The sequence below is a fragment of the Triticum aestivum genome, chromosome 1B (genome assembly GCF_018294505.1).
Source record: "Triticum aestivum cultivar Chinese Spring chromosome 1B, IWGSC CS RefSeq v2.1, whole genome shotgun sequence".
Lineage (NCBI taxonomy): Eukaryota > Viridiplantae > Streptophyta > Magnoliopsida > Poales > Poaceae > Triticum > Triticum aestivum.
In genome coordinates, this window is record NC_057795.1 from 435,426,636 (window position 1) to 435,498,724 (window position 72,089).

The 72,089-nt window shown below is 43.0% G+C and overlaps 1 protein-coding gene across 2 annotated transcripts; it reads left to right on the forward strand.

Moving 5' to 3' along the window:
- The first annotated feature begins 24,289 nt into the window (after positions 1–24,289).
- Positions 24,290–54,786, forward strand: LOC123129407 (serine/threonine-protein kinase TOR). 2 transcript variants are annotated; one of them, XM_044549589.1, is made up of 59 exons: positions 24,290–24,618; positions 25,050–25,152; positions 25,283–25,338; positions 25,969–26,307; positions 26,379–26,453; positions 26,653–26,825; positions 27,961–28,059; positions 28,319–28,478; positions 28,641–28,784; positions 28,860–29,032; positions 29,109–29,304; positions 29,374–29,571; positions 31,687–31,839; positions 32,215–32,336; positions 32,443–32,542; positions 32,612–32,707; positions 32,849–32,979; positions 35,562–35,664; positions 35,745–35,945; positions 36,025–36,117; positions 36,215–36,250; positions 38,353–38,454; positions 38,561–38,671; positions 39,442–39,604; positions 39,688–39,809; positions 39,917–39,969; positions 40,172–40,295; positions 40,369–40,551; positions 40,976–41,128; positions 41,195–41,347; positions 41,437–41,508; positions 41,607–41,741; positions 41,816–41,877; positions 42,091–42,197; positions 42,492–42,601; positions 42,687–42,860; positions 42,943–43,008; positions 43,775–43,843; positions 43,911–44,021; positions 44,106–44,246; positions 44,335–44,463; positions 44,551–44,716; positions 44,791–45,005; positions 46,410–46,616; positions 47,527–47,640; positions 47,716–47,907; positions 48,151–48,231; positions 48,311–48,385; positions 48,464–48,530; positions 48,959–49,119; positions 49,689–49,862; positions 49,961–50,089; positions 50,189–50,272; positions 50,352–50,413; positions 50,502–50,574; positions 50,731–50,865; positions 53,757–53,930; positions 54,015–54,280; positions 54,572–54,786. In XM_044549589.1, exons 2-59 carry the CDS (start codon positions 25,107–25,109, stop codon positions 54,588–54,590), a joined length of 7,428 nt encoding a protein of 2,475 aa, XP_044405524.1. In that variant the 5' UTR covers positions 24,290–24,618; positions 25,050–25,106; the 3' UTR covers positions 54,591–54,786. The 2 variants fall into 2 exon arrangements, with proteins under 2 accessions (XP_044405524.1, XP_044405528.1); XM_044549593.1 differs by having other exon boundaries at positions 39,688–39,803.
- Positions 54,787–72,089: the final 17,303 nt, after the last annotated feature.

Sequence of the window (72,089 nt, forward strand, 5' to 3'; positions counted from 1 at the left end):
GAAGCCATCTAGCTAGCTAATAACTATGGACCCGAAGGTCTGTGGTAAACTACTCACAACTCATCAGAGGGGCTATGGTGTTGATGGAGAAGCCCTCCATGGTCGATTCCCCCTCCGGCGGAGCGCCCGCGAAGGCTCCAAGATGGGATCTCATGGATACAAAAGGTTACGGTGGTGGAAATTATGTTTCGGTTGCTCCCTGGATGTTTTTGGGGTACGTAGGCTTATATAGGAGGAAGAAGTACGTCGGTGGCCGCCCGAGGGGCCCACAAGACGGGGGGCGCCCTATAGAGGTGGGCGCGCCCTACCCTCTCGTGGCTGCCTCGGCTGCTTCTTGACTTGCACTCCAAGTCCTCTGGATCACATTCGTTCCAAAAATCACGCTCCCGAAGGTTTCATTCCGTTTTGATATTCCTTTTCTTCGAAATACTGAAATAGGCAAAAAAATAGCAATACGGGATGGGCCTCCGGTTAGTAGGTTAGTCCCAAAAATGATATAAATGTGTAAAATAAAGCCCATAAACATCCAAAAGGGGTAATATAATAGCATGGAACAATCAAAAATCATAGATACGTTGGAGACGTATCAGCTACTACCATGCATTGGGCCCTGAAATATGACCCCGCTCGACTTCTTAACCACCCTTATCCTCTGTCCAGGAGTTGCAAGTAGTTTCTAGTGCTTGTAGTTGCTGGAGGCCGTGCGCAGCACCGACTGGAGGGGTGGGCTATGATGCGGTAGGCACATGGCCGGGTATGCCGGGTGCCCATTTGGTGTCGCGGAACCCTGTACACATCGTTCGGGGCCGTATGTGGAAACCTCGGTCGGACTCCCTGTGGATGGAACCTGAATAGGCGATAAACCTGGACTAGAGACTTGTGTGTTTAGGTAGGTCATGGTCTACACCCACGTCGGCTTTCGCTTGAAGTCTGCCGAGTACCTGTCGTGTGCAGACGCTAAGTGGTGGAAACATGTATGAAGAAGTACACCCCTACAGGGTTATAAATGATCTATTTGAATAGCTGCGTCTGCGGTAAAGGACCTCTAGGTTGCCTATACAGTTCATAGACAAGTGAAAGTGGATACTCTAAAATGCGCAAGATAAGTGTGAGTGCTATGGATGGTGTTCTCGTAGGGAGACGGGAGCGGATCCATAGTGGTGTATTGATATGGTGAATATGAGGACTCATGTGCGCCACCTCAAAAGAGTTACTTGCAGTCATAGTTCAGGATAGCCACCGAGTCAAAGCTGGCTTGCGGCAGTTAAACCCCACCATCCCTTTGTTGATAATAATGCATATGTAGTTAGTTCTGATGTAAGTTTTGCTGGGTACATTTGTCCCCACGTTTGCTTAATTTATGTTTTTGCAGAGAGACTTTAGTCTCGCTAGTAGTTCCGCATGGACTCCGGCATTTAGCTTGTTACCTCAGCTACGATCTTGTGCCCTCGGCAGGATTTGGTAGATAGACAGGCTTTTCAGCCTTTTTCATTTATAGATGTCTGTACCCAGACATGTTAAGCTTCCGATTGTGTTTTGACTTGTATGCTCTGAATGTTGGGTCACGAGACCCATGTTTGTAATATCTCGCTCCTCGAAGCCTATTTCATAAAGTACTTGAGTTGTAGAGCCATGTTGTGATGCCATGTTGTATTTGCACATATCGAGCATATTGTGTGTATGTTATTGAAATGCTTGGTATGTGTGGGATCTGACTATCTAGTTGTTTATCCTTGGTAGCCTATCTTACCGGGAAATGTCTCCTAGTGCTTCCACTAAGCCCTGGTAGCTTGCTACTGCTCCGGAACACTTAGGCTGGCCGGCATGTGTCCTTCTTCATTCATGTGTCTTTCCCTTTGGGGAAATGTCACGCGGTGTCTACCAGAGTCCTGCTAGCCTGCTACAGCCCGGATTCTCCGGAGTCCTGTTAGCCCAGTTGTTATAGCCCGGATTCACTCACTGATGACTGACACGTTCGTTGCTGGGTCATGCATGCCTGTCCCTGTAAGTTAGCGCCACTTTGGGTTCACGACTAGCCATGTCAGCCCGGGTTCTTTGTCATATGGGTGCTAGCAACACTATCATATACGTGAGCCAAAAGGCACAAACAGTCCCGGGCCTGGTAAGGCGACATCGGTGGGAATACCGTGCGTGAGGCCGCAAAGTGATATGAGGTGTTACATGCTAGGCCCGTGTGGCATAGGATCGGGGTCCTGACAGCTTTGGTATCAGAGCCTGACTGCCTGTAGGATTACCAAGCCAAACTGGTCAAAGTTGAGTCTAGAAATTCTTTAGTTATATAAAGGAATTGCTTGTGGGATGGAACGTAAGGCTCTTTTTACTCCTTTACCTTATGCCCTTCTGATCCGAGTCATCCTATCTTTCCTATGGGGTTAAGAAACTAGGGTTCCTCTTCTTTCTATCAGGATCACGTGTTACTAATTCGTAGACTTATAGGATTGTTGGATTTAAGCCTATGTTCAGTTCCTACTACTTCCGTATGTTGACAGTTGGTCTCGGAACCTTGCTTTTGTGATGGTCGTGTGGTTATGCCACGATTTTGTAGGATGTCTCAAACCTTCTCGAACATTTACAACTGTTATGTTATCCGAGGCATCCCAGGTTTCTAAAATAGTCTGATGCATTTGCAAATCCCTTCTTACCATTCCGAAGTTCCTTGTGCCAGATCAACCACACTAACTAGTGTGTTGAGGTACTTCATTGCCTCGGCATTTATATTGGAGTTATTATTACGACCCTACGTGTCTAGAGTATCACCTAGTAACCTAGCCATGCTTTGTGTTCCCAGTGTGATGGTTCTGGTCTTTATTCTTGAAAGCATCCCGTGATGCCACTTAGTAGTAGGTATTCTATTCCTGGGTTTTGAAGCCCAAGATTCACCCTACTTCATGTTGATAGTGTTTGCTAGTTCCTTTAGGATATTAGTAACCTTGACTTTAGTCCTCGAGGTTCGTGGTATATTCTTCTTCCAAATACCATGAACTACTTATGGCGGGAGTTCCTCATTGAACCGAAAGATCACAACCAGCTGAGTGCTCCTATTGAGTTCTCGGTTCCATGTTGTGACTCTGCCAGTTCTACCTTCTCCGCATGGGTTATCCGGAAGAAATGTTGAGCTTTGCTCGACATACTAAGATATGCATCCACAACTTAGAAAATCATATGTTCTTTTGAGTTGTCCCTCTTTAGTTGTTTTCTGACCCTCGTCTATCAATTGATAGTCAGGAGTATTCGTGCATTCGTGTTCATCGACCTATTACTCTTGTGGTCTGTCAAGCCATTCTATTTTGGAATGACTAGGAGAAACAAACTCCAGTACCTCGTTCATCTCTGGCTTTCGGTCAAAGCAGTTGTACTCCGCAGATTAAAATGCCAATCCAGCCTTTGTTCTGTTCTGCCTTGGAGTATTACCATCTTTATATCAAGAATATCATGGGAATTGCACACCCTTCTATGAACTCTTGATACAGTGATACTTCTTGCCCTCATTATTCATCTCTCGGTTCCCGTGTTGTTGCAACTGGAATGCCGACAGGTGAACTATGACGTGTGAAATCAATACTCCTGGCAACTTTGTTGCTTGGTAGTTAAAGGACAATAATTTCATTCTTAGCGTGTTGGTTCTTGAATCATCATTCTAAGATAGATTGTGCTACCTAGTCCTTATTCCCGGTGCACTTTTCGATCAATGAGTTAGGATAGTGTCAATCCTTTCTTATTTGATCATATCGTCTTGCCCTGAATGGCAAGATTGTTCTCGAGCTTAGTAACATATCGATGGCTCGTGATTTTCCAAATATCTTCTCGAAAGTATCACCAGGTTGTCACCTGACCGCTATGTTGAGTTCGTGATCAAGTTGGTTTTCTTGTAAACTACCCTTTCTCCAAGAATCTGTGTGGGATACCCTGAGCTAGTTGATTAAGCTAAACAACAACTTGGAGTGTTGGAAGATAAAAGCTTGTCCGACTCAGCTCATTCCAAAGGGTATCATTGTGTGTGTGTGTGTGTGTTGAAGAAGGATGATATCTTCATTGATTGATCCTCGTGGTCAATTGTTGGATCTATTATCATGTCCAATCTTTGATTTGAGTATGGGCTATCGTCAAATCAAATCAGAACCAACGATATTCGTAATGTTGTCTTACTCATGGTTGTTTCGTCGAGCATACACCATTATATCTTTCGGGTCTGACCAATGCTATCACCTTGTTCACCTAATTGTGGAATCCCACTTATATGGAAACCCGGATGAATTGTTGTTGAGCTCATCAGCAACATTGTTATCTTCTCCATGATCCGTGTTGAACATCCAGCTAGTATTGGAAACTTTATAAGCATTATCTTCGTGTTCCGTTCATGAAGCATATGCCGGATGGAAGAAGTGACTTCTTTTAATTCATGTGCATTTGATGCAAGTTGTCGCCGTGGATTCGAGAAAGTCAATGTTACTTCCTCTGGAATCATCCCAAACCGGTCATGCATAAGTGCGAAGTATTCCGTGGTTTGGAGACTTGCAACCTTCATTCTATATGCATCCCTAGCACCCCAAGCCACTGATTGGTTTGTTCGAGGAAAAGGAGTTGTTGTGCCAATACTAGTTCATACACAAGATTCTGATATCCTCAATGATGGTTCCCTGCCAGAACCCGGTAGTGTTTCGTTGTAAGACTACCATGTGATCATAATTGTCTGGGACATCATATTCACATGGGTGTAGCAGAACCAACTCATGTTTTGGAGCTTGCTACCGTAGTTCATCTCCCGAGAATCTTGCAACGCCATCTCGTCGATTTGTGTTGCAAACTTTCATTTTTCTTTCTAGACTCGATGAGTCTGGAATATCCTAACACCAACCAGATATGAATCTCGGGCAGATATGATGATTGGAACGTTTCCCAAGAGCTATAATATCGGTCTCTTTGTAACTCGGTAAAGTGGATGTCATAGCCAACACACCCAGCCGGAAGACCTATTATTGTAGTATCTTGATTGAAGATAGTTGGCCACCTCCCCATAAGGATTTCGTAGGATTTACCTCCTAGTTGTCCCTTATGGATATTTGTATTCCCGAAATCCAACCTTTTACTTGATGTTCTAGATATCAGATCATATCTATGACTGGGATACGCTAGCACATCAAGGAGAACATTAGAAGCGGAGTGCTAAATGTCTTCTAGTCGATCATCCATAATTTGATTCCTTGGCCTCGCTAAGGTGAAATCTGAGAAGGTGTTATCTTCCTTTGCATCTGCATCCTCCACCAATATCCACTATGGTAGTATGTTGTTTTGCCAGGATCCTTGACACAGATATTGGTAAAACCTTGATGAATATGGAAATGCTCAAGTTCTTGAGAGCATGCACAAGCACTAGGTGTTATCGTCAGCATTAATTGGGATTCGCTCTCAGTTTCTTTGATTATGCCATAACCTTTCAAACAGTGGAATCACTCTCGATTGTTGAGTTTTTCCCCAGTTACTAGAATAATTCCCAGTATTTGCATTTTGTTCCCAGCTTGCACCGCCATTGTACCATCCTACTATGGACTACCCTTTTTAGTAATTACTGATCAGGATCATCTTCAAAGTGGCTCTACCACAGATTCCATCCATTTTTGATGATAAGAAAAATCACCCCTTGTGTTGTCTTCAACAAGGTAATCCACATCATCCATTCTAGTCTGGGTATACCATCCCTTTGCACCCCGCCAAACGATTGTTGGTGAATTGCCTTAGGCTGGTATAAAGAGTCTCAATGATCTCTGAATCAAAAGTAATTCTTTTTGCCACTTAAGGTGATAATTCTACGAGTCACCTTCTCCTGAGGTGCACCGTCATGGTATCATGGCAACTCAACTCCTCACTACGTTGACAACTGTTCACCATCTTCTTAAGTGTGAAATTGTTGTCTACCTAGTGAATCTTTGTCGTCTATCTCACTCCATCCCTCTGGATGTACGCTCCATGTCTCGGCTCGAGAGATGTTTACACGTCTCATTCCGCGAGTTGATCTTGTGATCATTAAGATGATCCATCTATGTAGACATGTTTCGCTCTTTTGCCCTTGTGTTGGATGAAGATCTCGAAAGCAAAGATGTCAAGATCAGTTTGAGTCAACAAATCAACAACCTCGAGAAGACAGTTGGATCATGAAGTTTGTGATACCTAGTGTCCCCTTTGTCTTCTTACCTCACGTCTTGAATCTCGGGATGAGATTCTTGTTTAGTGGGGGTGAGTTGTCACATCCCTATCTTTTGGCAATGCACTAGGCTAGCTTCATGTGTGCATCATGCTTAAATTTTTGCCTAAACTTGAAATGGGGATGTTCAAACCCTAACACCAAATGAAATCCAACTAGGATCACAATGAAATATTTTCAATGAACCCAAAATGCCCTTTGGAAATGTTCATCATTTCTGATAAAGGTAAAAACCTCTACCAAAATGATGAACATATTTCTAGGTCATTTCTGGATTTTTGAACTAACTCATATTGTATTTGAATTGGGGCATATAAATCCTGTAAATATTTTAAATGCTCTAATAATTCTGAAACTAGTTGAGGAATGTTGGGAATAATTTCAACAGTGCCCACAAATTTTTTCAGGATTTTTGAAAATGCTCTGGCTTTTTTAATAAAGCCAAAACAATTGCAGAAAAATAGAAAAAAAAATAAAAACAGAAAAGAGAGAGAGAGAGAGAGTACCTGGCCACTTACCTAGGCCCAACATTGTGCAGCCCACGAGCTGGCCCAGCCCACCTCCTTGCGCGTCATCTTCCCCATGCCTTCTCGCACTGTGCGTGGCGCACGCATAGCCAAGCCGCGGCCACCTCCTGCTAGCCACGCGACTGCTTCCCCCTCGTCCTGGTCCGCGCCAGAGACGCACCTCGACCCCTCTGCACCTCTCCCCTACTCTCCCTGGACCCCTCCCCCTTCTCTGCTCACTCTCCCGCGCAGCACGAGCGCGGTCGTCGCCGCCATCCGCTGCCACCACGGCCACAACCATCCCCGAACCTCTCCGACACAACCCCGAGCCCCAACACGACGTCGTAGTCCTCCTCGCCAAGCCACACGATGCCGCACACCCTGGAGCGCCCTCATCGATGCCATCTTCGTCCTCTGCACCGACGGCCGCCGTTGACCGATTCGTCGCCACCAAGCCGTCCCCGAGCACGCTGGAATCATCGACGACCTCGCCGTGAGCTTCTCTATCGAACCCCCCTTTCCCCGTGCTTGATAGCCTAGCGTAGCCCCCATCTCCGTTGAAGTCGAGACCTCGCCGGTGCTGGTCATGTCACCGCCGGCGTTTTAGCTCGCCTCCGTCCAAGCTGAGCACACCACCGCGTTCAACGCATCTCTAGGAGCCCGTAGCAAGCACCAACTCCTCTCCACGTGCCCTACAGCCACCTGCTCGAGCTCACCCGAGCTCCAGTCGTCATCGCGAGCTCGACTCCGGCGAGCACAGCGCACCCCGTCCGCTCCTCCCTGCTCTGCTTGATGCGGACGAGCATGGGCTTCCTCCTGGTAGTCTTCCCGCACCTAAACGCAGCCCTAGCACCGCCCAGCAGCAGCTCCACCACGCAGAGTGGTCGCCGCTGGCCAGTGTCTGGCGATGATGATGTGGCATGTCATTAGTAGTTAATCACCTGTTAATTAACCCCATGACCCACTTACAGATGGGCCCCACGCCCTCAATTAACCTGGATTTGTTTCTGTTTAGAATTATATTAAGTCCAGTGGGCCCCGGCTATCAGGTTTGACCTGCCCAGTCAGCATTGACCTGGACCCACTTGTCAGCCTCTGTTCCTGCCTTGTCACACTGACATGCGGGACCCACGCGTCAGGTTTGACCTGGAACAGCCCCGGTTGACCTGCTGATGTCACGCTGCTGTCATGCTGACGCAATAAAGCTTTTCTGGAGTTTTTATTAATTCAGGAAATTCCAGAAAATAGCTAAAACTTCTAAGATTCATAGAAAATTATCTATAACTCCAAATAAGATAAATCATATATGAAAAATGATCAAAAAATCCAATCTATCCATCTATACTGGTTTCATGCATGTTAGAACAACTTATAGTTGCTGTTTAGGACAAATCATATAAATGGCATTTGAATATCCACATATGCAGTTTGAAGTTGAATCTTGGAATCAAACCAACTTCATTTAACCTGTTGCTAGTTGCATTAGCTCAAATCACAGCATATTGCCATGTCATGATCATGCATCATATTGTGCATTGCATTAATTGCATTCTTCCTTGTTTGCCGGTGTTTGTCCCTTCTCAATAGACGTGGTTCTGACGATGAGTTCGATGACACCGATGAAGAGCTATATCATCTTCAGAAGTGCCAGGCAAGCAAAACCCCCTTGTTCGTTCCGATACAAACCCACTCTCTCACTCTGCTCTCTTTTACTGCATTAGGACAACAACGACTCATGTATTACTTGTTGCGGTAGTTGAACCCCTTTTCCTCTCCACGACCTGTCATTGCCACAGTAAATAGATGAAACCCACTAGCATGCAGAGTAGGAGTTGTTTGAGCCCTAATGTGCCTACTCATTCATGCTTGTTTGTCATGCCTGCTACTCCTTAGAGTTGAGTCTGGTCTGATTCATCGGGAATGAATTGGAAGGTTGTGAACATCTCCTACTGTGTGTGAGCTAAGTGTGTGAACACGATTTGGTAAAGGTAGCGGTGAGAGGCCATGTAGGAGTACATGGTGGGTTGTCCCATTGAAGTCGTCCACAGGAACTGAGTTCTGTGTTTGTGATCCATGAAACAGCTACTACCATGCATTGGGCCCTGAAATATGACCCTGATACGTCCATTTTGCATCATGCTTTTATGTCAATATGTATTGCATTATGGGCTATTATTACACATTATGTCTCAATACTTATGGATATTCTCTCTTATTTTACAAGGTTTATCATGAAGAGGAGGAATGTCGGCAGCTGGAATTCTGGCTCGAAAAGGAGCAAATATTGGAAACCGATTCTGCACAGCTCCAAAAATCCTGAAACTCCACGGAAGTTACTTTTGGAATTAATAAGAATTATTGAGCGAAGAAAACACCAGAGGGGGCCCACACCTTGGCCAGGAGAGTGGGGGGCGCGCCCACCCCTACTGGGCGCGCCCCCTGTCTCCTGGCCCCCCTGGTGGCCCTCCGGTGCCCATCTTCTGCTATATGAAGGCTTTTACCCTGGAAAAAATCATAAGCAAGCTTACGCGACAAAACTCTACCGCCACGAGGTGGAACCTTGGCGGAACCAATTTAGGGCTCCGGCGGAGCTGTTCTACCAAGGAAACTTCCCTCCGAGAGGGGGAAATCATCACCATCGTCATCACCAACAATCCTCTCATCTAGAGGGGGTAAATCTCCATCAACATCTTCACCAGCACCATCTCCTCTCAAAACCCTAGTTCATCTCTTGTATCCATTCTTGTATCAAAACCACAAATTGGTACCTGTCGGGTGCTAGTAGTGTTGATTACTCCTTGTAGTTGATACTAATTGGTTTACTTGGTGAAAGATCATATGTTCAGATCCTTCATGCATATTAATACTCCTTTGATTATGAACATGAATATGCTTTGTGAGTAGTTACATTTGTTCCTGAGGACATGGGTGAAGTCTTGCTATTAGTAGTCATGTGAATTTGGTATTCGTTCGATATTTTGATGAGATGTATGTTGTCTCTCATCTAGTGGTGTCATGTGAACGTCGACTACATGAAACTTCACCATTATTTGGGCCTAGAGGAAGGCATTGGGAAGTAATAAGTAGATGATGGGTTGCTAGAGTGACAGAAGCTTAAACCCTAGTTTATGCATTGCTTCATAAGGGGCTGATTAGGATCCATATGTCTAATGTTGTGGTTAGGTTTACCTTAATACTTCTTTTGTAGTTGCGGATGCTTGCAATAGGGGTTAATCATAAGTGGGATGCTTGTCCAAGTAAGGGTGGTACCCAAGCACCGGTCCACCCACATATCAAATTATCAAAGTACCGAACGCGAATCATATGTGTGTGATGAAAACTAGCTTGACGATAATTCCCATGTGTCCTCAGGAGCGCTTTTCTCATTATAAGAAACTGTCCAGGCTTGTCCTTTGCTACAAAAAGGATTGGGCCACCTTGCTGCACTTTATTTACTTTCATTGCTTGTTACCTGTTACAAATTATCTTATCACAAAACTATCTGTTACCTACAATTTTAGTGCTTGCAGAGAAAACCTTATTGAAAACCGCTTGTCATTTCCTTCTACTCCTCGTTGGGTTTAACACTCTTACTTATCGAAAGGACTACGATAGATCCCCTATACTTGTGGGTCATCAAGACTCTTTTCTGGCACCATTGTCGGGGAGTGAAGTGCCTTTGGTGAGTGGAACTTGGTAAGGAAACATTTATATAGTGTGCTGAAATTTTTCTATCACTTGTTACTATGGAAACTAATCCTATGAGGGGCTTGTTCGGGGTATCTTCACCCTAACCAGTAGAGCAAAGAGTTGCTCCTCAACCTACTGAACCTACTGAAAATATTTACTTTGATATTCCTTCGGGTATGATAGAGAAACTGCTAGCTAATCGCTTTGTAGGAGATGGAACACTGCATCCCGATTTACACCTTATCTTTGTGGATGAAGTTTGTGGATTATTTAAGTTTGCAGGTATTCCCGATGATGTTGTCAAAAGGAAGGTCTTCCCTTTATCTTTGAAGGGAGATGCATTGACATGGTATAGGCTATGTGATGATACGGGATCTTGGAATTATAAACGATTGAAGTTGGAATTTCACCAGAAGTTCTATCCTATGCATCTTGTTCATCGTGATCGTAATTACATATATAATTTCTGGCCTCGCGAAGGAGAAAGCATCGCTCAAGCTTGGGGGAGGCTTAAGTCAATGTTATATTCATGCCCCAATCATGAGCTCTCAAGAGAAATGATTATTCAAAAAATTTATGCTCAACTTTCTCTCAATGATCGCACCATGCTCGATACTTCCTATGCTGGTTCTTATATGCTGAAGACTATTGAATTGAAGTGGGATTTATTGGAAAGAATTAAACGCAACTCTGAAGATTGGGGTTCCGACGATGGTAAGGAGTCAGGTATAACACCTAAGTTTGATTGTGTTAAATCTTTTATGGATACCGATGCTTTTCATGGATTTAGCGCTAAGTATGGACTTGACTCTGAGATAGTAGCTGCCTTTTGTGAATCTTTTGCTGCTCATGTTGATCTCCCTAAGGAGAAGTGGTTTAAATATAATCCTCACATTGAAGTAAAAGTAGTTGCACCTATTACAGTTGAATAAAAGACTATCACTTATAATGATCCTATTGTCCCTACTAGTTATGTTGAGAAACCACCTTTTCCTGTTAGGATGAAGGATCATGCTAAAACTTCAACTGTTGTTCGTAAGAGTAATAATAGAACTTATACACCTCCTGAGCAAATCAAAGTTGAACCTAGTATTGCTATGGTTAAAGATCTCTTGGATGATAATTTAGATGGGCATATTTACTTCTATGAACAGGCTGCTAATATTGCTAGACCAGATGCTGAGATACATAGACCTGTTGTAGGCATGCCTATTATTTCTGTTAAAATAGGAGATCATTGTTATCATGGCTTATGTGATATGGGTGCTAGTGCTAGTGCAATACCTCATTCCTTATATGAAGAAATTATGCATGATATCGCACCCGCTGATTTAGAAGGTATTGATGTTACAATTAAGCTTGCCAATAGAGATACTATTTCACCAGTTGGGATTGTTAGAGATGTTGAAGTCTTGTGTGGGAATGTTAAATATCCTGCTGATTTTCTTGTTCTTGGTTCCCCACAAGATGACTTTTGTCCCATTATATTTGGTAGACCCTTCTTGAATACTGTTAATGCTAGGATTGATTGTGAAAAGGATACTGTTACAATTGGCTTAGGGGATATGTCTCATGAGTTTAATTTTGCTAAGTTTCGTAGACAACCCCATGATGAAGAATCACCTAGTAAGGATGAGATTATTGGTCTTGCTTCTATTGTCGTGCCTCCTCCTGATCCGTTAGAACAATATTTGCTAGACCATGAAAATGATATGTTTATGGATGAAAGAAGGGAAATAGATAAAGTATTCCTTCAATACGGTCCTATTCTGAAACACAACTTGCCTATTGAAATCCTAGGGGATCCCCCTCCACCCAAGGGAGATCCCGTGTTTGATTTCAAACCTTTACCCGATAATCTTAAGTATGCTTATCTTGATGAAAAGAAAATATATCATGTTATTATCAGTGCTAACCTTTCAGAGCAATAAGAAGAAAGATTACTGAAAACTCTAAAGAAGCACCGTGCTGCTATTGGATATACTCTGGATGATCTTAAGGGCATTAGTCCCACTCTATGCCAACACAAAATTAAAGTGGAGAAAGATGCCAAACCAGTTAGAGATCCTCAACGACGATTGAATCCTAAGATGAAAGAAGTGGTAAGAAAGGAGATACTAAAGCTCCTTGAGGCAGGTATAATGTATCCCGTTGCTGATAGTGATTGGGTAAGTCTTGTCCATTGCGTTCCTAAGAAGGGAGGTATTACTTTCGTTCCTAATGACATAGATGAATTAATCCCGCAAATAATTATTGCAGGTTATAGGATGGTAATTGATTTCCATAAATTAAATAAAGCTACTAAGAAAGATCATTACCCTTTACCTTTCATTGATCAAATGCTAGAAAGACTGTCCAAACATACACATTTTTGCTTTCTAGATGGTTATTCTGGTTTCTCTCAAATACCTGCGTCAGCGGAGGATCAATCAAAACTACTTTTACTTGCCCTTTTGGTACTTTTGCTTATAGACGTATGCCTTTTGGTTTATGTAATGCACCTGCTACCTTTCAAAGATGCATGATGGCTATATTCTCTGACTTTTGTGAAAAGATTTGTGAGGTATTCATGGATGATTTCTCCGTTTATGGATCATCTTTTGATGATTCCATGAGCAACCTTGATTGAGTTTTGCAGAGATGCGAAGACACTAGTCTCGTCTTGAATTGGGAGAAGTGTCACTTTATGGTTAATGAAGGCATTGTCTTGGGGCATAAGATCTCCGAGAGGGGTATTGAAGTTGATAAAGCTAAAGTTGATGCTATTGAAAAGATGCCATGTCCCAAGGACATAAAAGGTATAAGAAGTTTCCTTGGTCATGCCGGTTTTTATAGGAGGTTCATTAAGGACTTTTCTAAAATCTCTAGGCCTCTCACTAATTTATTACAAAAAGATATTCCTTTTGTCTTTGATGATGATTGTGTAGAAGCATTTGAAATACTTAAGAAAGCTTTGATCACTGCACCTATTGTTCAGCCACCTGATTGGAATTTACCCTTTGAAATTATGTGTGATGCTAGTGATTATGCTGTAGGTGCTGTTCTAGGGCAAAGAGTTGATAAGAAATTGAATGTTATCCAGTATGCTAGTAAAACTCTTGATACTGCCCAGAGAAATTATGCTACTACTGAAAAAGAGTTCTTAGCAGTTGTATTTGCTTGTGATAATTTCAGACCTTATATTGTTGATTCCAAAGTTACTATTCACACTAACCATGCTGCTATTAAATATCTTATGGAAAAGAAAGATGCTAAGCCTAGACTTATTAGATGGGTTCTCTTACTTCAAGTATTTGATTTGCATATTGTTGATAGAAAGGGAGCTGAGAACCCCGTTGCAGACAACTTGTCTAGGTTAGAGAATGTTCTTGATGACCCACTACCTATTGATGATAGCTTTCCTGATGAACAATTAGCGGTCATTAATGCTTCTCGTACTGCTCCTTGGTATGCTGATTATGCTAATTACATTGTTGCTAAATTTATACCACCTAGTTTCACATACCAGCAAAAGAAAAAGTTCTTTTATGATTTAAGACATTACTTCTGGGATGACTCACACCTTTATAAAGGAGTAGATGGTGTTATTAGACGTTGTGTACCTGAGCATGAACAGGAATAGATCCTACGCAAGTGTCACTCCGAATCATATGGAGGACACCACGCTGGAGATAGAACTCCACATAAGGTATTGCAATCCGGTTTTTATTGGCCTGCTCTCTTCAAAGATGCTCGTAAGTTTGTCTTGTCTTGTGATGAATGTCAAAGAATTGGTAATATTAGTAGACGTCAAGAAATGCCTATGAATTATTCTCTTGTTATTGAACCATTTGATGTTTGGGGCTTTGATTATATCGGACCTTTTCCTGCCTCTAATGGTTACACACATATTTTAGTTGTTGTTGATTACGTTACTAAGTGGGTAGAAGCTATTCCAACTAGTAGTGCTGATCATAACACTTCTATTAAAATGCTTAAAGAAGTTATTTTTCCGAGGTTTGGAGTCCCTAGATATCTTATGACTGATGGTGGTTCACATTTTATTCATGGTGCTTTTTGTAAGATGCTTGCTAAGTATGATGTTAATCATAGAATCGCATCTCCTTATCACCCGCAGTCTAGTGGTCAAGTAGAGTTGAGCAATAGAGAGCTCAAATTAATTTTGCAAAAGACTGTCAATAGATCTAGAAAGAACTGGTCCAAAAAACTTGATGATGCATTATGGGCCAATAGAACTGCATATAAAAATCCTATGGGTATGTCTCCGTATAAGATGGTTTATGGAAAAGCATGTCACTTACCTCTTGAACTTGAACATAAAGCATATTGGGCTATTAAAGAGCTCAACTATGACTTCAAACTTGCCGGTGAGAAGAGGTTATTTGCTATTAGCTCACTTGATGAATGGAGAACCCAAGCCTATGAGAATGCCAAGCTGTTAAAAGAAAAAAGTTAAAAGATGGCATGACAAAAGGATACAAAAGCGAGTATTTAACATAGGTGACTATGTGTTATTATTCAACTCTCGTTTAAGATTTTTTGCAGGAAAACTTCTCTCTAAATGGGAAGGTCCTTACGTTATCGAGGAGGTCTATCGTTTCGGTGCCATAAAAATCAACAACTTCGAAGGCACAAGTCCGAGGGTGGTGGACGGTCAAAGAATCAAACATTACATCTCAGGTAATCCTATCAAGGTTGAAACTAATATTATTGAGATCGTAACCCCGGAGGAATACATAAGGGACACTTTCCATAATGTTTCAGACTCCAAAAAGGAATAGGTACGTGGTACGGTAAGTAAACGGACTCCAAGACAATTCTAATGGCAATTTTCCTCCGTTTTGGAATATTTAAGAATTTTGGGAAGCAAGAAGTAATCCGGGAAGGACACGAGGCCTCCACGAGGGTGGAGGGTGCGCCCACCCTTCCTAGGCACGCCCCCCTATCTCATGGCCACGTCGTGAGCCTCCCGAACTTCGTTTTCTTGCACGTTACGTATTTCGGTCGGTAAAAATTCATTATATAATCTCCCAAAGGTTTTGACCACCGTATCACGCAAATATCCTCTGTTTTCGTTTCGAGCTATTTTTCTGACAGATCTAGAGCACCATGACGTCTCCAAGCGCTCCCAAGGACAAGTTTTTCGACAGGGTTATCAACCCCTATCTCGTGGAGGTGCTGCAACACCCTCAAATCATTGAGATGCGTGAAGGGGTGCTGCACATCCGCAATGTGGAGGGACCAAGGCGTACCGGAAGCATGGAGACAAAGTTCGAAGCCATGGAGCAACAAGTTTTCAAGTGCCAAGGGATGGCGGAGCGTGGACTCAACGCCAACCAGATGATGATCACGGAGTTCACCAACAACCACAAGCTAGATGCCAAGATCATTGGGGAGACCATCTTTAAGCTTGAAGAGAAAATCGAGCACCTCCAAGCCCATATCTATGACCTGCAAAACCAAAACTATGAGTATGAATATAGATTCAAGAGGATGAGTTTGGCTACAGATTTGAGGACCCCGGAGACTCGATCATCCTTCTAGGATGGTGAGCCTATGCCTTGGAAGATGGACAACAAGCCTACATCATCAACATCACCACCTCCATCACCTCCGAGGACATAATTGCATGGGTATGGGCACTCCCCTTGGCAACTGCCAAGCTTGGGGGAGGTGCCCCGGTATCGTATCACCATCACACTCCTATCTTTACCGTTTTACTTAGTTCGATCCTTTTAGTAATATCTTGATCTAGTACATTGAAGTTTTGGTATCAAGTAGCTTTTAAGTTTTGCTTTGTGATCTCTTTATGTAATCAAGTCCGTGAGCTATCTATAATAAAGATTAATGTTGAGTCAAGGGCTTTGCTATCTTGCTATGATCTTGAGAAAGTAGAAAGAATAAAAAGAATAAAAGAGTCCATATTGATCTTATGGATAGTAATGACTTCACACATAAACAGTACGAGGCATAAGAGTTGTTGAGAGTTGACAAACGTAGTTTTGGTCATTGTTGCAATTAATAGGAAGTAATAAGGAAAGAGAGGTTTTCACATATAAATATACTATCTTGGACATCTTTTTATGATTGTGAGCACTCATTAAGTATGACATGCTAAAAGAGTTGATGTTGGACAAGGAAGACAACGTAATGGTTTATGTTTTCTCATATCTCAGTTAAAGTATATTGTCATTGATCTTCCCAACATGTTGAGCTTGCCTTTCCCCCTCATGCTAGCCAAAATTCCTTGCACCAAGTAGAGATACTACTTATGCTTCCAAATATCCTTAAACCCAGTTTTGCCATGAGAGTCCACCATACCTACCTATGGATTGAGTAAGATCCGTCAAGTAAGTTGTCATGTTGCAGGCAATAAAAATTGCTCTCTAAATATGTATGACTTATTAGTGCGGATAAAATAAGCTTTATATGATCGTGTGATATGGAAGTAATAAAAGCGACACACTGCATAATAAAGGTTCATATCACAAGTGGCAATATAAAGTGACGTTCTTTTGCATTAAGATTTTGTGCATCCAACCCTAAAAGCACATGACAACCTCTGCTTCCCTCTGCGAAGGGCCTATCTTTTACTTTATGTTTTTACTTTATGCTTGAGTCAAGGTGATCTTCACCTTTTCCTTTTTCATTTTATCCTTTGGCAAGCTCCTCGTGTTTGAAAGATCCTGATATATATATATATATATATATATCCAACTGGATGTAAGTTAGCATGAATTATTATTGTTGACATCACCCAAAGGTGAATATGTTGGGAGGCAACACAATAAGCCCCTGTCTTTCTCAGTGTCCGATTAAAACTCCATAACCACAAGTATTGCGTGAGTGTTAGCAATTGTAGAAGACTATATGATAGTTGAGTATGTGGACTTGCTGAAAGGCTCTATTCTTGACTCTTTTTGATGTTATGATAAATTGCAATTGCTTCAATGACTGCGATTATAGTTTGTTAGTTCTCAATGAAGTTTTTGAACCATACTTGAAATTGTGAATTGATTGATACTTGAGCATAAGAAATCATATGACAAAATCTATATATGTTGTTGTTACAAGAATGATAATGATGCCCTCATGTCCGTATTTTATTTTTATCGACACCTCTATCTCTAAACATGTGGACATATTTTTCGATTTCGGCTTCCGCTTGAGGACAAGCGAGGTCTAAGCTTGGGGGAGTTGATACGTCCATTTTGCATCATGCTTTTATGTCAATATTTATTGCATTATGGGTTGTTATTACACATTATGTCTCAATACTTATGGCTATTCTCTCTTATTTTACAAGGTTTATCATGAAGAGGGGGAATGCCGGCAGCTGGAATTCTGGCTGGAAAAGGAGCAAATATTGGAACCTATTCTGCACAGCTCCAAAAATCCTAAAACTCCACTAAAGTTATTTTTGGAATTAATAAGAATTATTGAGCGAAGAAAACACCAGAGGGGTCCCACACCTTGGCCAGGAGAGTGGGGGGCGCGCCCACCCCTACTGGGCGCGCCCCCTGTCTCCTGGCCCCCCTGGTGGCCCTCCGGTGCCCATCTTCTGCTATATGAAGGCTTTTACCCTGGAAAAAAATCATAAGCAAGCTTATGCGACGAAACTCCACCGCCACGAGGCGGAACCTTGGCGGAACCAATCTAGGGCTCCGGCGGAGCTGTTCTGCCGGGGAAACTTCCCTCTGGGAGGGGGAAATCATCACCATCGTCATCACCAACGATCCTCTCATCTAGAGGGGGTCAATCTCCATCAACATCTTCACCAGCACCATCTCCTCTCAAAACCCTAGTTCATCTCTTGTATTCAATCTTGTATCAAAACCACAAATTGGTACCCGTGGGTTGCTAGTAGTGTTGATTACTCCTTGTAGTTGATGCTAATTGGTTTACTTGGTGGAAGATCATATGTTCAGATCCTTAATGCATATTAATACTCCTCTGATTATGAACATGAATATGCTTTGTGAGTAGTTACATTTGTTCCTGAGGACATGGGTGAAGTCTTGCTATTAGTAGTCATGTGAATTTGGTATTCGTTCGATATTTTGATGAGATGTATGTTGTCTCTCGTCTAGTGGTGTCATGTGAACGTCGACTACATGACACTTCACCATTATTTGGGCCTAGAGGAAGGCATTGGGAAGTAATAAGTAGATGATGGGTTGCTAGAGTGACAGAAGCTTAAACCCTAGTTTATGCATTGCTTCGTAAGGGGCTGATTTGGATCCATATGTCTAATGTTGTGGTTAGGTTTACCTTAATACTTCTTTTGTAGTTGCTGATGCTTGCAATAGGGGTTAAACATAAGTGGGATGCTTGTCCAAGTAAGGGCGGTACCCAAGCACCGGTCCACCCACATATCAAATTATCAAAGTACCGAACGCGAATCATATGAGCGTGATGAAAACTAGCTTGACGATAATTCCCATGTGTCCTCGGGAGCGCTTTTCTCATTATAAGAAATTGTCCAGGCTTGTCCTTTGCTACAAAAAGGATTGGGCCACCTTGCTGCACTTTATTTACTTTCATTGCTTGTTACCTGTTATAAATTATCTTATCACAAAACTATCTGTTACCTACAATTTCAGTGCTTGTAGAGAAAAAATTACTGAAAACCGCTTGTCATTTCCTTCTGCTCCTTGTTGGGTTCGACACTGTTACTTATCGAAAGGACTACGATAGATCCCCTATACTTGTGGGTCATCAGACCCCGCTCGATTTCTTAACCACCCTTGTTCTCAGAGGCACTGGCCTTCTTTCCTTTCTTCTTGGCGACGGCTTTCCTGGCAGCTCTCTTGGCCTTCATGGCTCTCGTTGCAGCCTCATGATCATATTTTTTGTTCCAAAATTGGTCATCAGCCTGTGAAAATCAGCAAAGGTTTGGGTAAAGACAAAACATTAAGGATGAAGGTAAATTTACTCAGTCTGGCGGCTTACCGCTGGAGCCGGGTTAGCTTTGCAGAAGGGGCTTAAGCCCACCTTGCCACAATCTGCTAGGCTTTCATTCAAGAGCGACTTTGTCATATCATCAATGACATCGTCAGGTAAATCGTCAGGGCTGTGCCGCAGAGGGTCATTCTTATCACCCGTGTAGGTGCACATCAAACCGGAGCGGCGGCTCAACGGAATGATCCGCCAGGCAACCCAAACCCGGACCAAGTCAACACCATTTAAACCGTTCCCCCAAAGAGCCTTGACTTTAGCCATGGTGGGGGCAATTTTCTGGCGATCAGCAGCTGACAACTTGTCTGGAAGAGGATGATTAGACTCGAGGCGTAGGGCGCGAAAGCCGGGCAGAGGGTTCTCATCAGCCGGAGAGGTATCTTGGCAGTAGAACCATGTCTGGTTCCAGTCTTTGGGGTGACTCGGTGGATTCGCATAAGGAAAAATGGCATCCCTCCGTTGTTCGATTGAGACCCCGCCGAGCTCCAAACTAGGCCCATTGGCACATTCATTCTGGCGGTTCAAGTAAAACAACTCTCTGAAGAGTAGCAAGCTGGACTCTTCTTCAAGATACACCTCACAGAACACTTGAAAGTTGCAAATATTAGACACAGAGTTGGGTCCGATGTCTTGAGGACAGAGGTCGAAGAAGTGCAGAACATCTCTGAAGAATTTTGAGCTGGGTGGCGAAAAGCCCCGGTTCATGTGTCAGTCAAAACGATGACTTCCCCTTCTTTGGGCTGAGTTTTTTCTTCTGTTGGATCAGGAGCACGGTACGACATGACTTCTTTCTTTGGTAGATAGCTGGTTTTCACAAAGTCATCAAGGGTGCTATTAGTGACGAAGGATTTGACCCAGTTGCATGAAGTGCTTGTTTTGGGCGGCATTGTGAAGAAGGAAGCCTAACAAAGAGTAAAATTGCCGGTTCAAATTTAAGCCGGAGGAAAAGTATTACAACACATGTTCAGAATGGCGGCTTATGAAGGGGCCTAATGGTATATGGCTAATTTGGTCAGGTTATTTAAGCCGCCATGAGCAGTCAAGTTATCTAAGCCGCCATGAGTGATTGATGTTATCTATTGAGCATTGCAATTTTAAGCCGTTGATGAGAGCCGGCATGGCTAGGTGGATCTAACAAAACGCAGTTTTTGGCTAAGTGTTACACAAACAAGTTTCACATGTTGCAGCTATTATTTTGGATCAACGGGTGGTCAGGAAAAGAAATTAATCTAGACCTAAAAAACCAGTACAGATGAGTTCGTAAGCTATAATGGGATCTCTCTCCAGAGAAAGGGGATCCGCTGGTATTAAAAGTGGAGGCAAAACAACCACCGCATAATTCTATATTGCATTTAGATAAAAAGAGGCTACGGTGGAGGAACTATGGAGAAACCATGAAGAACATGATGAACAGTCAGGAACCCTAATGCGATCTAATGCGTGGAAGAAGAAGCACTTACAGGTGCAGATTCAACTGCGGCGGGGCGCCGGCGTACTATGGTCCAACTCAGGTTGATGCAGCGGCCGAGGTAGAGGAGGACGAGGTGCTCTGCGGCGGCGGCGGAGCTCGAGCGACAGAAGGGTTGTGAGAGGAAGAAGATACTAGAAAGGGGAGAATGAGAAAAGGCTGGTCGTGGCTATTTATAAGGGAAAGACTGATAAGTGGGCGCGAAAAACGAGGAGGCCGAAAATATGGTTATCCAGCTACCAGGACGCCTTGATTCTCGGGATGGTCATTAAGATAAGGATCCGTTGAGATATGTTGGATAAAGTATGAAATAATGGCAGATGACGTCATGACGGGTTATTGTAAATCCAGAAGATGACGTCATGGCGGGTTATAAATTCTCGCGCAATGAAGAGCAGAAGATTTTTCTAAGTGTTTAAGATTGACATGAACCAGTTCAAATCAATCTGGGCCTAATGTCGGGGATATAACTATTAGGTATGACCCGCCCAGGAGGGCCCGGGTTATACCTATGGCGATTCAAGATATGAAGCCCAAGACGACATTTGAAGATGGCGGTTCAGTTAAAGGGCCCAAAGCCCAAAGGCGACTCAAGGCCCGTAGAGATAAACCGCCATATGTATGTAACTTGTATTGTAAGGCAGGAATAGAGAGAGACCGAGCCGGACACTGTTTATGAGCCGACCGGGACTCTATGAGCCGCTGGGCATCGACCTCTCTATATAAAGGGATGACCGGGCGGCGGTTTAGGACAAGTAACATCAGATCAAGAGCTAGGTCAAGCGGATTCGCTCCCTAGTAATCGAGACGTAAGCAATCCCACCTCAAACTGGATTAAGCCATTACCTTCACCGCAAGGGGACAAACCAGTATAAACTCCCGTGTCCTTTGTCCCATTTTAACCCCCTTAAGCTTCCTAGTTGCGATGGCTCCACGACTAAGTCCTTTCACTAGAACATCTGCCATGACAATTCCACGCGAGAAAGGAAGGCGGAAACAGGGGAAATGTGACTTTTGGTAAGGGGGGGAGGTAGATATTTCGGCGAAAGCCAATTTTTTTGAAACAGTTTAGTGAAAAAAACTGGCGCGCAAAGTGTCATCAGACACGGTCCCTTATTCATAATTGTGTACGATATGCGAACATCACAAATGATTCAGATGGCTTAACCCGTGCGTGATGAGTTTGAACGTCAAAAATTTTGGTTCCAATTTCCCTGGTTATAGTGGTCATCCACGTCATTGCATAATTTGGGTACATAAAGGAGACTACAACACACCCACACTTCTTAATTGAGCAAGTTCAACAATTAAACAGAGCCAGCTGACCTAAACATTACTCTAGACAAATTAAAGACCGGTGCTCTTAATTAAACAAAACAAAGAGTGCTAGTATGGCTGGTGCTCGTCGATCTCCGCCGCCTCCTCCATGTCCAGCTCACGCCCGACGGTCTCCTGGGGAAGGGGCTCCATGGCATCCATTGCACCATACTCGGCAAGCATCTCACTATCCGCGTCCGCCATCTCTTTGGAAAAGGCCGCCACGAGCTAGGGTTCGGGCACTGGGAAGGGGCGCCGGCCATATGTAGGCAGGGGCACGGTGGATGGCGGCATCTGGTCGACGCCATGGCCGATGCCCTCCACGACCCCTCCTCGTGAACAGGAGGAGGAGGGAGGGGTAGGTGGGCCGACCTGGTCAGCCGTGGCCAACTGGGCCAGCAGGCCCACTAGGAGAGGGGGGGGGTCTTTTATTGTTTTTCTTTTATTTTTTTGTTTATTTGTTTTACTTAATTCTCACATTATTTTAGTTTAATAAAAATATGAGACCAACACCTAAATTAGTGTTTTAGTCTAACCCTCTGCCACAAAACGTTTGGGACTCAAATAAATTAGTTTGGTATTTTTAGAAATTATAAAAGGCATTTATATAATTGTTTAAGCCACTATTTTAATCATTTTTGAGTACTTAAACATTTTATAAAATTTTGGTTTCTCCACCAATAACACCTATGAATTATTTGCCACAGTTTGCACATTTTAGTTTGGACATTTCAAAACTTTTATTTTTGACTTTATTTTAAACTTGAATTTGAACCGGTTTGAATCAAAGTGATTTCTAGCAACAGTAAATGTGATGACCTGGCACCATTAACAGGGGATTACTGTAGCTTAATTATCCGGGCGTCACACCTGTGGTGGCCTTTTTTGCGGCACCTCGAAGGGCACGTATAAGTTTCGTGAGAAGTATTGAATGACACAACAGTTAGAAGATCTGTCATCAAGATGGTGTTTAGAACATTGTTATATGTATAGGATGAAAATCCAAAATATTACCTTTATTGGTTGGAACCTATAGCGATAACCATCATCATTATATTGTTGAAGGCGTCGTCTTCGTGCCGCTATTTGTTGCGGCATTTTTCTTATTCAACAAGAAGGATGCAATCCTTGTTTTAGCCGTCACATGTTGGAATTGGTGCCGTCAATGTGAATGTGTTATCCCTTTTTCAGAAAACCTTGTTGCGGAAGAACGATGATCATTGTGTAAATATTTAGATCATGTTTTGTCATGATTCTGTTGTGTATCCATTATAATTCGCTTTCGCCTTATTGCGATGCATCAACTTCCAATTTTTTTTGATTGCTTGCATCCAAATATGTGGAGGCCATAAGGTTTTGAAAAGCATCTAGGTTTTCCCAAACTCTTTTGGAACCTGTTCCAACTTCTATTCCTGCTCGCTGTTCATTCACATAGTAACATTGCATCGACCTACAGGGAAAAATTAGCACAATTGCTAAGAAAGAATTTTGTAAAATAGTTTAGCTTAGTAAATCCCATAATTAAATTCAAAAAGGAAAACGAAAAGAAAAAGGAAACACGAATCCCTTATACCATGCGGTGCTGCATCCACGCTCCGCGTGGACCCATACTCCTTCTACTGTTCTACTCGTTGTCGCTTTCTCCTTCTACACGAGGTCGCCTCACCGCCCCCTAGACACTGTCTTAACGTACACATGCGCTTCCCGGTGGCCGGTAGCGTGGCCTTTCTCACTTCTCCCTCCCGCTTTAAGCCATGACTCTTGTCTCATCTGGAGGATTCAATTCCTCGTGCTGTCTCTTTCCCTCCTCGCCCACAGCTCCACCCCTCTTCTCTCCTTTTGTTTTCTTCTGCACCACTCCTCTCTTCTCCGCTTTTCGCCGCGGCGTCGGCTCCGGAACAGGGGCAAATCTACAAGGCGGACATGATGGGCGTGAGGCACCTTGACATTTTAGACCGGCCTATATGTACCATTTTCTTATCTTAGAACTAAAAAATGGCATGTATAAACTGGTCTATACTTTTTTTTGAGTGAAAAAAGTATGGACCGGTCTATACATACCATAGGAAATTACATCTGGACCAGATAAAAAAAAAGAGCCCAACAAACAATGGCTTACTCCCGACCCATCTCAGCTGGCTAGCCCAAAAAACAACGCACGCAGGGGGACACTGGGACAGACGCACCGAGCTCCTGCTCGCCCGACCTCGCCGGCTCGCCGCCTGCCTCGCCGGCCTGCCTCGCCGGACGCCGTCGCCCGTCGCCGTCTGCCTCGCCGTTGCTATACGCCTAGGATCCGCCCCTGCGCGCCCGGCGCTCGGCGCTACCGCGCTCCCCTGGCGCCCCTGCAAGCCGGCGCCTGCCGCCCAGTCCGCTCTCCGCCGACCCCGGCACTTGGCCGGCAGTAAGCCAGCAATCCTGCCCGGCGGCCAGCGTTTAGCCCGATTTGAGGACTTGAGGTAACTTGTCCACTGCAGCACTGCTCATTCCCCAATTTCTGATTTAGGGTTTGCTCTTTGCTGTCTATTGCATCAATCAGTTGGAAGAGTCAAGTCTATTGCGTTAACTAAACAATCAGACTTGCTATCCAGTACATGAACACACAGTCCTGTGAACACATACACATTAATTTTTCTACCCAGTACATGAACACCTGATCAGTGACATAATAATGATTTGTCTGATTGTTTGCCACTCTAACAAGTTACTGTAACAAATTAACAATGCCATATCGTCTTCTTTGAACTTCTCAAGGTATGTAGTATGTAGGCTTCTCTTATGCAAAATTGAGAATTTTAGTACGTCTGTAAGACCATATTGATCTATTTCTATGTGCTATTGGTAAATTAATTAGAATGTTGGCATGCCATATTTGTTGTCAATTTTTTAGGTGGACCACCTTGTTTTAAAATCCTAGATCCGCCACTGCTCTGGAGTCGCCGTCGATATGAAGCCCTCGCCGCACTTCCCGGAGATCGGGAAGAAGTCCAAAGGTACTCCCCGTTCTCCAAGTCATGGTTCCACTGTCTCCCTTCCACTCCCGGATTGTTCCGTGCCGTTTTTTTCGAGGGATTTCCTTCTCCTCTGTGAGTGGCTAAAAATCATGCTTCGTTTGGTGTGCAGATTTGATCCCCAAGGACCACAGTTTCAACATTGCGGCCTACATCTCATCTGGAGCGGTTCGTTCCCTACCTTCTCTTTGTTCTGATTTTGAGATTTCGGTGTTGCTGTTTGCACGGTTAGGCGGGAGCTAGGGTTCTGGGCTCGAATGGATGAACAGTCATGAGGTCTCATCCTCTTGCCGGAAGCTACTTGGATCAATCGTTTTGTTTCTTGTGATGGTGCTGTTTGTAGGTATTGATGTTGACAATGGGAATGGGGGTTTACCTGATCGAATTATTTTGCTTGTGTTAGTAGTACTGTACGGATTAGCATGACCAATGGCGTGGAGTGCTGTGGTTCTATAGCTTCCCATATATATATACTTCATTGAGTGGTTGTTTCACGTCCTCAGAGCCGCTGGGCTATCAGATGTAGCATGAAATCTAGGAACAGGCGTTGGTCTTTTGGTGGAAATAATGCGAAGTTAGTAGTTCCCACATATGGTTTTTACGTCTATGGCAATGCAACATAGATGTCATTCCTAATTTGGTACCTTTGGGGTTTTTGAGGTTTGGCTCCTTGGATAGTTAACCACAAGACTCTTTGGTAGTTGATACTGTTTATTCCTTATGTTGACTGGCACCTATCTTCGTATATCGAACAATATGCTTTTCTAGATTGATACGTTTTGTACTCCTCTCTAATAGGATGTTATTGCTGCTGCCCTGCGAAAGCATGTCGAAGAGGAAGCTCGAGATCTCAGCGGTGAAGCTTTTCTTAGGTTTATGGATCAGCTCTATGAGCAAATATCTAGTTTATTGCAAAGTAACGATGTTTCTGAAAATTTGCTGGCTCTCCGTGCTATCGATGCATTGATTGATATGCCCTTCGGAGAAGGTGCTTCAAAGGTCTCCAAGTTCGCCAGTTTCTTGAGAAATGTGTTTGAAGTAAAGCGTGACCCTGAAATCCTAGTTCCAGCGAGTACTGTGCTTGGTCATTTAGCAAAAGCTGGGGGAGCAATGACTGCAGATGAAGTTGAGCGACAGGTATGTTATAGTTGGTTCTGATTTTCTTGAATATATGTCTTTCAATCTGCTAACAAGCAGTTTTTTTACAGATTAAAACTGCTTTAGGGTGGCTTGAGGGGGACCGAGTAGAGTATCGTCGGTTTGCAGCTGTTCTTATTCTCAAAGTAAGTTGTAACTTGTCAGCTTCCATAATCTATAGTTATTACAAGTTTTAATCAAGGTCATGATGGTAGACAAATTCTACGCAAAATTTCATTATGCTAAACTTGATAATGAGTTGTATTTTCTAATGTTAAGCACTTCAGTGAATATGAGTGAGCTTATGATCTGTCTAAAATGTGTCCTTTTCGTATATATTTGTAGGAGATGGCTGAGAATGCTTCCACAACTTTCAATGTTCATGTTCCTGAATTTGTTGATGCTATATGGGTAGCACTGAGAGACCCCAAACAGGCTGTGCGTGAACGAGCAGTGGAAGCCTTGCGTGCTTGTCTTCATGTTATAGAAAAGCGGGAGACACGGTGGCGTGTACAGTGGTAAGCATACTTTTATCCTCACCTCTATTGCTGTATTGTATGAGATCAGCACTTGAAATAACTTACTGTAAACTGTCTGGTGGTGGTTAAGAGGATTGTTATGTTGTCAATGCTTAGTCTATTAAGCTCTTATCTGCACCAAATACTGGGACCCATGTTTATTTACTTGTAGGGGAGCCTTGGCGCAGTGGTAAAGCTGTTGCCTCGTGACCATGAGGCCACGGGTTTGAGTCCTGGAAACAGACTCTTGCAGAAATGTAGGGAAAGGCTGCGTACTATAGACCCGAGGTGTTTGGACCCTTCCCTGGACCCTGCGCAAGCGGGAGCTACGTGCACCAGGCTGCCCTTTTTTAGTGATCACTCATCCACTCCACTAAGTTTAGGAATAACTCCTTGGCCAAAATTGCAAATTGAAACTGATATCAAGCCTTTGGTAACTTCTTACATTAAATCCCATCCATGCTCCCCACTAACTACTCTTATGACTAGCTAGCATTTGCAGCCTCAACTGGATCACTTAAGAGTTAAGACTGCCATTTTCTTACTCTGTTAGTCAGAATTTGACGAATTCACTTGTTAAGCATCTTGTTCATGGTTGATGTATCCCATCTTCTAAGGATTAAACATATGTTGCATGATTGCATGGGGTTCAGTCTACCATTGGCTCTAAAGAAGTTATATATTGCATTTGGTTGTAAGATTACACATTGTGTCCCTCAGCAACTATTTATGCTAGTTTGTTAGGAACAATGTCCAAAGCACATCGTGGTCGTTTATTTGTTGCAAATCACTGACTATATACTTCTGGGATACCATTTTGCAATGTGATTAATCTGCATGTTGGTCAGTGGTCTCTTCAGCCAACAATTCAACTTCTCTGATTAGTGATGAGCTGAGCCTTTCTCTTAGTATTGCAGCAAGCCCAACTCTAATTTGCAGTTTGTGTACCACACTACCACTAATTTTAGTGTGTGTACCACTGTATCTCTGCTCTCTGTACTTTTTATAGAAAACAGTAGCCAGACTAGTCAGAACTAACTGGCATGCTGCTACCTTGGTGACTTGACTCGACTATATGAGCTAAGAATATTGCCGTTTTGTCTATCTTATTTTTTTCATGATGTTATGTTACCAGGTATTACCGCATGTGTGAAGCAGCGCAAGTGGGACTTGGCAAAAATGCTTCTGTTCATAGCATCCATGGCTCATTATTGGCTGTTGGAGAATTGTTGAGGTAACTTAAAGTTCATTTTGCAGTGATTTTCCCCCGGAAGTTTGTCACAATATTCATAGTGCCGCAAGTAATTTTTTTCTTATGGCTGCTTGCTAGTGTACCATACTTTCCTGTATTTCTTTTACTATGGAACACATGTTTTAACTTCTGGCATTTATGATCATCAATATAGCAAAACAGCATCAACCCTTTTCTTTTTCCCTTGTGGCAACAATACACAGCTTTGCGTACTCTGATTCTGTTGCATGAAATATTGCAGGAATACTGGGGAATTTATGATGTCTAGGTACAGAGAAGTGGCTGATATAGTCCTCACATACTTGAAACACCGGGATCAGCTTGTTCGTCGTAGTATAACATCTCTTCTTCCTCGAATTGCTCACTTCCTGCGAGACAGATTTGTGACCAACTACCTTAAGGTTTTCCCCGCTGCTAAATTTCTTGAACTAAACCATTTTCTTCTCTTTTGCACCTTATATGATTCATTTCTTGTATCAATTTTTTCTTAATTTTGAAGTTATAACAGAAACACAATAGTTTGAAAACCATGCAAGCTTGACATGCGTTGTTCTCATTCCCAGATATGCATGGAACATATCTTGTTTGTTCTACGTACCCCGGATGAGCGTGCTAGTGGGTTTGTTGCTCTGGGAGAGATGGCTGGTGCTTTGGGTGCAGAACTTGTGCCCAGTTTGCCCTCAATTACCCCACTTCTGCATGAAGCAGTATGCTTCATAACCCTTTTGTACTTTGGTGTTTACTTGAACTTTGTCCTTCTTAATGGCGCGTTCTGTTCGCAGATTGCTCCTCGCAGAGGACGTCCATCTCTTGAGGCTATTACTTGTGTTGGAAGCTTTGCAAAAGCCATGGGTCTTTCAATGGAACGCCATATTCGTGGTGGGCTGCTAGATGCCATGTTTTCTGCCGGTCTTTCTGATAAACTTGTAGATGCACTTGAGTCTATAAGTACTAGGTATTGTTTCTTGGTTTGAATTCTCTTGCTTTATTCTGTCCTTGGCATGAAAACATTACCTTCCCATTTCCTACAGCATCCCGTCTCTACTGCCAACTATACAAGAGCGTTTATTGGATTGTATAGCTCAAGCACTTCCAAAGTCATCTACGAGGTCCGGTTCTACTGTTAATCGAGCAACCAGATCCAACAGTTTGCAGCACTTTGTGGATTCTAGTGGTCCAGTGCTTGTCCAACTTGCTCTGCGTACCCTGGCAAACTTTAACTTTAAGGTTCGAAATACTCCACTGAGCTGTGTGATTGTCATCATCTTCGGACTTTAAATTATGCAGTGGTTTCAGGGTCATGAGCTCCTGGAATTGGCAAGAGAGAGTGTCATCCTTTATCTGGAAGATGAGGATAGCAGTACCCGAAAAGCTGCTGTGATATGCTGTTGCAGATTAGTTGCACACTCTCTTTCTGCTTCGTCTACTTCACAGTTCAGTTCAAATAGGTCAAATCGTATGGGAGGAGCTAAGCGCCGTCGTCTTGTAGAAGAGGTTTGTCTTCAACTTCATCATGTGCTCATTAATTATCTGACATGCATACTGAAGCTATCCTGTTTGATGCTTATTATTAGTACTTACTAGACATCCTGCTATAACATGTATTTTTGGGAAGAGCTGAGATAAACACTTTGAAACGAGTTACTATTAACTGCATGTGCAATTGTTTCGTTACGGAAGCCATAGTCACAGATAAAAAATCCAAAATCAGTTTCTATGCAAGCATGTTCTGAAGCACACCCTTCTTGATCAGACTTAGTTATTCAATATAACATTCAAGCATGTCGTGAACCATATCTTGATTGGATTTTTATTGAAAATTCGTTACACGATACTGCTTCAGCTTGCCACATTAAATGCCATATCTAAACTTCGGTACTGCCTACACCACCCTTTGTTTTACTACTTCTGGTAACATCATACATGACTTCTTGCATTTGGGGTGAAGCTAATAATTTGTTGAACCATCATGCAAAATTCTGCTATTGGCATAATAATTTTTTTTACTCTGAACTATTAGCTGAAAAAACTGAAGGAACAATTTTTTAACACAGGTAAGCTGAAATTAACCATAGTTCATTAATGAATTTCTTGATTTTGTATTTTCCTGTTTGAAAACATAAGTTGACCTGGTAATAGCGTTCTAAAGAACCATATAAAAGATTCAAGCCTTCGGCGACCATATATCTATGTTGCTTTGAAGTAAATTATTATTTTGCTCTACTACACATGAGCACCTGTGCCTTAGCCCTCTTAAGAAAAAACATGTCAACAACTATTGTGTGCTTCCTGTGGAACCTCATCATAGCCTTGGTCAGCTCTCTCCCATAGGCCCATAGTCCCACCACACATGTCTCTTATCTTTGTGAAATGGCTATTTCTAAGTAAAAAGCGGACTTATATTGTGAAATGGAGGAATTGCATTCTCATCAAAAAACCATTGGTACCCTCAACACAAATTTCACACCTGGACATAGTAATGGCATTAACTGGCTACTCCATACACTAATTAGCCTTATGGTATAGATAACATATTAGAGACAATTGACTAGTATCAATTGGTACATGTTTTAGTTTGAAACGTAATTTGCATGGTAATGTAGAATGCAGGAAACTGAGTTAACGTCTCATAAGATATGACATGGTAGACGACTCCTACCATCTTTCATTGCAGTGAATATGTTAATTTATGCATGCATGTCTGTATACAATTTACAATTTAGTCATGAATGATGATTTTTACACTGCATGAGTAAAGTTTCTCATGTGGAACTGTAGTATTTATAAACATTGACATGAAGCAAACCATGTATGAGAAGAGGTTAGGCATGAAAGGGTAGAGGAGGTAGTTTGCATCATATATGGCACAGTGGGGAACTAGGATATTTATACCTGTTAACATATTTCATGATTGTTTAAGTTGCCCCACACATGCTATGGGTGCGACGATATGCATTTCCACAAAACAAGGTTGGGCAGACAACATGATACATCAGGTAACAATACATGAGGATCAGAAGAACAGCAAACTCGGTACTACCATGGCATCAGAACATTGAGAGCCTCTACTCGCCATTGTCCATAGCAAATCACTATGTACCTAGTAACTGCATTACTATCTTTATTAACAAATCATCAGATGTACTTAGTTACTGCCTTACTAGACAACATCAAGTAAGCAGACTAGGAATCACTAAATGTAAATGGAGCAGAAGATTGAAACTGGCCTAACTGGAGGAGGTGGTGGGTTCGTAGAGTGGAGTTCAGAGGCTGCATCGACTAGGAAGAATGGGAGGGAGGAGGTGGCACAATGGCTGTTGGAGACGGTGGTGTTGAGTGAGTGCGTCGGGTGGAGGCAAGGGTTAGTTTGTTGGGTTAATACAGAATGATTTTGCACACACAGGAGCTTGTCTATTGACTGACCAGCTGTGTGATAGTCACTCATGCTTAAGCCATCGATCCCTGTCGGTTACACATTATTTTTAGATTTGGACTTGGTTGATGGGGGTTGCACACTTTATATTGTGTCATAGGCACTATAGTGATAATTCCTCTGATGCATTTTGGTTGACATAGTATTGATCATGTCATTCTTGTATCCCTCTGCAGATAGTGGAAAAACTTCTTATTGCTGCAGTTGCTGATGCTGATGTTGGTGTTAGGAGTTCAGTCTTCAGGGCTCTGTACCGCAATCCGACTTTTGATGATTTCTTGGCCCAAGCTGACATCCTGACTTCAATTTTTGTTGCCTTAAATGACGAGGTACACTGTATGGCATGTTTATCAGTTACCATATAGAGTAGGCTATTAGACACTTATTGATATCTTACCAGATGCTTTTGGCACATTTGTTTAGTTTGTTCTTATTTTTTCTTCTTTTATGGAAGTATTTTTTTGGAGCAGGGATGTTGTGAAAGTAGTGTTTAAATACCACATCTTTGCAAGCAAAAAAGAATAGTCCTTGGTTATTATGTCCATGCTGAGAAATATCTACATTAGGACCCGGATATTTTGTTGTTCTCTTTGCACTATTCCAGTTCACGTTCCCTTCATATATCTGTTAGTAGCAAGTAATTTCTAAACATTATATGGCCCTTGCTATTGCTGACAATTTTTTTTCTTTGCTCCATGCTTTAGGAGTACGGCGTAAGAGAATTGGCAATTTTAGTTGCAGGCAGATTGTCTGAAAAAAACCCTGCATATGTGCTGCCTGCCCTTCGTCGCTATCTTATACAGTTGCTCACTTATCTTGATCAAAGGTTTGTAGCATCTAAAATTGTTGTGCTAATAATGATCAGTGCTGGTTTCAATTCATATTGTGTTACTACAGGCTCATGCTTCTAAATATCTTTATGCTGTCTGCAGTATGGATAGCAAGTGTAGAGAGGAAAGTGCTAGATTGTTGGGTTGCTTAATTAGGAGCTGTCCACGGCTAATACTTCCTTATATTGCTCCAATTCACAAGGTTAGTAAGACATGAGATCATTTACACTGTTTCTTGTGCTAGCCTTCCTACTTCCATGTTTTCTATCAGGCGCTGGTGGCTAGACTTTGTGAAGGAACAGGACCAATGGCCAATATTGTGCTTGCTGCGGGAGTGCTTGCCACTGTCGGGGAACTGGCCAAAGTGGTATGTCTTTCTCTATCATGTGATGTTTGGTTCATTTTAGCCCCTCTACTTTTACATAAGTTCAAATTGGTCCAATCTTGTCGGGTAACAAAGGGTCCAACCAGGACTTCTGACTTGTGATGATTTATTTCTGCGTGATAGGGTGGTTTTGCAATGAGGCAATATCTTCCTGAGCTAATGCCTCTGGTTGTGGATGCTCTTTTGGATGGAGGTTCTGTGAGCAAAAGGGAAGTTGCAGTAGCAACCCTTGGACAAGTTATTCAAAGCACAGGGTACATGCCTTTTTTGTCTTCTCACATTTGTGTGCATATTGAGTTGCATGTCTCAAATTCACAACATGACATCAAGTCTATATCACAAGATTTTCGCTGTTAAAATTTTCTGCCTGTCCGTTAAAGTTTGTTCTTGCTTTGTTCTTATTGGTGTTAGCATATTTAGCGTTGTTTCCTACTCCAAACTTGAGGTTTGAAATAGTAATCGTGACCTTAGTTTTAGAGAAAAATAAAATGTGAGTATTCACAGTATTTTGTTAGCAATATAGGGGCTGTTTGGATTGTGACTATGTTTGCCATATATCCCCACATTATTTTTGCCACACTTGCCACACTTGCGTAACTTTAGTTGCTCAAATTGTTAGCCACACTTTGGCTTGCCACACTTTTTATGTCTGACATGTGGGGTTCACTTCTCATAAAAAAATTCTTGCCTTAGGTGTGGCTAGAACCAAACACTCACCTAACTTGGTCAAACGTGCCTAAGGTGAGGTGTGACAAATTGTGGCAAGATGTGGCTAGAAACCAAACATCCCCATAGTATACTTCCTCCATTTCGGTGCATAAGGCATGCACATAGTTCTAGGTCATCAATTTAACTAGCTAAATATGCGTATGTAATAATATATATATATATATATATATATATATTTAGAAACTGCATTCACATATGAATCCAGTGATATGCTTTTGATGACATATAACACAATTTTAGTTAGTCAAATCGACGACCTAGAACTACCAAGGATTACGAGTCGACGAGTCGTTGAGTTGTTCCGAGGTTGAGACTCATAGACTAATCGGACTGGTCTTAGACTAGTGCTAGACTAGTCGACAAAGTACTGTAGTAGTCAACTACTAATACCTAGTAGCAGTATGTAGTAGTATGTAGTAAACTGTACAGCACATTACAGTATATACAATAAAACAAGCAGTGCTAGCCAACGCTCGCCAGGCCTAGCCCAGTGCCGCTCAGCACGCCACCCCCAGCTGGCCCATTTGGGCCCAAGTAGCCAGCCTACTTAGCCTAATTTCCATCCCAGCCTCTGTAACCCTAGCTCCCGATTGATCCCGTCGCCGCCGCCTGCGCCATCACGCACAAAAGCACGCGTGCGCGCCTCCAGCCGCCGCCGCCGGCGAGCTCGCCGACCACCGCCGTGCCTCTTCTCCTCTCTCTCTCTCTCTCTCTCTCTCTCTCGTCACAGGGCCGCACGCGCCTACGGGGCATGGCCATGGCCGCCGCCCGAGCACGTGCTCCGGCCAGCTGCCGCGCCTTGCTTTGTCATCCGCCGTCCCGGCGGCGGGTCAGTGGGTGCTGGCGGTGGCCTCGTCCAGGCGGCTCGTTCTCATGGCTCGCTCTCCAATTTTTCCCTCCCAAATTTGAGTCGAGCGACTCGGACAGCAGAACTAGTCCAGACTAGTCGTAGACTAGTCTCTCGACCGCTCGACTCATCGAATTAGTCTACACGAGATTCGCAGTCGACACCACAGTTGCGACTCATGGACTAGTCCATCAACTAGTCTCGACTAGTCCTTCGACTCGTAATAAGTGAGAACTACGCACATGCCCTATGCACTAAGACGGAGGGAGTACAATTCATGGGCCTCTGCAGCGACAGACCATGAGAAATGCGGAACCACCTCTTAGTGCCCCTTTCAGCCTTGCCTAACTGTATAAAAAATTAAGCATCCAGTCGACCACCGATGATGACCTTGGTCAAATAGATGCGACAAGGCTGAACTGACTTTTAGCAGCGTTTCACCATATCTAACAGTAGAACTCGAAGTTTTTTTATTTGACCATGTTCCCCTGATACCGCTTCATGGGAACACCTATTTAGCAGAGAGCTAAGCTTCAGCTTGTTGTCCTTTAGATTCAAGGAGGAGCTCTAGGCTCCTGTCGGTAGCTGAATTGATTCTTTATATTAACCTCCTGGCTTGTATATAAACTGCTCTCTGTTTTTAACTCTTTGTAAATATCTTGGTATATACCCCCCTCTCTCTTGTAAATATATACTATCGGGGCCTCCCCTACAGTTTTTTGTAAAGAAAGAAGACATATGCCAATCCTAGGTTTGATGGGCCCATGAGCCAAGCCGTCCTATAAACATTTCATACGTAACACTCGGTAGTTATAGAATCATTGTGAGCACCCCTTAAAAACTTCACTTTCTTGGGTGGTATCTTACCCTTTGTGTTTGGTACAACTACCTGCTCCGCTTCCTGCCTTGCGGGCACACATGGCTCTCAAGTCTTGACCCTTGATGATAGTTTGCTAATATGTAAAAAAAAAACTCACCAACAGGGACTATGCCCTGTGCCTTTTTAAATTAAGAAGAAACAATGAAGGCACATACCCTGCGGAGCAGAGGGCTCGAACGCTGGTGGTGGTCTTCGCACACACCCAGGTGCGAGGCGCTAGCCAACTGGTGATGCCCAGTTACTAATGTGGAAGATAGCTGCGCTATAACGTCCAAGTACTTGTTTTCATATATGTTGTAGAGTAATTAATTTCACTACGTATGTATTGCCATGGCTTGGTCATTGCTTATATTTTCTGATTTTTCATGGATGGTCATCAGCTATGTTATTGCTCCCTATAACGAATATCCTCCGTTGCTTGGCTTACTCTTGAAGTTGCTGAATGGTGAATTGGAATGGTCGACTAGATTGGAAGTTCTGAAGGTATTTATTTGCCTGATGCGTTGCTGTTTCATGAAAAACAATTATAGTGCCCTTGTGTTATAAGGTGATATATTTTGCAGGTTTTAGGGATTATGGGTGCATTGGACCCTCATGCACATAAGCGTAATCAACATAATTTACCTGGTCAACATAATTTACCTGGTCAACATAGAGAGGTTCTACGTCCAACAGTTGAGACTGCACAACATATCGTTTCCATGGAAGAGACACCAACTGATTTCTGGCCATCTTTTTCGGCGTCTGAGGACTACTATTCAACGGTATGATTTTGTGTTACCTATGTTGGAAACAGGAAGGACCCTTGTGTTAGTCCCTTTAACCGTAATTCTCAATTGCTAGGTTGCAATTAGTTCTCTCATGCGAATTCTCCGAGATCCTTCCCTTGCAAGTTATCATCAAATGGTTGTTGGCTCTCTTATCTTCGTTTTTAAGGTAATATTTCTATTTTGAATAATTTGTCCTTAGACTATGTTTCTGCCTTATCACTTTAATAAGTTTTTTGTGTTCTCTGCGATACATTTGGATCTAGTCAATGGGCCTTGGCTGTGTTCCCTATTTACCAAAGGTGAGACTCAATTTCCTCTACTGTACTGCAACTCTGCAAGTTCTATGCATTTATAGTAGTCATGTTTCACCACAATACTGTCCAGATATGATCCACCATCTCTGGCTGACTGGAATACTCATGCATGAGACATTCTATTTCTAGCTGATACTTTGGCCATGCATGGCCTTGAGTTGTTAGCTTTCCAAGGAACCGTAACTGATTTGGGTCAACAACCTGTTTGTTGCATCAACTGAAGTCCTTCCACAACCAAATCATGAATTATGTGATTTGGAGAGTTTTAACAACAATGTGAAATTTCAAGCTTAATTGCAGGATAACCTTTTTTATGTCATGAGAAAGTTGTACCTAGCAAGTTTCTTCAAACAGTATCAGTTGTTTTTCCCAAGATTTCCTGCGATCTCCATTTCTCCAGTTATCCAGATTCTTGATGGGTCCCAAGATCATTTATTGAACAGATAAAGTTTTCCTCTGGTTGAGTGAATCACAACCAGAAAGCTAAACAACCTTTGTAGTTCCAAGCTTTCAATATACCCCCTTCATTCCAAAGTATTTGAAGTTCCAGATTTGTCCTAAATCAAATTCTTTAAGTTGGACCAAGTCTATAGAAAAAATATATCAACATCTACAACACCAAATTAGTTTCGTTATATTTCATGAAATAATTTTTTGTTCTATATACTCGGTGGCGCTAAACTAAGCGCTCGCGCAAATCCTCTAACCATACTCTCCGGTGCTAATTACACGGCGTGCCGCTCGCTCAGTACAACCCACCACCACCGATCTATAGCATATATGAAGGTAAAACCAATAGTAAATATGGTAACGGATTTAATTTTTGTTACCGCTGCAGCGCGCCAAACCTCTGCCTGGCGGAACTATTCCCTAATCACGGTAAAAATGCTAGCAATGAATGGTTACGGAATTAAATTTCTTTACCAGATTCCATGTACCGCACAACGCCAAAGTGCCCCACGGCTCCTGCTACTAACCATGGTAAAAAAGACTGGCATGTATGATAAAAAAAGGGCACGGCAGCCCGGTGCACATAGCTCCCACTTGCGCAGGGTCCGTGTAACGGAAATAAAATCATCACGAGGTGCCACACACCACTCCATGGTAACATTACCAGTCCCGTGTGTAAGCCTTATCATGCGCTCCGGTGGTAGGTGAAGTCAACCAAACCAGCAAATTCTTCGGTTTGATGGTAAAAGGTTTCTCCGAATGTTGTAATAATCTGTAGGTAGTTACGACTGATGCATAGGATAAGAAGTTAGTGGTAAACCTGATGAACACGGTAATAAACTGGTAGGATTTTCTAGTAAAAAGTGCATGTGCACGTTCATGAGCGACGGTGTAAATTGGAACTCACATGCAGTAGTTATGTGTACATGTGACTTTCCAAACTAAGTAATATTACCATAAAATGTTAAAGATCTTACAGTAATGATGCATAGCTCTTTACGGCTAGGCCTAATACTACTAGCATATAGGTTTCCAGTTGATATATTTGTACTAGTAAACATGGCATATAATGGTAGTAAAAAATTAGAGCAGAGGTTTGTTTTCTATGTACCACAATGGTTTCACTCTATAGAGATAACCTTTCTACTATCAACTAGCATCGACCTAGCAGTCGTAGCCACAAGGCTTATTACTATTGAGGTATGGCTTGATTACTATTGAGGGCTGCCAGATTACGTTCAATTAATCAAACGTGGGGTGGTTATGTGTGCATGAATCAGGAGACCCATGTTGGTTTGGTTTGGTTTGGGTAGAGCACGGTGGCTCGCGCGTGGCGGACCAGCGCGCAGAATAATTTACTTTGCGCTCAGGCTCACTTTAGCGGTGCTATATATATACCTATATATATGTATGATGTTATAACTATTAGCACATTTTTCTGTTGACTTGGTCAAATGTATAGAAGTTTGTTTGACTTAGCACAAAGCTAGAACTTCAAATAATTTGGAACGGAGGGAGTATTAGGGTTGGATATGAGGCAATTGGGTTGGCACTGCTATGTTTTTGTGTGAAAAGATAGAATACATGTTAGAGTTGCACCTTTTTTTTTCTGAAATACTTCCTCTTTTGACTGGAAGGTTCTCCCTGAGCTATTCCGCGCCGTTCGTATGTGCGAGGATGGTGGTTTGAAAGAGTTCATAACCTGGAAACTCGGGACATTAATATCTATTGTTCGACAGGTAAGATGGCCCTTCTAGTGTTACCCTTTCTCTTCATTTCATTCTTTGAAGATTTTTGCTGTTGCAATTGATATCCAGCGTATCTCATCAGAGTTACTTATTTCAGCACATTCGGAAGTATTTACAAGACATACTCTGTCTTGTCTCCGAATTATGGACTTCCTCGTTCAGCCTTCCTGCACCAAAGCGGACTATACAGGGTCCACAGGGTTCTCCAGTAATAACACTTTTCCTCTGTTGTTATGTTCTGTTGTACACCTACATTTTCTGATTTCCCTAGACGAGGCATAATGGCATGCTTACATGGGAAATAACACAAAAGGCAAACAGTAAACTGCAATTTTTTTCTTCAGTCGTACAGTATGGCTTGATGCTCAATTTCAACTATCCCACTTATTTTAGGTTAGCTATGTTGATGACTATATTCTACGGTTGGTATCATCTTTTGTCGCCACATGCTTCTGTGCGCATGGCTATTTTATTCGTTACAATGCAAACTCTGATCTATAGGACAAGGTTAACGAAATAAGATCAGTTCAGAGTTTGCATTGTAACGAACAAACACCAGAATCATAAAATCACGATCTTACACAAGATAGCCCCCCCCCCCCCCCTGCCCCCCAGTTTTAAAATCATAAGTCAGCTGATAACAGTGGAATTTAATATGGGTACTTCCCGACAACGCATAGTTCACTGTAGTAATAATAGCTACATTATTGGCAGGGTAGCAATATTAGTGAGTTCTGTGTATTTAGTGCATGTCTTGCTAACCTGCTGAAAGATTGGGTGCACCCAAACTGATTCTGTGGTTGGGTGAGTGACTATGTTTCCTGAGTGTCGTTTGTGAGAAATCCAGTTTAAATGATATAATTTCTATGTATTCCTAATAATTATGTCATGGCAAACAGAAAATTTGTGGAGTAATAATTTTGTGATTCTGGTGTTTCATATCGTGATTTTCTTAATTTTACTGTCTTGCTTCTGCAGGTTCTTCATCTTGTTGAGCAACTATGCTTAGCATTGAATGATGAGTTCAGAGTGTATTTACTCCATATTTTGCCAAGTTGTATTCAAGTCTTGGGTGATGCTGAACGCTGCAATGATTATTGCTATGTTCCTGACATATTACACACACTTGAAGTGTTTGGCGGTTTGTATCCAACTCTTGCTTTTTTTTTTCATGTCCCTAATTTATGTTGAAACTAGCATATGTTAACTTATGGCACCTTTTAGGAAATTTGGATGAGCACATGCACTTGGTTGCTCCAGTGCTTGTTCGTTTATTTAAAGTGGAGCTAGTTGACATCCGACGGCGTGCCATCATCACTTTGACTAAGCTTATACCTAAGGTGCAGGTCGGTTGATGTTCTAAGCAAGTTTGATGTATCATATCTTTTTTGCAAAAGGTTCCTTCTGTGCTTTTGTATTGCTCATTATGCATCTTTCGATATATCTTGTCCAGGTTGGTACTCATGTGTCGGCGTTAGTGCATCATCTGAAGCTCGTCTTGGATGGGTAAGGTTTATGGTTACAAATAATTTAATGTATCTAGCATATTGGGTTTCCTTGTGCTTTTTAAGTTCTTGTTTTCGTAGCATATCTATTATCACAATATTATTTTTATTTCTACTTAATTTGTAACTGGTTATCAGTTTAATTAATACATTTTGTCTTGTGCATCTCTTTTCTTTGTTGTTATTTCCCCTTATGTGAGTAGAAACAATGATGATTTACGGAAAGAAGCTGCAGAGGCGCTCTGCTCGCTCGCACATGCTCTCGGAGAGGAATTTACAATTTTCATACCATCAATACGCAAACTTCTTGTGAAGCACCATTTGCGGGTACCCTGTTTTAATATTATGCATGTACCTTTTGATGTCTTTTGTCTAATTTTTCATGTTTTACTTCTTACAGTACAAAAAATGGGATGAGACTGAAAATCGATTACTAAGGCGAGAACTGTTCATCTCCGATAGCTTGTCAGTACAGAAGTACACACAATGTCCACCTGATGTCATTAGTGATCCCCTTGATGATTTTGAGGGTGTTCCTTCCGAGGAAGCTGATGAAACACAGCGGCAACCAAGAAGTCATCAAGTAATATGCTTTGTGGTTCCAGCTGATATTTTGTAGATATCTTCACTTGTATTCTGCTTCTTACTAATTATTGTTTTCCGTTGTTCTTTTGACAACTTTGCCTAGCTTTTAAGACATCAGAGCTCACTCTTGCCCATAAAACCTTTGACTTTTTGGAAGATTGTTATTTCACCTGGGAAGACCTTGGTTCCTTTTCAAAAGAATTAAATCTTAACGTTCTTGTTCAGTGTTTCTGAGCAGCTACCGTGTACACACCCGCTTAAGAGTGTTTCTTTCTCTGTTGTAGTCACTCAGTAGTAGATTGTTGTAATTGATGGTTTTGCTTCTGTTCGAGAAAAATGATTGACAACCTGTACTGTTCATCTGCTCTTTCATGTAGCCCTATATTTTTCTTATACTTAATTTAGACTTTTGGTTGCTGCAGGTCAACGATGTTCGGTTGAGAAGTGCTGGCGAGGCTTCTCAGAGAAGTACTAGAGAAGATTGGGCTGAATGGATGAGGCACTTTAGTATTGCACTTCTCAAAGAGTCACCATCTCCAGCTCTACGCACTTGTGCAAGGCTAGCACAGCTTCAGGTAAAGCAGTTGTTCTTTATAATGTGTTGATCATGCTGTGAATTATTTTCTGACAGAAATATTCAGCCCTCTGTTGGACGCGAGTTGTTTGCTGCGGGTTTTGCAAGTTGCTGGGCCCAAATGACCGAATCATCCCAGGAGCAACTAGTGAGAAGTCTCAAGACAGCATTCTCATCTCAAAACATACCACCAGAAATTCTTGCAACGCTGTTGAACTTGGTAAGTTTGGTCGTAGGACTTCTGTATACAAAATTTACAATTCATTTGTCATGCTGTTTCTTTTATTAATTGTCCGCTTGTATAAGTAGGCAGAGTTTATGGAACATGATGAGAAGCCTCTTCCAATTGATACTAGGTTGCTTGGCGCACTTGCTGAGAAGGTTAGCTGTATTGTTACTCTTTGTGTGTCTTTGGCAAACTATTGAGATCTCCATGAGCACGTGTGTTTTATTGAAACTTCTGAACTATATTTTTTCAGTGTCGAGCATATGCAAAAGCCCTCCATTATAAAGAAATGGAGTTTGAAGCTGTATGTTCAAAGAAGATGGGTGCAAATCCTGTTACAGTGGTTGAATCCCTTATTCATATTAACAATCAACTGCACCAGCATGAGGTTGGTCCTTGTGTCATGTGAAAGGATAAAGGAGTAATCTTTATAGTTTTTAAACCTTTTTTTAATTTCTACAGGCAGCTATTGGAATACTGACTTACTCACAACAGCATCTAGAAGTTCAGTTGAAGGAATCCTGGTATATGCCAGTTTACTACTACACCTATGACCCCGTTGCCAAAGAATCATTTTCTCACATTTATTATGATCCTTATCTGGCATTTATAATTAGTACTTTTAAACTAATGGCTTTGAATGATAAATATGGTTGAGAACTTGCTGAAATAAGACCCATCATTTTTAATGATTCAGGTTTCTTGTTTCAATATCTGTTTAATTTTGTGTAATGTAGGTATGAGAAATTGCACCGTTGGGATGAGGCCCTAAGGGCATATACCATAAAATCATCTCAAGCATCTGGCCCTTTACAACACAGCCAAAATTTGGATGCTACATTGGGTATGGTCATTACTTATTCTTTATTGCATCATACCCTCCTTCCCAATGACTTGTCACTTTCCAATCCTGAGAAACAGTTTCCAGAATACCATTTTGAAAATTCTCAGATCCTCCACTAGGGCACCCTTGTTATTGGCTTATTGTGGAAGTCATTTTCTGTTCAAATATGATTGTGCGCGTAAAAGAAAAATAAAGAAAACCACATAGCGAGTTATTTATGTCCAATAATTCATATATGAATCTTCTTTAGTATACAAAGCAAATGTAACCAGCTGAGAATCATGCTTATGTTAGGGAGGATGAGGTGCCTAGCATCCTTGGCTCGGTGGGAAGATTTAAGCACATTATGCAGGGAGCAATGGACTGGTGCAGAACCGCCTGCTCGGCTGGAAATGGCTCCAATGGTTGTGGATAAATCTTCCTGTCCATTTATAGATAACTTTTAACAGGTGAACTTATTTTTTCTTCTTTTTGTTTCTGTTCCTATAGGCTGCAAATGCTGCTTGGCATATGGGTGAGTGGGACCAGATGTCTGAATATGTTTCTCGTCTGGATGATGGGGACGAAAACAAGCTCCGCTCGTTGGGTAACACAACTGCTAGTGGTGATGGAAGCAGTAATGGTGCTTTCTTTAGGGCTGTTCTTTCAGTTCGTTGCAAAAAGGTGGAGTATGTTCCTATTTTGAACTCTGATTACATTCTTTCCATAATTTGATCATAGTTTGGATTTTTGTGTTCCGTTACAGTATGAAGAAGCTCGTGTATATGTTGAGAGAGCTCGGCGGTGTTTGGCAACTGAACTTGCACCATTGGTATGACACAGCCATTATATATTCCTTTGTATAATTTCAATTATTCAAGTTTTGTCTAAATTTATTTTCATTACTATATTATTCATATTCTGTGTACCGTGGTTTTCATATCTGCCAAAGCTAACTGATGATTACGTTGTGATTTTATGCTACAAAGCAACCACAAACTGACTCTCATACATCTGAATTGCTAATAGTAAACGGTGGATCTTGGGTGTGTGTGTGTGTGTGTGGGGGGGGGGGGGGGCAAGGAGAGGCATTTGGTACTGATAAAATATCTTGCTTTATAGCTGAGACTGGCAGTATATGTGTAACAATTAGAGGGCAACTTTTGGAACTGATACATTCTACTCCCTCCGTTCCATATTACTCGTCGCTGATTTAGTACAACTTTGTACTAAATCAGCGACGAGTAATATGGAACGGAGGGAGTATAAGATACAAGTATAGATGCAATAACTAGTCTTTATACTTCTACAGTCTATTATTGTTAGCAATTACAATGAGCTTCTGTTCTCAGAGGGTGTTTCTCTAATTCTATCTCAAGAATTTAATTGGTTTACATACCTGGTGTTCTCTTTTACATGAAAGAAAAAGTGTGATCTTTTCATCGTTTGGCCCTATATGGGGGCCTTCTTGTGATGAACAGTCTGCACTTTCATAAGTTTGTTATAACTGTGTTTCCATCAAAAAAAGGTTTATTAACTGTTCACAAATCCGTTTTGCCCTTCTGTATACCCATACTTGTTCGTTGCCAATTTGCTAGGTACTTGAGAGTTATGAGCGTGCTTATAATAACATGGTGCGGGTTCAGCAGCTTTCAGAACTCGAAGAGGTATTCTAATTTTGGTTTATGTTCTGAAGAAGTTAACTGTTTTACTAACAAAAGGTGTGTAATTCAGGTGATTGATTACTGCACTCTTCCGATGGAAAGTCCAATTGCTGATGGGCGAAGGGAACTTATCCGTAATATGTGGAACGAGCGCATTAAAGGAACAAAACGGAACGTTGAGGTTATATGATGTATTTGCTTAAGAATGCTGTGCTGTAACCTGTATGGTTCTTATTCTCCATATTGACTTCAAATTTTTTCTCAGGTGTGGCAAGCCCTACTTGCTGTTAGAGAGTTGGTTCTTCCTCCTAATGAAGACAGAGATACCTGGATAAAATTTGCTAAACTTTGCTGGAAGAGTGGACGTATTAGTCAGGCTAAATCTACTTTAGTCAAACTTTTACAGGTGAAAATAGTAGTTGTTATTAATTAGTGTGCCTGTTTAACTCTGCAATCCTCTCTATAAAAGAAATTATTTCTTATACCACATGCAGTTTGATCCTGAATCTTCTCCTGAGTTGACACTGTATCATGGACATCCTCAAGTAGTCCTGGCTTACCTGAAGTACCAGTATGCTGTTGGAGATGAGCTTAAACGGAAGGACGCATTTTCTAGGCTACAGGTGCTTGTTCTTGTACTCTGACAATACATGGCAGCACTAATATCTTCAAGTGTTTATACTGATGTACCCTTGTTTCTGGTGAGATAGGATCTGTCAGTGCAGATTGCAACAGCCACAAATAGTTACTCTGGAATGCTAGTAAGCCATGGTGCTATATCAAATGCTGGAGTACCACTTACTGCCCGTGTCTATTTGACACTTGCTAGCTGGAAGAGAGCACTGTCACCTGGATTGGATGATGATGCCATTCAAGGTCTGAAAAACTTCAGTTTTTTCCACTGTTTTCCTTTAATTTTATCTCAAATAATTATGAATCGCTTTCTCCAGAAATATTGGTTTCTTACAAAAATGCCACGTTAAGTGCCAAGGACTGGGGCAAGGCATGGCATTCGTGGGCTTTGTTCAACACTGAAGTCATGTCCCGATATACTCTGCGAGGCCGTCCAGATATAGCAGGAAAATATGTTGTTGCAGCAGTAACAGGATATTTCTACTCTATTGCGTGTGCATCTACAACTAAAGGTGTCGATGATAGCTTGCAGGTAAATATTTTTTTCTTTCTGTTTTTTGTTCTGCGAAGTAGATTTTGAGCAAAGGCTTTATATAGTGGCTGATCCCATCGCATTTCAAAAATGCTTTTACACCCTTCCCAATGTTTGAGAAGAGCAAAAACTCAAATTACAATATTATGTTGTTTAGTCATTTTCCTACTATATTTATAAGTCTTGAAAGGTGATATATGCGGGATCATAGCCATACAACAAATGACTAGCAGCATCTCTGACTTGGTCAAGTATAACTGGTAATGAACAGACGTGAAATATCTGGAGTGACAATTGGTCTGATCACCTTTTGGGGAGAAGATTTCCCAGGCTTCACTCCTTTGCCCTTGATCATCTCTTCGGTCCAGGATGTACTTGTTACCCAAGAGCCCTTAGATCTTTTTCATCTTCAGCTCTCCAGCCAGGCCTTTGATGAATTCCGTGAGTTCAGGCAATTCCTGACCAACCTTCATTGTTCCCCTAGTGTTGCTGATTCTTGTTCTTTCTCATGGGTTGCAAGTTTTTCCTTCTCTAAAATCTCTAGAGTCCACTTTCAGCACATTGAAGCCCCCCCTCCCAACCTGAACTGCTTGGCTCTGAAACCCTAAGTACTCTCCTAAGCTGAAAGGCTTTGCCTGGCTCCTTCTAAATGATAGACTTAATACAAAGGACATCCTCCAACGTCACTAATTTAATCCTTCTGGAGGCTCTGATTGTCTGCAACTTGGATACCCTGGAAACTCGTGATCATCTCTTCTGGTTATGTAGCTTCAGTTCCTCCTGCTGGAATGCTCTTGATATGCGCCTCAATCTCCCATGGAGGAAGTTATCTTCAGGGTAAAGCTCAAGTTCAACAAGGTCTTGTTTCAGATCACGACGGTTGCAGCTTGAAATATTTGGAAGCAAAGAAAATTTTGAAGTCTTTAGCAACATCCCCTAGTAGGACCACTTGTTTCTTTTGTTTCAAGAAAGATCCCTCTTCTTTCTTACGGATGAAGGATGAGCTTGCCATCCCTCTAAGGTCCCTTGGATCACCTAGAGTCTCTCTCTAGGGCCTAGTACTTGCCTGCCTTCTGCCCCTTCTTGTACAGCCCTCCCTCTTTCTTTCCTCCTTTGTACAGCCCCTCTCTATCTATCTTTAAACAGGGCAGCCCGGTGCATGTAGCTCCTGCTCACAGGGTCCGGTGAAGGGTCCGACCACTTTGGGTCTTTTGTAAATATTTCTCTTTATATTCATAAAATTTACTGTGGGGGGCTCCTCCACATCTTAAAAAAATCATTCCGCTATATCTTGGTGGCATGGAAAAAAAATTATGCCACTTTGAGATGACTGCCTAAAAATAGTTTTCTCTAATTCCTTGCTTTTTCAGTAATATATTTAAATGATTATGTTTACTTTTGTAGGATATTCTCCGTCTCTTGACTCTTTGGTTCAACCATGGGGCAACCTCAGAGGTTCAAATGGCATTGGAGAAAGGCTTTACACTTGTCAAGATCGAAATGTGGTTGGTTGTGCTACCCCAGATAATTGCCAGGATTCATTCAAACAATAGAATAGTTAGAGAACTGATACAAGAATTGCTAGTTCGAATTGGAAAGGGGCATCCGCAGGTTCGCAATTTTCTTCTTAGGCTGATAAACTATGATTTGGATGTTCAATTAGAGTATCTGTGCTGCTTTCTTGTGAAATTTACTAGGTTTCTGCATTGCTATAGCGACTGTCATAGAATCACAGTTGTTGCTTTAATAACTAAGTGACACAAGACGGCCTATCTCCCTATCCGGTGATCTAAAGCAACGACTAAAAGAATAAGGGAGTCGAATAGTAAAGAACCAAGGAGACCTACCAGGGATTAGCGTCCAGTGGCATTCGTTTAAAGAACAACCAAAACACAAGTAAACGGTTCGTTTAAAGAAGAACAACCAAAACACAAGTAAACGGTTCACTCTCCAGGATAAATTTTGCCTCACAGGGTTGAGCCCTGGCGAGCGGTCTGGTGCCAGCACACCCCTTACTGAGTAATACTTGGTTCTTGTTGCATTCCTCATTTTAGTTCGATCCATGCTCACCTCCAGTTTTGCTGTCTTTTGTTTGTGTTAACGGTTGTATAAGGTGGCTGCAAAGTTAGTAGTACTGTTTGTGTTTTTTAGTGTTCAGGTTTGTTGTTTCATGCTTACTTTTGTCCAGGATTCGTTATGCTTTGTGTGTGTATGTGTGTGAATTGCTCGTTGGGTCTTGTCTGCCAGGAGCTGACTGGTTCCGGTGTTTCCCTGTGATAATAACTATATTCTCCTTTTGTGTCTTTTCAGATTTTCAAGTTTCCTTAGCTTTATATTTCTTTTTTTTGTTTGAAATATAACCTATGTACCTGAATACTGCTGTGTATCATCCATACTTGTTGGAACCAGTTTGACTGATAACTGGCCATTATATCCAACTGAAAGGATGACCTTGCTTTTTCTTAATATGTTGGGATTATTCTAATTTAGTTTTGCCAACTCCTTTGACATTTTTTACCAGGCATTGATGTATCCTCTTTTGGTTGCTTGCAAATCAATAAGTATATTAAGGCAACGTGCAGCACAGGAGGTCGTTGATAAGATCCGCAAGCATAGTGGAGGCCTTGTTGATCAGGTTAGCATCAGTATCTGTTAAGCTTGTACGGAAGACACATAGCGCTCCTGACTCTGTTGATGTTGGTTGCTCCAGGCGCAGCTTGTTTCAAAGGAACTGATACGAGTTGCCATTTTGTGGCATGAGATGTGGCATGAAGCTCTTGAGGAAGCTAGCAGGATGTATTTTGGTGAGCACAATATCGATGGAATGCTTGCGGTACTTGAGCCATTGCATGCAATGCTTGAGAGAGGGGCTGAGACAATAAAAGAGAACACTTTCATTCAGGTAGTGCCGTCACCAAACTTTCCTCCAGTCCCCATCACAGTATATCGTAACACAAATATATTTCTCTTGCTAATGTTTGGGTTACTTTTCATGAAAATGCATTTTGTCCTTATATCTTGGTCTGTTTTATACAGTAAATCATTTGGTGCCTTCACCCCTTTGAATTATCAACTTGACATTGAACATCAAATTCAGTTTGTTTTGTTAAGTATTTAATAGCTTATGCTATTGAAACTTATCCAGGCCTATGGACATGAATTACTTGAAGCCCATGAATGCTGCTTAAAATATCGCGCTACTGGAGAGGATGCTGAGCTAACTAAGGTATATAAGAGTGTCAATACAATAATTTCTGTATTGTGTCTTCTTGAGTACTGCTGAGGATGACTTCTGTGTTCTTTAGGCATGGGATTTGTATTACCATGTTTTCAGAAGAATCGACAAACAGCTTCCAAGTCTTACAACTCTTGATTTGCATGTAAGCATGTTATATGATTGTTTTCCCTGCAGTTTGTTTCCTTTAGCTCCTTGATTGAACATTTGATGTCTCTTTCAGTCTGTTTCACCTGAGCTGCTCAAATGTCGAAAGTTGGAGCTTGCTGTACCAGGAACTTATTCTGCAGGTATTCCACAGGGTTATACCATTTATTTTAAATTTTAGTTCTCTACTTCTTACGGAACCTAGTACTCTTTTCTTTGCCTTACCAATTCTACAGAACTCACAATTGTGAGATGAATTATTTGTAGCATACATGGGTTATTTGTACCAAGTACCCCAACATTTTAATTACCCACCAGTTTGTGTTATGTCATCAACATCCCTTGTCTATGATAGATCACTACTGGAACCACACAATAAAATGTTAAGTGATGGCAACAGTAAGACAATTTGTTTAGATTGAAAAATGTGCTTTTCATTTGGTTGTATAAGAATGCTGACATTAAGAATTAAACTTTGCTTCCTTATTCACCAGTATTGAGTATTTTATTCTGCAATTGATTGTTAAATTGACTTAGAATTCTGACATTAAGAATTGAACTTTGCTTCCAGATTCACCACTAGTGACCATCGAGTATTTTGTTCCGCAATTGATTGTTATTACATCCAAACAAAGACCGAGGAAACTGACAATTCATGGAAGTGATGGCGAGGATTATGCATTCTTGCTTAAAGGTCATGAAGATTTAAGACAAGATGAACGTGTTATGCAGGTTTGTATCTAGATTGCAAGTCTTTTTCACGCTGATTTCTGATGTTTTAGTAGCAATAGAGCATGGAGTAGCAAGCATATTTTTATATGTTGTGCCCATGAATAGTTTTGTCCTCCACTGTCCCCTTACCTGAGGCCAGTTCTTTGATTTCCCCGCACCCTTGTGGTTTACCATCTGAACAGTAACCGATTCCTCATCATTATATCTTTATTTGTTTTACCTAAGGCCAGTTTTTTTTTCCGTATCTTGATCTGAAATAGGCAGCTTGAAAAACACCACTAGTCCAAAACAAAAACTGTTCCCATGCCCATGCTTAGTTAACTAGCCTGATCTTACATAGTGATGCACAGGTTGAACTTATATGAACGCTTAGTTAACAAACCGTTCTTTGAAGTCCTGATAATACTGATGTATTGTTGATAAGCTGGAGCCCCTCTCTGGCATTGATGCAATTAACACTTGGGCATAATCTGTTAATCTGGTGGTGTCCTCGCAAGCTGAAATAGCCTCTAGATATTACAAGCTACCAACAAAAAATATGTATCTAAATACCTTTCCTCTTCACTTAGCTTTTTGGTCTGGTGAATACTCTCCTGGAGAACTCAAGGAAAACATCAGAGAAAGATTTGTCGATCCAAAGATATGCTGTTATTCCCTTGTCTCCTAACAGTGGATTAATTGGATGGGTACCTAATTGTGACACGCTTCATGCTCTGATCCGTGAATACAGAGATGCAAGAAAGGTTAGTCTGCCTCAATAATTTGTTTCCTTCTGAAAGAAGATAAACGTGTTCTGCTTGATGTCATTTGTCAATTGATTTTCCTCTTCTTCTTTGTTCAGATTTTCTTAAATCAAGAGCACAGACTTATGTTGGCGTTTGCACCTGATTATGACCACTTACCCCTCATCGCGAAGGTGGAAGTATTTCAGCATGCTCTTCAGAATACCGAAGGAAATGACCTTGCAAAGGTACTATGCTGTATCTAGTCACTGCACTATGAAAAGGGCTCACTGATTTTGATGCTTTCTGGTGACGATATTTAATCTACCTCAACAAAATTGTGATAGGTTCTCTGGCTGAAAAGTCGAACATCCGAAGTATGGCTTGAGCGGCGTACAAATTATACAAGAAGCCTGGCTGTTATGAGCATGGTATGAATTACTGCTATGATATGTGTTTTCATATGAGATATTCCTTTGGACTTAAGATGATGAAAATGTAATTTTGCAGGCTGGCTATTTGCTTGGGTTAGGAGATCGGCATCCAAGCAATCTTATGTTAGATCGTTTTAGGTAATTTCTACAAAGCTTGAAGTAACCATATGAATGTTGTGAATTTGTTTTTGTTGTCTTGAGGTCTAATAATAATTTTTTGCTTCAGTGGGAAAATTTTACACATTGACTTTGGAGACTGTTTTGAGGCATCAATGAATCGAGAAAAATTCCCTGAAAAAGTAAGTAGGCCGTGTTCTGTGCTTTATTCCTTGCCAATCACCTGATAGTTTGATGCTATAGTTTTGTTGAGTCTTGTCTTGTATTGTAACTGTTATTGAATGCGTGGCATTTCAACTTCTTTTACTGCACTCACACATTTTGTATGTATGGTGTAGGTACCATTCCGTTTGACTAGAATGCTCGTGAAAGCTATGGAAGTTAGTGGTATTGAGGGTACTTTCAGAACAACTTGTGAAAATGTGATGCAAGTCCTCCGGACAAACAAGGACAGCGTCATGGCTATGATGGAGGTAAGTAATACATATTCTATAGCCTGTAGCACCTTTGCCTGGCCAATATTATATACTCCATCCATACCAAAATATAGTGCTTATTAGATACTCCCTCCGTCCCAAAATAAGTGTCTTGAGCTTAGTACAAATTTGTACTAGAGCTAGTATAAAGTTGAGACACTTATTTTGGGACGGAGGGAGTATTTTTTAAAGCTAAACTTTGTAAACTTGGACCAAGTATATAGAAAAATGTTTCAATATTAGAATGCCAAATCAATACCATTGGATTCATTCATGAAATATATTTTCATATGATGTATATTTGGTATTATAGATATAGATTTTTTTTAATAAAATAAGTCAAAGTTTGTGAAGCTTGACTTCTACGACACCACGCACTATGTTCTGAGGTGGAGTGAGTATTTAATATTGAAATAAAAAGAATCCGCTTTTTTGGACCCTAAGATTTGCCTCAAGTTCACATTTCATCCTAACACTTTAAAACCGTCTAAAATGGACCTTGAGCTTTTAAACAGTCCACTTTACCCCCTTATCTGATTTTAGGGCATCTCCAACGCATTTACCCCAATCCGCCCCTAAACATCCGGACATGCCTGTCCACATGATTTTTTGCCATCCAACGCCATCTCGTCCAAATTCTCGCAAACAGGAACCAAACTGGGCGGACCGTTGCGGGTGTCTGGGACGTCCAGACGTCCCCCACGTACGCGTCCGGTTGCGCGGTCCTACCTGAAGTCATGCTATGTGTCTCGCCCGCGAACATTGTATGTACATTTATGCCGCTCCATGCTGCCGGTCAGACCGACATGACCGGATGGGAGGGCGGCGCCGCTTCAATGCGAACACACGGTGACCGAGAAGCCTACTCGGGCCGCTGAGCCGCATTGAAGTGACGTCGGTCCGCCCACCCTAGATATTCAAGCAGGCAGGCGATGGCGTCCAAACCCATCTCTCCACACAACGCCGGCCCTCATCTCCTCTCCACTCAGTGCCGCGTCCGGCGTCCCAGATCCTCTCTTGTCCTTTCCTCGACCGGGCTGGGCAAGTCCGCCGCCAGCGGTTGGTTCTCTGCGCCGGTCGGTGGATCTCCCTCCAGATCGCGGCGGTGCCGTGCATAGGCTCCCGGGCCGTCATCCTCCACCGCGTCGTCGACGAAGGAGGTCTGTTCTCCTCGGACGCCGAGTAGTAGCAATTGCCCCTCCTCGTGGAAGCCGCCTCGAAGTATGAGGAATTCCAGGCGTAGCTGGAGGTCCAGCTCGAGGGCGCCGCCACGTCAAGCAGAAGAAGCCGCAACCCCGCAATTGCGGTGTCTGGTGAAGGAGCCATCGTCGCCGCCAGGCAGTACGTTCGACCGCTTCCAACCAGGGTCCCCGTCGTTCCGTTTCAGGCGTGGCAATGAGGTGGCACCGCCCCGGTAGCGCCCGCTGAAGGAAGAGGAGCTCGGCAACGCTGTCGCGAACGCGCGATCGCATCCCCAACTACCTTGGTGGCCAACAGGGCGGCTGCTGAGCAGACGCGCCGGGCGGCGTTCGCCACGTCCGACATCGCGCCGAACTGGGTCCTCGTGGACCCAGACCTCGCGTTGGTCTTGGCCGTCCGCCCGTTGCCGCCTCAATGGCCAGCTCATCATAATCGGGATGGTCAGGTCCCTGCGCGCCGCTTGGCGGCAAGGGCAAGGCCAGAGGCGGACCCCCCCCCCCCCCCACGTGCCCTTCCACCGCTCCTACCCGCCCTTCCACCGCTAGCAGGACTCTGACGACGAGGAAGAGGTCACCGTCCGGTACCTTGTGTAGTTTAGTTTAGTTTTCTTTAAATTTAATTTGAACTTATCCAATTTCATCTGGTTTGCTTGCAGTATATCAAACTTTCTTAAATTTCGTCTGTTTTGTCAATTTGCGTTCGTAATGTTGCAGTTATTATTTTTGAAAGTAGGGGTGAGCATTTGCTTCTCCGGGTTTTTTTGGTTTAGTTTCTTGTGTTTACAATTATTATTTTTATTTAGATCAACAACCAAATTAGCCCGTGAGTTATTGGGAGCCGAAAGTTCGGTTAACAGACGAAATTGACTAAACAAGATTAAGAAATGAGAGGAGAATATGGCATCACAGCCGCTTGCTTTATCTCGTAAACGAAAAAAAGCTTGATCTCCGCCGAGGTGGTCATGGTTAGCTAAGCAGCAGTGTCGGGAAGGTGAAGTCGGGACGCGCCATGGCAGCAGCCTCGGAGGAAGCAGGACAGCAAGACTACAGGAGGCTGATGGTGGGGAGTAGAAAGAGCCGATAGAACCCATGACTTGAGCAATTTTTTCATCTTTTGCATCTCCGTGTCTCCGGTGAAAACATTGCAGAAGACAGAACTTGCACAAGCTGTACTAGCTCAAAGGTTTTAAAGAGCCACAATAGGTGAAACTTTTAGATCGTTGAACGCACTGTGGCGAGGGATACACCCCTTGCGAGATAGGCAGTTGAACCACTACTTTGTTGTCGCACCGTTCAGACCAAAACAAACTTGACACCATCACCACCGCCACCTCCGGATTGAGAACCTTGGATCTGCTGGTCAAAAACAACTGAAGAACATATTAACGGTGTGGAAAAATTGGAAGTCAGACGGAGGCCATTGAGAGGAAAGCCAGTACAAAACTCACGCAAAAGGCAAAATGTTTTGCGCATAGATGAGTCCAAGAAGCTTTTGCCTGGGCAAAGCAAACTACACATGCACAGTGTCTAGCTCAGAGGGTCATCATTACTCTGGCAACCCATGGTAGCTGCCCAGAGTTGCTGGCTCCGCTCATGGCTACTTATACATTCTTTCTGCTCCTTCATGCTTCATCTCTTGTACCTAAACCAGTATGTTTGGTGATATTCTAATTTAATATTTATTTTCAGGCATTTGTACATGACCCGCTGATCAATTGGCGTTTGTTCAATTTCAATGAAGTTCCTCAAGTTTCAAACTATGGAAATGCTCATACTCATACAGTGGTCAGTAGTGAAGAAGCTGCTCCTAGTGAAGAGCTCATGCAACCTCCTCGAGGAGCCCGCGAGAAGGAACTGCTACAGGTTGCGTCCTTTTCTCATGCTTGATTGTATTGTACTGTCCTAACCACATCCCTATAGTGGTGACCATTTATGTCGTTCATGCAGGCGGTCAATCAACTCGGTGACGCTAATGAGGTTTTAAACGAGCGTGCTGTAGCTGTCATGGCACGGATGAGTCACAAGCTAACAGGGCGTGACTTTTCTTCTGGATCAGTCTTGTTAGGCGCCGGCGGCTCAAGTCAACATGGCAGTGAACATTTAGCCTCAGTAGATGCTCGGGAGGTAGAACCTGGATTATCCGTGAAGGTTCAGGTTCAGAAGCTTATACTTCAAGCGACTTCACATGAAAATTTGTGCCAGAACTATGTCGGGTATGCGTTGTTATTCTTATACATGGATTTTATGCTCTTAGGGATAATATGTACCTATTCATGAGATATTACACTTCCCAAAAAAAAAACCTAAGCACCAAAATTTCGTATTGCACTAGTATAGCATTTTAGAAAGTGAAAAAGTAACACCATATATGTGAAAAAGACAACGTAATAGGTGCATAAGAAACCTAAGAGTATATTTGTATTTTCTATCTAGTTTTAGCAACTTATGTTAGTTAACCATTTGAGTTTTGCCACGTCTCACTGTGTATGTATTCTGTTTGACAGGTGGTGCCCGTTTTGGTGAACTCCGGCAAAGCAGATCTCGTGTACATACTGTAAATAACTTGTACATAGGTAGGCAGGTAGCTTGTTGTATTCTCTTTCTTTTTCAATAAACGTGTTGTATCCCAACGTGTGCAGTATTTTATGTAATCACATTTGGTAATGAAAGCTATATCCGCCTTTTTATGTTATAATATGGAATTACCGTCCTTTGCAAATGTTAGGCCTTGTACGATGCAAGATGCTTAGAGGAGGTGCTTAAAGAAATAAACTGTTTCTAGAAACACCGGTGCTTATTCAGAGGGATATAAGCACCGGTGCGCAAGAAAAACTCGGTTTATTACTAAGCATCTCCCAGAGCTTAGATCCGTGAGCAGATGCATACGAAAGGATGTTGTGATACCTCTAGTCCTTGAGCTGGCTAAAGTTTACTAAAAGGAGTTGCTTCACAAGATTGGGAGAAGTTGCATACAAATGGAATCTTTGATGGCTCTAATTGTTGATCTGGTTAAAGTATCTTTTTGCTTCTCTATAGTTCTCCATTTCCTCATAAAAATGGAATGTTTTAGCTGAAATGCATTTCTCGTCCGTACTAAAAGGGGATAATGTGAATCCTTAGAGCATCTACAACTGGAACCCTCAACTTTCTCCAAAAGCCAAGATCACCACACAACCAGCCAACTCAAACGTTCTTGCTATCCGGCACCCCTCAACACGACACATATGGGGTGGATTTGGGGACGTGCCCGCTCCAAATTGACTAACATGCTGAGCCATTGACCCCCTCCAGCATTGCTCCCGTTTGATTTTGCCGTCCTAGATGTCGACGCTGAGTACCCCGTCCCAGCCATGGACGACGCATTGGCGGAGTCCGTAGGGCTCTAGATCGTCGTTGTTTGCAAGGCGGAGGGCATCCCTAGAGGGAGCAGTGAGCTCAACAGCGTGGTTGGGAAGTTGCGGAGAAGGAGGCCGTCAACATGGACTTGCGCATGTCTGGTCTGGCTATCGACTTCGTGTTGTCTGCCTTGCCTACGAGAAGGACAAGTTGTTGGCCGCGCCCGATTTCGCTCCGGCATCCAAATGGGTCATCTCGTATGGCTGGATGCAAGAGGACGTCGCCGCAGACATGGTGTGCGACTCACGCAACTCCAAAGGTAGCAGACAACATCAGGAACGCTGGCATCGGGCATGCCCACATGTAGTTTGATGAAACTACCATCCGTAAATTGCTTGCTTCGTTAGTTGCACATACCATTGGATCAATTTACGGATGGTAGTTTCATTGTGATGCATATTTGAGGACGCACACATGATGAACATGAAAAATGATGGTCAAGAGCCTATGCATTACGACTTGGATGACACCAATTCTTCTATGTTTGATGTTGGGCAAATATCGCGTGAAAAGAGATGGTAGCAAGGGCAAGAGGTCCGGCATTCACAAGCAATGATGATTGTCCTTGATAGGGGGTCTCTCACCACGTCATCTCCCGGCCAGGTGGGCCAAGCCGAGGACCCCCCATGTGGGTTCGCCAGAGGGCCACGTCAAGGTGGCCCATGGCGTATAAAAGGAAGGCTCCCGAAGACTCGACGTATAATCCATGATATTAGAAGTCGTCCACAACACGTTCTCCTTGTACATAACCGACTAGGATGTAATTCTAGCCCACGGTATGTATATAAATCGAGGGGTAGGGTGCGTAGATGACACACAACGATCTCGAGTAGATCACTTGTATTTTGTACTCCATCCTAAATCAATACAAACACAAGCATGATGTGTGGTTTTATCTCGTAGGAGAGCCCGAACCTCGGAAAAAACCCATGCCCCCTCTTACCATTGTGTAAAGACACTTAGCTCGGGACCCCCTACCCGAGATCTACCGGATTTGACTCCGTCGTTGGTGACACATGCATGTCCCGCTAAGGAGTCGCACGGATTCGATGGGGATCCAGATTGGTCAACAGATCGATGTAGGGTAACGCAGCAGAAAACAAAAAAAATCCGTACTATGTACATGCCCAGAGCCATTATGAAGATGCATACATGGTTTGGTCTGATCATTACCAACTCGTACGCAGCGAAAGGAGAGTTAGTGAAGATCGTCGATGCAGATCCCCGCAGCTATATAGGATTTTACGACCTTCCAACTGTGAGGATTTTCTCCCTCGAGTAGTCCTCCGGACAACCCTTCGAACCGAAGATCGAAATAATAACAAATAATATAGTTAATGGTTCTAGTTTTTCCTAAATTTGGCGTACGATCTCTCTACCGGGTTGCATCAATGTCACCTATCCAACAGTGCTTCACCGTCCAGAACTTATTCTTACTGGACACTAGACAACCTTTCGGTAGTACGAAACTATTTCGGGGAGGGAGGAAAGAATAGCAGATCATTGCATGCCTTTGTGGTAAGAAACTTGGAGAAACTTCAGTGAGTTTGAGAGCTCCTCTCCTCCTCCTTTTATAGTGTGAGCAAGGGGTTGAGGGATGTCACATCCTAGATTTTTTTTCCAAATCCAGATTTTTCTCAAATCTGGTATGTTAAAAAATTTCACAGGGAATTAAATTTTTCCTAGGAAATCCTTGCTTGAAATGCTAGTTCGCTAAAAAATTATGGGAACGTTGCATGAAAATAAAAAAAATTCCTACGAAACACCCAAGATCTAATCTAGGTGATGTATAACAACGAGATGGGAGTGTGTCTACATACCCTTGTAGACCGAAAGCATTAGCGTCGTAACACGGTTGATGTAGTCGTACTCTTTATGATCCAATCCGATCTAGTGCCGAACGAACGACACCTACGATATTAGCACATGTTCAGCTTGATGGCCTCCTCTCCTTCTTGATCCAGCAAGCGAGAGAGAGAGAGAGAGAGGAGATAGATGAGATCAGAACCAACACGGCGGTATGGTGGTGGCGGTAGCAGCGGAATTCCAAGCGCATACCAGAGGAAAGGTGGGAGAAGTTGGGAGCGACAGAGGGCAAGGGTGGAGGCGTCCAGCTGCCCTCCCACCTTCCCACTATATATAGGGGTGAGGGGGAGGGGGCGTCGGCCCTAGACCCTCCTCCAATGGAGGGGGTCGCTTGCCCCCCAAGTCAAGGGGGGCGCCTCCATCTAGGGTTACCCCTTAGCCCTAGGCGCATGAGCCTCTTGGGGGCTGGTGCACCTGGCCCAACTATGCCAGGACACCCCCTACAGCGCATGTGAGTCCCCGGGGCTGGTGGACCCCCCATGTGGACCCCCGGAACCCTTCTGTGCCTCCGGTACACTTGTCGGCATGCCCCCGAACTTTTCCACTGACCAAAACTGGACTTCTCATATATAAATCTTTACCTCCAGAGCTCCTCGTGATATCCCAGATCTCATTTGGGACTTCAAACAACCTTCAGACTTTCCGCTATTAATATCTCAATACTACCCTAGCGCTATCGAACATTAAGCGTGCGACCCTACGAGTTCGGAACATGTAGACATAACCAAGACTCCTCCCCGGTCAATAACCAATACTGTGACCTGGATGCCCATATTGATTCCTACATATTCAACAAATATCTTTATCGGTTGAACCTTGATGTCAAGGATTTGGTCAATCTTGTATGCAATTCTCTTTGTCCGGCGATATGTTACTTGCCTGAGATTCGATCGTTGGTATCTCCATACCTAGTTTAATCTCTTTAATGGCAAGTCTCTTTAATTGTTTCGTAATACAAGATCCCATGAATAAACTCATTAGTCACATGAAGCTTCTTATGATGTTGTATTACCGAGAGGGCCTATGGATATCTCTTTGTCACATGGAGCGACAAATCCCAGTCTCGATCCATGCAACTCAACAGACACCTTCGGAGATACCTGTAGAGCACCTTTATGATCACCAAGTTATGAAGTGACCTTTGATAGCACACAAATATTCCTCTGGTGTACGGGAGTGGCATGCTCTCATGGTGTAAGGAACTGATACTTGACATGAAGAAAGCTGTAGCAAATAACTAAACGATCTGATGCTAAGCTCACGATTGGGTCTGTCCATCACATCATTCTCGTAATGATGTGATCCCGTTATCAAATGACAACACATGTCTATGGTTAGGAAACCTTAACCATCTTTGATCAACGAGATAGTCTAGTAGAGGCTTACTAGGGACACGGTGTAGTTTATGTATTCACACATGTATTTAAGTTTTCGGTCAATACAATTCCAACATGAATCATAAACATTTATCATGAACAAGAAATATGATAATAACCAATTTATTATTGCCTCTAGGGAATATTTCCAATAGTCTCTCACTTGCACTAGAGTCAATAATCTAGATTACATTGTAATGAATCTAACACCCATGGAGTCTTGGTGTTGATCATGTTTTGCTTGTGGAAGAGGTTTAGTCAACAGGTCTGCCACATTCAGATCCGTATGTACTTTGCAAAGTCCTATATCTCCATCCTTAATGTAATTATGAATGGAGTTGAAGAAGCAGCGTTTGATGTGCTTGGTCTTCTTGTGAAACCTGGGCTCCTTGGCAATGGCAATAGCACCAGTGTTATCACAAAAGATAGTCATTAGATCCGATGCACTAGGTATCACCCCTAGGTCGGATATGAACTCCCTCATCCAGACTCCTTCTTGCGTTGCTTGCGAAGCAGCTATATACTCCGCTTCACATGTAGATCCCGCTACGATGCTCTGCTTGGAACTGCACCAACCGACTGCTCCACCATTCAAAATAAATACGTATCCGGTTTGTGACTTCGAGTCATCCAGATCAGTGTCAGAGCTAGCATAAACGTAACCCTTTACGACGAGCTCTTTGTCACATGCATAAACGAGAAACATGTCCTTGGTCCTCTTTAGGTACTTAAGGATATTTTTGACCATTGTCGAGTGATCCACTCCTAGATTACTTTGCTACCTCCCTGCCAGACTTATGGCAAGGCACACATCGGGTCTAGTACACAACATGGCATACATTATAGAGCCTATGGCTGAGGCACAGGGGATGACCTTCATCCTTTTTCTTTCTTCTATCATCGTCTGGCTTTGAGTCTGACTCAACTTTACACCTTGGAACACAGGCAAGAACCCGTTCTTCGACTGGTCCATTTTGAACGTCTTCAAAATCTTGTCAAGGTATGTGCTTTGTGAAAGTCCTATCAAGCGTCTCGACCTATCTCTATAGATCTTAATGCCCAATATGTAAGAAGCTTCACCTAGGTCTTTCATTGAAAAACACTTGTTTAAATAACCCTTTATACTTTCCAGAAATTCTATATCATTTCCAACCAATAATATGTCACCCACATATAGTATTAGAAATGCTACAGAGCTCCCACTCACTTTCTTGTAAATACAAGCTTCTTCGTAAGTTCGTATAAAACCAATATCTTTGATCACCTCATCAAAGCGTATATTCCAACTCCAAGATGCTTGCACCAGTCCATAGATGGATCGCTGGAGCTTGCATACCTTCTTGGCATCCTTAGAATCGATAAAACCTTTCGGTTGCATCATATACAACTCTTCCCTAAGGAATCCGTTAAGGAACGCTGTTTTGACGTACATCTGCCCGATTGCATAGTCGTAATATGCGACAATTGCTAACATAATTCTAACAGACTTCAACATCACCATGGATGGGAAAGTCTCAACGTATTCAACCCCTTGAACTTGTCGAAAACCCTTTGCGACAAGTCAAGCTTTATAGACAGTGACATTACCATAAGCGTCTGTCTTCTTAAAGATCCATTTGTTCTCAATGTCCCGTAGATCATCGGGCAAGTCCACCAAAGTCCATACTTTGTTTTCATACATGGATCATATCTCGGATTTCATGGCCTCAAGCCATTTATCAGAGTCCGGGCTCATCATTGCTTCTTCATAGTCCGTGGGTTCGCCGTTGTCTAACAACATGACTTCTAGGACAGGATTACCGTTCCACTCAGGTGCAGAACGTACCCTGGTTGACCTATGAAGTTCAGTAGTAACTTGATCCAAAGTTTCATGATCACCATCATTAGCTTCTTCTCCGATTGGTGTAGACATCACGGGAACTGCTTTATATGATGTGCTAATTTCCAATTCAAGAGAAGGTACGATTACCTCATCAAGTTCTACTTTCCTCCCACTCACTTGTTTCGAGAGGAACTCCTTCTCTAGAAAGGACCCATTCTTAGCAACAAAAATCTTGCCCTCAGATCTATGATAGAAGGTATACCCAATGGTCTCTTTAGGGTATCCTATGAAGACGCACTTCTCCGCTTTGGTTTCGAGCTTATCAGGCTGAAGCCTCTTGACATAAGTGTCGCTCCAGGTATCCTATGAAGACGCACCTCTCCACTTCGGTTTCAAGCTTATCAGGTTGAAGCCTCTTGACATAAGCGTCTCTCCCCAAACTTTAAAAAACGACAACTTAGGTTTCTTGCCAAACAACAACTCATACGGTGTCATCTCAACAGACTTAGATGATTCCATATTTAAAGTGAATGTGGTTGTCTCTAATGCATAACCCCAAAATGATAGTGGCAAATCGGTAAGAGACATCGTCACAGAATGCACCATATCCAATAAAGTACGGTTACAACATTCGGACACACTGTTACGCTGTGGTGTTCCAGGTGGCGTGAGTTGTGAAACAATTCCACGTTGTCTTAAATGTGAGCCAAACTCGTAACTCAAATATTCGCCTCCGCGATCAGATCATAGAAACTTTTTTCTTGTTACGATGATTCTCCACTTTATTCTGAAATTCCTTGAACTTTTCAAATGTTTCAGACTTGTGTTTCATTAACTAAATATACCCATATCTACTCAAATCATATGTGAAGGTAAGAAAGTAATGATATCCACCACGTGCTTCAACACTCATCGGATAACATACATTGATATGTATTATTTCCAATAAGTCACTTGCCCGCTCCATTGTTCCGAAAAACGGGGTTTTAGTCATCTTGCCCATGAGGCATGGTTCACATGTTTCAAATGATTCATAATCAAGTGATTCCAGAAGTCCATCAACATGGAGTTTCTTCATGATCTTTACACTAATATGATTTGACATTAATATTATGAACATGTGTATCACTGCGATTGAGATTCAATAAGAATAAACCATTCACAATGGGTGCATGACCATGTTATTCATATAAATAGAATAACCATTATTCTCTAACTTAAATCAATTACCATCTCGCAATAAACAAGATCTTGATATAATGTTCATGCTTAACGCAGGCCCCAAATAACAATTATTCAGGTTCATAACTAATCTCAAAGGTAAACATAGAGGGAGCATGCCGACGGCGATCACATCAACCTTGGAACCATTTCCAATGTGCGTCGTCACCTCATCCTTAGTTAGTCTCCATTTATTTTGTAGCTCCTGTTTCGAGTTACAAATATTAGCAACTGAACCAGTATCAAATACTCAGGTGCTACTATGAGCACTTGTAAGGTACACATCAATAACATGTATGTCAAATATACCTTTCTTGATGTTGCTAGCCTTCTTATCTGCCAAGTACTTGGGGCAGTTCCGTTTCCAGTGACCACCCCCCTTGCAAAAGAAGCACTCAATGTCAGGTTTGGGTCCAGCCTTGGGTTTCTTCACGGGAGCGGCAACTTGCTTGCCGTTCTTCTCGAAGTTCCATTTCTTTCCGTTGCCTTTCTTGAAACTAGTGGTCTTGTTGACCATCAACACTTGATGCTCTTTCTTGATTTCTACCTCCGCGGCCTTAAGCATCACGATGAGCTCAGGGGTGGTTTTCTCCATCCCTTGCATAGTATAGTTAATCACAAAGCCCTTATAATTTGGTGACAGTGACTGGAGAACTCTATCAATCGCTACTTGATCCGGAAGATTAACTCCCAACTGATTCAAGCGATTGTAGTACCCAGACATCTTGAGTACGTTCTCGCTAACGGAGATATTCTCCTCCATCTTGCATCTAAATAACTTGTCAGAGGTGTCATACCTCTCAACCGGTGCATGAGCTTGATATACCAATTTCAGCTCCTAGAACATCTCATATGCTTTGTGGTGCTCAAAACGTCTTTGGAGCCCCGGTTCTAAGCCGTAAAGCATGGTGCACTGAACTATCGTGTAGTCATCACTTCTAGTCTGCCAAACGTTCATAGCGCCCAGATTTTCCTGAGCTGGTGTCACATAGCGGTGCTTCGAGGACATAAGCCTTCTGTGCAAGAGTGAGGATAATCCTCAAATTACGGACCCAGACCGCATAGTTGCTTCCATCATCTTTCAACTTTTCTTTCTCTAGGAACGGATTAAAATTCAGGGGAGCTACATCGTGAGCCATTGATCTAAACATAAATTTGCAAAGACTTTAGACTATATTCATGGTAATGGGTTCAGTTAATCAAATTGCTAGTGAACTCCCACTTAAATCAACATCCCTCAAGGTGTCTAAGTGATACATGATCCAGATCAACTAACCCAGGTCCGATGTGTTGAAAATATGCCCTAGAGGCAATAATATTGTATTATTATATTTCCATTATTCATAATTAAGAGTTTATATTTCATGCTATAACTGCTATGATCCTGGAATATGTGATTTAGTGGAGAACTCATATGCACATGTGGAATGATAAACGGTAAACAATAGGTTCCCAGTCCCGCCTCTAAGACTGGCTCAAGTGTTGTTGGTGATCATGTTTTCTGGATCTTAGGATATCGCTTAGCGTAACAATAGTCCTAAAACGATATTGAGGGTATGACGTTAGAAGAATGATCATATTGAATCGACCCAAACTTGTATGTTATACTTTGTGATTATATCGTCTGAAATCATTTGTTATAACATGGAGCGTTAGCATGTGTATTAGTTCCTCATACCATGAGAGTGTCTTGGTTACTTCCTACCAGACGGTGGGATTTGGGGTTGCTCAAACATCACCTATAACAAGGTGATCATAACAACATTTTCAGGCTCACCGAAAAGTTTGACAAATGACCGAACAACTCGAGAGTGGGATTTTCTCCTCTGGCAATGGAGACATATTCTGAGGGCCCTCTCGGTGTGACGGCATCCATCCTCGCCTGGCCAAACATAGGTGACTACGACACGGGGATGCCGAGACATATTAACGAGAAAGAAGAACAAAACCGGTAACGATAACAACAGTATAGTGGGCATGGTGATGACTCAGGAGGATGCCGATGCACCGAGTTTTGTAAAGTATCGCGAAGCAAAGGGAACATCACATGATAACCAAAGGTTCACTCGAATATCATTTGTGTAATCATAGGGACCGATATGGATGTCCACGGTTCCGCTATCGGTCATTGAACGAAGGGGTTTCGTTCATGTCTATGATTTACCGAACCTACGGTGTCACAAGCTTAAGGTAATCATGATCTGTTGAGTGTCAGTAGCATGGGAGTAACGAGAATATATTTGTGGAATTGTTTCATTAATAGCTAAAATAGTTCCGAGAGGTCCTGAAAGCGTTTTGGGGTCACCGGAAGGGCCGGTTTCGGTGAATACCGGGTATTACCGATAAATTATATATAGGTGGAAAATGTTTCTGGAGATGTTAAAAAAATATAATGATCTGAAAGTATTTAGAACATTTTATATTTAATTTAAATTTCAACGGGGCTAAAAAGGCCAAGAGGTGGAAGGCAACTTGGGCCACAAGGCCCAAGTAGGAAGTGGTGCTCCCCTTGCCATATAGGGGGGCCGAATTGGACTATGGGAGGAGTCCTAGTCCTTCCCTTGTTTAGCGCCCCAAGGAGGGACTTCCCCTCCTTGGTGGCTACCCTCTCCTCCTCCTCCTCCAACCTATATATACTAGAGGAATTCTCCCTATTGAGACACAAGTTTTGGAGCCTCCTCTAGTTGATCTAGCACACGTTCTAGTTGGTCCTAGTTGAACAATTAGAGCAAGCCCTAGCCACCTCTAATCCTCATAATTAGAAGCCCAGTGTGCTTCTAAAGTCCTCCCTCTAATTCTTCGGCGATGATTAGCTCTAGACGGCGAAGTGCTGCCGGATCATGAAGACCGTACGCTTGCAACCAAGTAGAGAGGTCATGCTTTCGGTCTTCTGTTCGAGGAGTCGTTCGAGGCCGGTTTGTGGGATTGTTAACGACATTCGAGGGACTCCAAGTATGATCTACACCGACTCGTCTACTTCCGCTGCACTCCTGAAGTCGGTAACGATCATTAATCACAACCCGTTATGCATCTTCATATTGTTACTGGGTGATCGTAGGGCAATTTTTTTGTTTTCTACTGCATTTCCCAACACGACCATCACGTGAGATGGGGTGGTCATCAATGGTGAACATCTCCATGTTGATCATATCTACAATATCACTCATGTTCGACCTTTCAGTCCTCTGTGTTATGTGGCCATGTATGTACATGCTAGGCTCGTCAAGATTAACCCAAGTATTCCGCATGTGTAAAACTGGCTTACACCCGTTGTATGCGAACGTAGAGTCTATCACACCCGATCATCATGAGGTGCTTTGAAACGACGAACGTTCGCAATGGTGCATACTTAGGGAGAACACTTTTATCTTGAAATTAAGTGAAGGGATCATCTTATAATGCTACCGTCGTCCTAAGCAAAATAAGATGCATAAAAAGGATAAACATCACATACAATCAATATAGGTGACATGATATGGCCATTATCACTTGTGCTTTTGATCTCCATCTCCAAAGCACCAGCATGATCCCCATCATCACTGGCATGACATCATGATCTCCATCATCGTGTCGTCACGTGGTTGTCTCCGCCAACTATTGCTTCTACAACTATTGCTAATGCATAGTGATAAAGTAAAGCAATTACATGGTCTTAAATCATTGACACACAGGACATACAATAAATTAAAGACAACCTATGGCTCCTGTCGGTTGCCGTACTCATCGACATGCAAGTCATGAACCTATTACAAAACATGATCATCTCATACCTCGACATATATCACATCACAACATGCCCTGCAAAACAAGTTAGACATCCTCTACTTTGTTGTTGCAATTTTTACGTGGCTGCTAGGGCAAACTATAAGAACCATTCTTATCTACGCAAAACCACAAGGGTGATATACAAGTTTCCCATTAACCTTCTACATGGACCACTGTTGTCAAATCAGACTCAACTAAGGTGGGAGAGACAGACACCCGCAAAGCCACTTTTGCAATACAAGTTGCATGTTAGTCAGTGGAACTGGTCTCTTGTGTGTGGACAGTAAGGTTGGTCCGAGCCGCTTCATCCCTTAATACTGTCGAATCCAAATAAGACAAAGGAATTAAGCAATTTGAACATCATTGCCCACAACTTCTTTGTGTTCTACTCATGCATATACATCTACGCATAGACCTAGTTCATGATGCCACTGATGGGGAAGGTTGCATGAAAATAAAATAAGTCCTACGAAACACCCAAGATCTAATCTAGGAGATGTATAGCAACGAGAGGGGAGTGCGTCGACATACCCTTGTAGACCGAAAGCGTTGGCGTCATAACATGGTTGATGTAGTCATACCCTTCATGATCCAATCGCGACCCAATCCGATCTAGTGATTGGACGACACCTTCGAGTTTAGCACATGTGCGGCTCGACAACATTCTATCCTTCTTAATCCAGCAAGTGAGGGAGAGGAGGTAGATGAGACCTAAACCAACATGATGGCGTGGTGGTGGTGGTGGCAGCGAAATTCCTGTAAGGCTTCGCCAAGCGCTGGCGGAACATGGAGGAGGAGTAATAGGAGGGAGATGGGGCATGCACAGAAGGGTTAGCTGCCCCCTGTGCCTCCCCACTATATATAGGGGCGAGGGAGGAGCGTGCTAGCCCTATCCCCCCTCCCAAGGTAGGGGCAGTGGCCAAGGGGGGGAGTGCCCTCCAAGCCAAGTGGAGGGCCCTCCCCCTTAGGGTTTCTCTTCCCCAGACGCATGGGCCTTGTAGGGGCTGGTGCGCCTGCCCAATAAGGCCAGGGAGCCCCCCTACAGCCCATGCTATTGTATGTGCCATGGTGGAACCATTTACGGACTTCCTGACCCCTCCGGAGTCCTCCGAAACCTTGTGGAAACTTCCCGGTACAATACAAAAAAACAACGTTTTTCGGAACCCCGACAACAACTTTCCATATATGTATCTTTACCTCTGGACTATTCCGGAGCTCCTCGTGATGTCCCGAATCCCATACGGGACTCCTAACAACCTTCATACTTCCCACTATTAATATCTCAATACTACCCTAGTGATATCGAATGTTTGGTGTGCGACCCTACGGGTTCGAGAATCATGTAGACATGACCGAGACTGCTCTTCGGTCAATAACCAATAGCGGGACCTGGATGCCCATATTGGTTCCCACATATTCCATGAAGATCTTTATTGTTTGAACCACCATGTCAAGGATTCAGTTGATCCCGTATACAATTCCCTTTGTCTGGCGATATGTTATTTGCCCGAGATTCGGTCGTCGGCATCTCCATACCTAGTTCGATCTCGTTACCAGCAAGTCTCTTTAATCATTTTGTGATACAAAATCCCATGATAAACTCATTAGTCATATGCTTGCAATCTTCTGTGATGTTGCATTATCGAGAGGGCCCAGAGATATCTCTCTGTCACACGGAGCGATAAATCCCAGTCTCGATCCATGCAACCCAACAAACACCTTCGGAAATACCTGTAGAGCACCTTTATGATCACCCAGTTACAAAGTGACATTTGATAGCACACAAAGTATTCCTCCGATATCCGGGAGTGGCATGATCTCATGGTCTAAGGAACTGATACTTGACATGAAGAAAGCTATAACAAATAAACTAAGTGATACGATCTTATGTTGAGCTGACGGTTGGGTCTTCTACATCACATCATTCTCCTAATGATGTGATCCTGTTATCAAATGAAAACTCATGTCCATGGTTCACTACCTCAAAAAAGACACATCCGTGACATTTTGGCCTGAACGAAAAGTTTTGTTGTCATGCTTATGACACTTCTATGACGATAATTGTGACAAAAACACGTATCATCATAGATGTGGTGGGCTCCTACTTCTATGACAAAAAATCATGACAGAAAATGGGCTTTTCGTCCTGGGCGGGCCGGGGATGCACCTGCATGACATTCTTTGGGCCGTCCATGACATAAAAAATCATGGTAGAAGTGAGGGCGAGGAAATTTTCACAGAGTTCGCAGTTACGGTGGGTGGTTGGGCCGAGCAATGCAGTGTGGTTTGCATGCTTCTCTCTCATACGCGTGCGTGGTGTGCGAGCCGTGTTAGCATAATTGAACCCGAGCGAGGCGTTCGCTTACTGAATCCGAGTGGTCGATTGATCCCACTACGTACTAAAGCCGATTGATCCCTTGGCTGATAACTGAACCTAAGCGATTCCTTCGCTGTTGCTGCTGACTGAACCCGATCAATCACTGCTACTGCTTACTGAAGCCAATTGAGCCCCTGTGCGAGACGCAACCAACTGGTGTATTGGGTTGCCTCTCGATGAACAGTGACCGTTGCTACTGTGCGTGTGATACATAGAACGAGTCGAGACGTGGTGAGTCGAGCCGGTTGGTTGGCTGTGGATGAACAGTTCCCGGTGCGGGTTGGATGAACATGACCCCGTTGTAGTATATGCGGTTGCCATTGGATGAAGAGGACCCCGAGGAGGCCGCCACATCCCAGTCGGTTGGGGGTGGATGAACAGGGCCACGTGGAGGCTGGATGAACAATAGCCGGTGGGGGCTGGATGAATAGTAGCCCATGGATGAACAATAGCTGGTGGAGGCTGGAGGAAGTCAACGATGGATGGATAGTTTCCCATGGAGGCTAGAGCGAGGCAATAGACGGTGGATGAACAGGATCCCGTTTCGACCATAAGCACTCGAGTAGAAGTCTATTTCCTCCATTTTGTGGTACGCCACACCCCTCCTGATCAACAGGACCCCGTTTTGACCATAGGCACTCGAACAGAAGTCTATTTTCTTTGTTTTGCGGTACGCCAGACCTTTTCTGATGAACAGGACCCCGTTTCGACCGTACACGGTCGAACAGAAGGTTGTTTCCTTTGTTCTACGGTATGCCAGACCTCGTTTCGGCTGTTCCGTCCAAGCCGGTTGGCTCTCGATGAACATGACGTATTCCTACCCAGTCGGTTGCCTCCCAATGAACACGACGTTGTTTCTTTTGTTCCGACCCAGCCGGTTGGCTGTCGATGAATAGGACGACGTCGCTATAAGAATTAGAGACCCCGCCCGTATGTATGTACGTTGCCGTATTTACTTTCTTGCTGCGTGGTTGTACGCACATGTACATGATATAGATGGGACTGTGTGACATGCTACGTCGGCGCCTCTACTTCAACATGTGTAGCTCCTTACTTGGCCACGGTACATCACTGCTGAGAGACCGATGACTGCTATGTACATACACGTTCGCGGCCAAACAGATAATGCTACCTTCACTTCAACCTGGTGGGTCCCAATTGTCAGGGGTAAGAAGGCATTCTCCTTCCGTGCGAAGAAGTAGCTAGTGGGTCCCAGCTGTTAGGGGGGAAACTTTTTTTTTGCAAAATACAGAAGACCTTCCGGTGGGTCCCCGCTATCAGGTGGAGGAATCATTATTTTGCACGTAATAAGGAGGCACTTCCTTGCTGTGACCGTGGACCCAGCTGTCAGCCTCTCCACGTACAGCCCACTTCTGATGGAAGTTGTTCCTTGACCACATTGACCATGATGCGCCGAGAGCACCAAGGCGGTGTACGACGGCGAGGCCTAGGAAGGGAATGACCCAGAGCCAAGAAAGACTCGGCAGAGGGGAGTATGAGGGTTTACTTGTTCAACTGCAGTGTGAGGTTGCCGTGCCGGAGAATAATAGGAGGTCTAGGTGAGTACAGAGATGGCCAGGCCAATGATGGGAGTAGGGTGGGGCGGTGAGGCCTGTGCGACAGCATAGCCGACAATGGGAGGCAGGAGCAGGCGGCACGGCCGGCGCTGGTTTGGGCGGCTGGAGCAAGAAGACCAGAGGTTGAAGAAGCACGATGGCCGTTGGATGGACATTGTACGATCACTGCAACTAGAATCGTTTATATTAACTAAGTTGACAATGCCTTGCGTCCGCGTAAACTTACTAGGCCCACAAGTCAGCCTCCAAATATGGTGGGTCCCAGCTAGCAGGGGGAGTATTAAAAAAAATTGTGCATAATAAGGAGGCACTTCCTTGTGTGCGAAGATATATCTGGTGGGTCCAAGCTGTCAGTGGGAGGAATGTTTTTTTTTGCAAAATACAAAGGCCCTTCCGATGGGTCCCCGCTGTCAGGTGGAGGAATCATTATTTTGCGCGTAATAAGGAGACACTTCCTTGCGGGACCCAGCTGTCAGCCTCTCCACGTACAGCCCTCTTCCGATGGATGTCATTCGTTGACCACACCGCGTCGAGAGCACCAAGGTGGTGGACGACGACGAGGTCTAGGAATTGAACGACCCAAAGCTGGTGAAGACACAACAGTGAATGCCCATGCTGAGGGGAGTATGACGATTGACTGGTTCGGCTGCGGCGTGAGGTTGCCATCGCCAGAGAATAATAGGAGGTGCGGGTGGGGTAGAGGGATGGCCAGGCCAGCGGAGGGAGTAGGATGGGCCAGTGAAGCCTGCGCGGCATCACAGCCGGCCACGGGAGGGAGCAGGCAGTCCCGTCGGCGCTGGTTTAGGCGGCTGGAGTAGGAAGATCAGAGATTAAAGAAGCACGCCGATCGTTGGATGGACATCCAACAGTCACTGCTGCTAGAATCGTGTGTTGACTATAACTTGACAAAGCCTTGCGTAAAAAAGTCAGCCTCGAAATCTGTGGCATGTACAACCCATTTGCTATTATTTTTAAAATTTACAGCCCATTTGCTAAGTCATATGGGATTTATTGCAGCCCATTTTCCATTTTTAGATTGTTGCCCGTTTTCTGGTCAGTAACAGGGTTAAAAATTTGAAATAAAAAAATGCGAAATTTTAAAAAATCCCATATTTTTGCTGGGGTACAAAATATTTTTAATCCCAAAATGAGTCATGTTAAAACTAATTTTAAAATAAATTAATACTATGTTATGTTAAAATCTAATGAAGTATAAAATATCAGTGAAGAACAAAAACAAAAAATAAACTAATTTCCCATTTGCTATATATATATATTTTAGAATTTGCAGCCCATTTCATATTACTTTTAAGATTTACTACCAGGTCAGAATACATCTCTCCTCGGCTTGAAAGATTTGCAGCCCAGTAAGTCGGAGAAAACAAATAGGCCTAGGTTGGGTATTCTTCAAAAAGAAATGGTGGGCTACCTATTTCCCAAAGAAAAAACTACTGGGATGGTCATGTTGTTAGACGGGCCATAGAGACCGCACAACCCAGTTTATACCCTGCTCTATCTGAACAAATCCTCACAAAAAACAAATGCTTCGTCTGAACAACAACAACAAAACTACTGGAGTTGTTGGGTCCCAGGTGTCAGCCGCTCCTTGTGCAATTTTGTCGTTAATTGACTATACGTTAACAATGATGTGGGTCCCAGATATCAACAGGGTGGATTGGAGTAAAAAAAATCAAGGGGTGCATCTGAGTAGTGAAGAGGCACTTGCTGGCGTTCGGGAGTGGACCTAGTGGGTCCGTACTGTCATACTCACAACTATAGTTCTCTCCCGATTCACTATGTTAACAAGGTCGGACGACGACACCGCTGCGGGCCCACCAAGGCGGAGGACGACGGCGAGGCCTCAGACAGGAATGGACAGGAGTCGGGGAAGATGCGGTAGTGTGTCCGTAGGTGGAGGGGGGTATGAGGGTTCACTGGTTCTGGTGCAGGGTGTGGGCTGCCGTCGCTGGAGAAGAATAGGATGTGGGGGCTAGAGGGATGGCCTGGCCAGCATTTCAGGGTACGATAGGGCGTTGATGCGTGCATGCCAGCGCAACCAGTTGTAGAACGTGGGAACCCTTTGACCTTTTTCTTCGTTCACCAAATCTTCTTTAGTTCTATCCAAGCTCGATTTTGTTTCAACCTTTGTGGAAGGAGAAGCGGTTTGCCAACCACTACATCCAGGGATCCCACAAAATCATTAAACCTGGCGGCTGCTTGCTCTTTGATCAGTGATTCACTGACCACTAGATTGATGAAGGTTCTCTCAAAAACACAGGCGCTCCCGCCGGTGCAGGTTTGGTTTTGGCGGCTAGACCGGTCAGACTCGGGAAATCATTATGCTGGATTATAAGAATTAATTTTATATGGCTACAACTTATTGTAAAATGTTCCGGAGCACCCTTTTCTGCTTGAGGTTTTTTATTTTTTTAGACAATTTTCTTCTTGAGGTGTGAAGCCGAGCACATTAACAAGCCCCGGGATAAAGTGGTGTCGCCAATGTGTTGGGCTGGGTTTGGCATTATTACCAAAAAATAATAATGGGCCGTAACTATTTATCATATGGAAAAAAACTCGGTTACTCAAAAAACTTGTGGTACTTGGGATTCGAATGGGATACCT

What these genes read in the sequence shown, in the direction of transcription:
- LOC123129407 (XM_044549589.1), top strand. Translation starts at nt 25,107, where the DNA reads ATGAAGCCCTCGCCGCACTTCCCGGAGATCGGGAAGAAGTCCAAAG. An exon ending in CTAGATTGGAAGTTCTGAAG is followed by an intron (nt 35,665 to 35,744) that starts GTATTTATTTGC and finishes TATATTTTGCAG; the next exon opens with GTTTTAGGGATTATGGGTGC. An exon ending in GCCTGGCTGTTATGAGCATG is followed by an intron (nt 50,273 to 50,351) that starts GTATGAATTACT and finishes GTAATTTTGCAG; the next exon opens with GCTGGCTATTTGCTTGGGTT.